Source organism: Engraulis encrasicolus, chromosome 1 (genome assembly GCF_034702125.1).
Source record: "Engraulis encrasicolus isolate BLACKSEA-1 chromosome 1, IST_EnEncr_1.0, whole genome shotgun sequence".
NCBI lineage: Eukaryota > Metazoa > Chordata > Actinopteri > Clupeiformes > Engraulidae > Engraulis > Engraulis encrasicolus.
The window spans coordinates 51,901,143-51,963,396 of NC_085857.1; the positions used below are offsets into that span (position 1 = coordinate 51,901,143).

General features: G+C 41.9%; 2 protein-coding genes and 1 long non-coding RNA gene across 5 annotated transcripts; 2 read left to right on the top strand and 1 right to left on the bottom strand.

The window, feature by feature from the left end:
- Positions 1 to 6,073: 6,073 nt before the first annotated feature.
- On the bottom strand, positions 6,074 to 17,730 carry LOC134454212 (zinc finger protein 287-like). 2 transcript variants are annotated; one of them, XM_063205068.1, is made up of 7 exons: positions 17,638 to 17,730; positions 15,716 to 15,850; positions 11,413 to 11,493; positions 10,897 to 11,134; positions 8,884 to 8,996; positions 8,084 to 8,267; positions 6,074 to 6,648 (listed from the first exon to the last, which is right to left on the bottom strand). In XM_063205068.1, the coding sequence occupies exons 2-7, from the start codon at positions 15,842 to 15,844 to the stop codon at positions 6,485 to 6,487; spliced, it is 909 nt and encodes a 302-aa protein (XP_063061138.1). In that variant the 5' UTR covers positions 15,845 to 15,850; positions 17,638 to 17,730; the 3' UTR covers positions 6,074 to 6,484. The 2 variants fall into 2 exon arrangements, with proteins under 2 accessions (XP_063061138.1, XP_063061129.1); XM_063205059.1 differs by lacking the exon at positions 17,638 to 17,730 and adding an exon at positions 17,080 to 17,295.
- A 129-nt stretch (positions 17,731 to 17,859) lies between these two features.
- On the top strand, positions 17,860 to 49,003 carry LOC134454180 (zinc finger protein 883-like). Its single transcript, XM_063205014.1, has 8 exons — positions 17,860 to 17,943; positions 18,084 to 18,173; positions 23,399 to 23,533; positions 38,266 to 38,337; positions 38,532 to 38,670; positions 45,144 to 45,217; positions 45,433 to 45,592; positions 47,563 to 49,003. The coding sequence occupies exons 1-8, from the start codon at positions 17,932 to 17,934 to the stop codon at positions 48,906 to 48,908; spliced, it is 2,028 nt and encodes a 675-aa protein (XP_063061084.1). The 5' UTR covers positions 17,860 to 17,931; the 3' UTR covers positions 48,909 to 49,003.
- A 5,771-nt stretch (positions 49,004 to 54,774) lies between these two features.
- Positions 54,775 to 60,264, top strand: LOC134454157 (uncharacterized). Of its 2 annotated transcripts, none has more exons than XR_010035806.1 (8): positions 54,775 to 54,950; positions 56,155 to 56,224; positions 56,463 to 56,555; positions 57,001 to 57,091; positions 57,244 to 57,319; positions 57,422 to 57,691; positions 57,877 to 58,021; positions 58,629 to 60,264. It is a non-coding gene; the product is annotated as an uncharacterized LOC134454157 (long non-coding RNA). The 2 variants fall into 2 exon arrangements; XR_010035805.1 differs by having other exon boundaries at positions 57,422 to 57,637.
- The last annotated feature ends 1,990 nt before the right edge of the window (positions 60,265 to 62,254 follow it).

Sequence of the window (62,254 nt, forward strand, 5' to 3'; positions counted from 1 at the left end):
GTCTGCATGCTGCCAAAACATCTCCTGAATGGGAGGTGAAAGTCATGACTCAAGAGCTCAGATCCATATTTAGTCCTACTAAAGTAACTAAAGTAATGCAAAAGTAGTGTAATGCCTTACATTTTAAATGTAGTAATATTCTATTATAAGGGACTATTTTGAAACGACAGTAACATGTAATCAGTAATGCATCACCGTTTTTGAGCCCAACACTGGTTGTGAATGAATTAGGTGCTAGATTATTTTTGGAAATCATCAGAGCTGTCCAAAAGTCACTAAATCTAGCGACAAATTTGTTAAACTGCCAACGTTGACTGGCTAGATATCCTGATGATGTTGTAGTCATTTCTGATATTGGTGTTGGAGATAGCTAAATAAGGCACAATAGCTCTTGTGGTATTATTGTAGCTCGTAAGCGCTAGCAATGAGGCAATGTGAGCTAATACTCATTCATGTTAGTGTGTGTGTGTGTGCACTTTTGTGTTTTTGTGTCTGACACAGAAGGAGAGAGGATGCACAGTAGGACCGTGGATCAAGATTCAGGTTGTACACACACACACACACACACACACACACACACACACACACACACACACACACACACACACACACACACACACACACACACACACACACACACACACACACACACACACACAACACACACACACACACACACACACACAACATAATGCGTGTGTGTGTGTGTCTTTAGGATGCTCCTATGCCCATTACTTATAGAGAAGTATCCCATTCTTGCGGCACTCCTTGCATGTGTCTGTGTACCTGAGTGTGATAGTTGTGCGGGTGTGCATGCATGCGTGTGTGTGTGTCGGAGTGGACCAACACTCGATCAATGATGATGATACTGATGACCATGATGACGCCACTGCTGGCTGTATGAGGTAGGACTGCCTGTCACGCATGCACACACACACACACACGCGCGCGCACACGCACGCTCAGTCTAATCGATTAACATATTCTATGGACTGATTGCTGTTTCTGAGTGTCTTTTGAGCTGATGACTATTTCCGGGTGTCTTTAATTCATGTGACAAGTTGATTGGTGCCTAACTGGTCCAAAACCCAGTAACACTTTACTTGACGCCGGTGTCATAAGCTTGTCATTCTATATGTCATATTATATATGTCATGTTATATTATATGTCATAATAGTGTCATAGAACGGTCATAGATAAGTCATAAACATTATGTCCATGTCAAACATTTCATGACTGTTGGCCTTGAGTGACATTCGGTTATGGCAAAGACTTACTTAAGGCCAACAGTCATGAAATGTTTATGACATGGACATAATGTTTGTGACATGTGCATAACTGTGCTATTACACTATTATGACACTGTAATGTCATGCTTATGACACCGGCGTCAAGTAAAGTGTTACCATAACTCTTAATGGTTGGCAGAGGATCAAGTACTCATTTCCCATTCTTTAAAGGTAATTTCTGGATTTTTGCTGTTCCGTCATGTCTTTATTAGTGGTCAAACCAACAAAATCAGCAAAGGATTGAATGCAGTACTCATTGCCACCATGGTGCCTATTCCAGATTGGTGTCCCCAAGCCTACTCCTCTACACCACTGCCTAGATGTGACTGATGTGTAACAGATGCCAATGAGGTGAGTTTGGTGGCAGGACATTAGTCCAGGAAACCTCCCTCCACAAGCCTCATACACATTGTGGCAGCGCCTTGACCAGTGGTGTCTTAAGGCCTGGGGACCAGATGGTTTAACTTTTCACACCTTTGATTCCAGATTACTTGTCCCAGGCCTACTCTTCTAAACCATTGCAACTTGTAACTCGTTGTAGCTTGTAACTCTTTGTAACTTATTCCCATTGTGTCTTTTCTAGGTTGGTGCTCCCAATCCTCCTCCTCTCCTACTCCTCTACACCTTTGCATAGATGTACATGTGCAACAGATGCCAATGAGGTGAGTTTGGTGACATTGCGTTAGTACAGTAAACCTCCCTCCACAAGCCTCATACAGATGTGTTAGTGCTGAGCTATCGGCCTTGACCTTCGGCTCGGTGGTGTTGTACCTGTGCCTCCCACTCCTCTAACTGACAAGCTGTGAGTTCAAGCCCTGAGAGCCAGATTGTGCATAGATCTCGCTGCGTGTTGAGAGTGTCGTAACTAACAGATGATGGTTATCAGATGAACCCCTTTTTCTAGTGAAAACAATCAGTTGCAATCTATTGCAGCACACGCACAGGCACAGGCACACGCACACACACACACATTTTGAAATACTACAACTATAAGATGTAATCTCTGGCCTGCAATTTCACATCATGCTGGAAATGCAAATTATATAATAAAGGTCCACTTGAGACAGAGCAAGATATACTGGGCAGCCGTGGCCTAATGGTTAGGGAGGTGGCCTTCAGATTGAAGGGTTGCAGGTTCGAATCCCACCATGACCTCTCCCTACACCTCCAGCCATGGCTGAAGTGCCCTTCAATAAGGCACTTAATCCCACATTGCCCAAAGGACTGTAAACTTGTAAACTGTGGAAATAACTTGTTAATAACTGTAAGCTACCTTGGATAGCGGCGTCAGCTAAGTGCAATGTAATGTAATGTAATGTATGAATAGATTGGGTCCTGGTAACGACTAGGGTTGCCAGATTGGGTCCTGGTAATGACTAGGGTTGCCAGATTGGGCAGTTAGGCTGTTTAGGATGACCATCTGGAGGTAAAAAATCGTATTTTGAAATAAGCCTAACAAGAATAACACCTTGAATCCAAACTGTAGCTGTAACTGTGGTCGTAAGACCGTGAACCGAAATGTGAACTGTCCCGAACTGTGTGTTCACTCTGTACAGAACTGTGAACTGTCCCAAACTCTGCACTGTTTTACCCCTACTGTATGTACTTTGGTTTTTTGAGAGCTTTTCTTTCCTTCAATGGACGGGACAGTCAGCTAGGAGAAAATAACCGGACAGAGAGAGAGACGGGGAAGGGTGAGCAAATGGCCTCACGTTGTAATCGAAGAGTCCAGTGCCTTAGCTGTTTCAGCCACGGCCACTGTCTTCAGTTCATGTTGTTTCTGTGAAATGTTGTGAAACAGTGAAAGCTGAAGGGAGGGCAATTTCCATTATCTGATATCATTAATGCGTGCGTGCGTGTTAATGTACCGTGTGTGTGTGTGTGTGTGTGAAGGTGTTTCTTCATTTTGCAATTCCTGGAACTGTTCCTTTTTTTATTTCTCGCTTCTGTTATTGCAGAATCAGTAACACAGATAAATACAGTGTACGTGCGTGTGTGTAGATTTGTCTTGGTGCATGGATATTTCTTTCATAATGATCCCACAGTTCCTACATGTCTTCTCTAAATGTCCCTGTTAAGCATTTCTCTTGACATTACTACTGATGTGCTCCCCTCTGGAGTTTGTAGGCTATTCAATGGCAGCCATTTCAATGTCGTACTCATTTCCCTCAATAAAATACTAATCAATACATATATATTCTTTTAAGTTAATTTATGGATTTTCTTTTTACTATTCTGTCTCTCCGTGTTAGAATAGGCCTACACATACTGTAGCATCATGTCTTGATTAGTGGTCAAACCAACGAAATCAGCAAAGGATTGAATACAGTACTTATTGCCACCACTGTGTCTATTCCAGATTACTGGCCCCACTGCTACTCCTCTACACCATTGCATAGATGTGCCTGTGTAACAGATGCCAATGAGGCCATTTCAATTCACTTTCAATGTACTTGTGTGGTATCACCATAGCATGATCTCAGACCACTTGACAAATTCATGATTTTATCACATAAAATATTGATTAAAAGATAACATAATAATAATAATAGTAAACATAAATTACATGAACAGAAAATAAGGGATCAAAGTTACATCAAAAGTAGGTAAACTCTCTCAGTTTCTAAATTGTAGACTAGTCAGCAGAGGAGGCTCATGCGCACCCCCTTACTTGTTGTAATTTTTTAAAAGTCTCATCAATAACTTTATTTTATGGGCATAATACATTTCCCAACTGTCAACATTTATTAATAACTACTTACCCATCAATAACATGTAAATGCAGAGTATATGTTATTACCTTATTGTCACTTGTAATGACTTGATGTTTTAATCAGTTACTTGGCAATGTCGTAACAATCCTGTCAGGATGCAGTTACGCTTCCTCAGCAAATAGTGAATAGGATCACCAGCGATCCCATCTCCATGAAAGGGCTTCCATGTACTATTCTGAAACAAGTTCAGAGAAGTAGATGTGTGCACATCCCATCCGATGGGCCAGGTGCAGGACAATGAGAGTAAATCAGTGAAAAGAGAAGTCTGCGACACTGCTTGTCTATTTATTATTTAATCGAGCAACGTTTCGACCTTCAGGTCTTCATCAGGCAAAAAACAAGCAGTGTCGCGGACTTCTCTTTTCACTTCTATTCTGAAACAAAGCAGGCAAGTGGTGACCAGACAATGTACTACAGTATTGCAGTAGGAATACTGACGGTGTGTTATACTGCTCCCAGTGGCCAGAGTGTGGTATTGTAGCAGTAGTACTGCTCCTATGCCTTTCCCGGTGGTGAGAGTGTGGTACTGCAGCAGTTGTGTTGTCTGCAATAGACTGCTTTATCAGCGTTGATCAATAGCCTCCTCTGCTGGACATTTATCATATTACAATGGCTTTGAGATTTTGCAGCAATCTTTCAACTACTCTTGCCTACATTTACCTCTCTGCAGAGAGTTTACCGTGTGTTTGTTTTCTGATTTCCTCCAGAGCTACAGAGGTGACAGAGGTTCCCAGCACAGGTGAGTAAAATCTGGAATGCTACATGTCACCTCTGTAATATCACTTTACCTCCTTTTGCTGTCTTATGTCTTGCTGCTCCAAAATGAATGAATGAATAGATGAATGGATGAATGAATCGATCAATTGATCAATAAATTGATAAGTCAATTGATATAGATAGATCGATAGATAGTCAAAGAGACAGACACACAAGCAGACATGCCGACACACTTGAAGCAACTCTGTGTTTTTGTCACTGCCATTCTGTCATGTGTTTGTATTGAAAGTGCCGTCCTCTCCTATCAGGGATCACTCTGCCAGCTTGAGAAGAGGTGACGTGACCAGTGGAAGACTTCACTTGAAGACACACACACACACACACACACACACACACACACACACACACACACACACACACACACACACACACACACACACACACACACACACACACACACACACACACACACAGAACTTAACCCTTCGCCACGGTGACCCTGAGGTCAAGCTCGACATGGTGATCCAGGCAGCTCCAAGGGACCTTTGTTGCCACCTTGCCCAGGATGTGGTGCTGAAGAGTGGGCATAATGATACCATAGACCCCCCTTCCCTGAACTACACCACCCTTTTCCTCCCCAGGACAGGACACTGAAAAGCTGTACCAAATGCAGAGCCTTAAGTAATAGATTAAGACTTGGTCATTACAATTGTGGTGACAGTAAGGTTATAACATTGGCTCTGCGCAAAGACGTTAAATTAAATAAACAATAAATGATTTGGCATGTGTCAATGCAGTGATGGCATGGTTGCAATGGGGCAAAACAAGATCATGTCATTACTCTACAACCCCACCATGTGGCAGTTGTGGTTTATGCACTTTCAAAGACAGCTTTTTAATTGTATTACTATATTAACTTTTATATTTATATGGCCATGTTCAATATTGTATATATGTGGATATCTGTGTTTTTTCTTCGACTTCCTTCACGTAAAGAATTTAATGATGAGCAAATGGCCAAATAGTCTTAAAGTTCTTCCTAATACCTATGTTTTGCTATATAGATAAGCGTATATTAATTATTACATTACAGAACAAACATATTGTGGAATAAACGAATTTGGGAGAGGTTTCTGATGTCCTGTCATGAGTTCACTTTCCTCAGTGGCCTTTACTATCAAGGTAAGGTTTCAGATGAACGGCTAATGAGAAACTTTTCTCACACTTCTGGCAATTTGACTTCGATATTTTTGATACACGCAATACGGCAGAGAAGAAAGAGTGGCTGATTAATTTACATCTGGTAAAATTATTATTTATTGATTGATTTTTAGCTTTTTCAGAAACTAAATTTCAGTGAATCAAAGGTTATAGCCATGTGTTTAAACATCATATCTTTAGGTACAAAAGTTCAAATCCTGGAACAAAGTGATGAAATGGTGAATGACTGAAACATTTTTGTAGAACTTGAAACTGTCTTGCCTGGCACGACTAGCCCCATCTTGACTAATCTTACTATCGCCACATATCAAAGTTTAGGGCTTCTCTCTGATGTGAATGACTTGATGTCTTCGGAGCCCGGGAAAAGCCTTTCCCACAGATATGGCAGTGGTAGGGCATATCTCCTGTGTGAACGAGCTGGTGTTTTTTTTAGATTTCCTGCAGGTGAGAAACTTTACCCACACTGATTGCAGAGATGGGGCCTATCTCCTGTATGAATGCGCTGGTGTCTTCGGAGGTCGTGAAGACCTTTTCTCAAACGTCTGACAGTGGTAGGGTTCCTCTCCTGTGTGAATGCGCTGATGAACTTTTAGACTGCCTGCCCTTGAAAAGCTTTTCCCACACTGTCCACAATGGTAAGGATTCTCTGAAAAATAGAAATACAAAGATATTCATCATTCATCTTAACACATTCAATACCAGCTGTTTTTGGAATTTTAGCTGTAGACTCCCAGCCAATTTCATCATTTTTTGTCATTTTTTGAACAGCCACCGAATATTTTGTCTTCAACCCACAGGCACATGTCAGGGCTTGTTCGAAAGCCCACAAACTCAGCTGTCTGTATATTTTTACGGTTTGTTTCTAGCTGCACCATTCGTTCTGAGATAAAGCCTTTTTTATCACGGGTGTGGTCTTTGACTCTCTGAGTTTAAATTGCGGGTCTAAATGCATTTTCACGCCCAAAGAACAACTCCAGTAGCTTCCAAGTAAACTATTTCGATGCAAAAATCACCTGGTCAGGCTATTGTTCAGAGCCGCATCATCTGAAATGCTAGCTAGCTAATGTCACTTGACTGGCAGTTTTCGTTCTGTAGATAAAAGTAGACGTGCCAAAGTACTCACCCAAAATTAGGTTACTTCCTGCTGTGTTGCATGCTGTTTTTCATTACAACCTTCCATTTTACACCTATCTTGATGACAGCAAAACTCCTTATCCTTCCATCATATGTTTAGGAACAGGCTAGCTAGCAAGGGACTGACAGGACATTTTTGATGCAAGGACAAGTTTTGATGCTCTAGGAAGTAAATGGAGACGTGACATGACATGATCAGGAAGTGGTTTGATTCGCTATAATAAAATCAAATTCTCTGATCAAACTCAAATACTGTGTGTAATAAAATGCACAGATGATGAAATATCCAGATCCTGACTTTTGGAGTTTTGACTTTGTAGGTGTTTTCATGATCTATGTCAGTTCTGTTCATCACATTATTACGAAAATCACACAAAATGTGCATTAGAATGTGTAGATTCAGAATCCAACAAAAAAACGTAAAAACGTATTTTTACGTGACTTGGGAGTGAATCTGTTAACACTTAAACACTGTCCACAATGGTAGGGCTTATTTCCAGTGTGAACCCACTGGTGTCTTCGGAGATTTGAAGCTTGTGAAACTTTTCTCACACTATTGGCAGTGGTACAGCTTATCTGCAAAAATTGAAATCCAGAAATCACTACCATTCATCGTTACCCTTAAAAATAAGTTTACCCAGCATCCCCTTAACAAACCCACATATTGACTAGATCCTGGCCTCAATACATATTATGGCTGATCATTGCGTAGGCCTATTTGTAATCAAGTGGATATTGGGCATTCTGTAACTACAGTGATAATTATTAAAACACTGCGTTCACAAGAGGGATAGCTATAAGTATAAACATGTCGATTGTGAATTTGTGTGTGTGTGTGTGTGTGTGTGTGTGTGTGTGTGTGTGTGTGTGTGTGTGTGTGTGCGTGCGTGCGTGCGAGCGAGTGAGTGAGTGAGTGAGTGAGAGAGAGAGAGAGAGAGCTCTCATACCAGTTTCGGGTTTTCCTCCATCTTTCTTGTTTTTGCTGCATGCTTCTTCTTGACCTGGAAGTGTTCGGCAGTCGACCAATCGCACTGATAATCGCTTTAGCTGAAATAGGGACACCAGATCTGGAGAAGAACCGATCACCTCAGACCTCAGGGCTGGAGCCACGTCAGATTCTCCATCCTGTTCCTGAAACCCATTAAAATATGGAACAGATAACATTCATGTTTACAACACATGTAGCATTTAAGCCATCGGCTTGGCATTAGTCAACAAGATGGACTAGATCAGTGCTATTTGCTGTTGTGACTCAATGATGTAGGCTAATACAGTGATACCATCAGTCTCACATATACCATCCAATAAAAAAAGAGTAGAGACAAATGCCTAGTTCTTCAAAAACAGCATAGACGCACAGAGCCTGTGGCAGGGCATCCAGGCTGTTTTGGATTACAAGTTCAGGGGTCCGTTTCTCAATTCTTGACCGTCTTAAGACCGTTTTACCATTCCCTTGGATTTAGTGGTGAGCGTCGCTGTCTAGAGAGAGTTGAGTCGCTCTTACGAAGGACGTTGCTACCGTCGTTAGCAAAGACGCTTTCGAGATACGGACCCCTGGTTACAGAGCTGCAGGAGCAATAACCTGATTTGTGCACCACCACTCACCTCTCTGCAAGGCACATGCACCACCAACCTCACCCGCAAAGCAAACTAAATTGTCTGTGATGTAAGACAACCCTTGCACGTGTGTGTATGTGTGTGTTGCAGTTGTAAAGCGCCACCCTGAATCAAGCACCATCATACATACATGTACTTGCAAAAGTTCAGCGTAGATGTCTTCCGATGAGGTCAGATCTATGGGGTCACCAACTGGGACGTCTTCAGATGAGGAGGTCTGCTGTATGGAGGTGGCCACTCCACCTACAGGACAAAACAAGGACAGCAAGAGAACACACACACAAAAACAAAAATACAGAATTGAATGGTGGTGGTAAGTATTTGCGAGAAAGGTAACATTTATAAATGGGCTGCATGAAACATGGAAAGAATGTTTGCTTACATTTATAGTCAGTTAAGCAGCAGTGGCTATCTCATGGCCAATACAGGTAATACAGGACACACAGGCTATAATGTTTTTTTTTTTTAATCACACGAAAGAAAATAAACCTTGGCTCCAGTTTACACTGATGCTCCCTTCATCCTGTTTGTGAATTCCGGTATATATTCATATCCAGTATATATGTTTTTGTTTTTGAGGGTGAGAGTCACAGAGGGAAAAAGATATGGAGACAGTGAGGAAATTGGACTGAGCCATTAGAGTTCTCCTTGCACAAGTTTGAAACATTGATGCACAACTGGAGGACCAAAGACTATCTGAACTCCTTTTTCCACATATTTCACACTCTGCCTTGCCTACTCAAAATCTGAGCGAAGGTCAGTCAATCTCAATGAGAAAAATAATAATCTGTACTATTGTTCTCAAGCAAAAACATATAAATTAAACTATGTCACACGTATGTGGGTGGTTGAGGTTTAAGGGGTGTAACGCAAAAAAAAAAAGTTTTTCAAATTCCTGAAAAAAATGATGGATAAAAATAGGAAAAAAATAGAAAAAAATAAAGCACTTAGTGGTCTGTGGAATTTCACCTTATTTTTGCCATATTTGGGAAAATGTGTCCTGCATCAACACATTGCATAGGCATGTCACACCGCAGGAAAATGGAGTCACACCACAGGGAATTCACTGCATTATGGCCATTTTAATCCTTTTGTATACTGTACATGACTGACATCTGAGCTCATGCTACATTGATAATGATATTGTGTTTAATCTTAATATGTGTTTTCATTCATAAATAAGATAAGAGCAGTCACACCACAGGACACCATAAAATGAACCTAAGCATTGCGTGACAGAAAGATTGCAATATTAAGACATATTAAGAGGTTAAGAGTCACCTTAAACTTCCACAGCACTCTCCAATAACTGAGGTACTGACTGGTTAGGAGCCAGTCTTTAAGACCCTTGTAGTTGGCCTTGCAGCTGCCCATTCACAAACATTGCCATACATGTCACCCCACAGGACGCAATTTGTGTTACGAAATTGAACTTGTATTTAATATTACTGTCTTGAGTTTTTTTTCACATTCACATATCTTAATATAAAGTTAATATTTATGAAATCATGCCAAATGCTTCACACATTATTCAAAATGTTGTTGCTTAATTTATATATATATTATATTCCAGGTTTCATTAATGTTACAGTCACACCGCAGGATATCTTAACAAGAATGTTTCTTCTCATCTAAGACTAATATGAAACATAATGTACCACATCTTCTTTCATTGACATTTGTTTTTTAAAAGAAAAATAACAGTTTTGTAGGTTTTTAACCAATGTTACGAAAAAACAAGGCGTCACGTCTCCCACCCACGTGCGTATAGGTGGGTGTTTGTGTGAGAGAAAGAGAAGTGTGATAGGCATTGTGTGTGTGTGTGTGTGTGTGTGTGTGTGTGTGTGTGTGTGTGTGTGTGTGTGTGTGTGTGAGAGAGAGAGAGACAGAGACAGAGACAGAGAGAGAAGTAGGAATTGAGTGTGTGTGTGTGTGTGTGTGTGTGTGTGAGAGAGAGAGAGAGACAGAGACAGAGAGAGTAGTAGGAATTGTCCGTGTGTGTGTGTGTGTGTGTGTGTGTGTGTGTGTGTGTGTGTGTGTGTGTGTGTGTGTGTGTGTGTGTGTGTGTGTGTGTGTGTGTGTGTGAGAGACAGAGAGAGAAGTAGGAATTGAGTGTGTGCGTGCATTCTAAAGCACATCATACCAAAGTGAAAAAGCTGATATCCATCATCATCAGCAGCAGCAGCTTCCACTTGATCAGCAGAAGCAAAAGCAGCAGCAATTGCTGCAGTCTCATCAACTTCAACAGCAACAACAGCAACATCCAGCTGAACTTCAACTTTGTCAGCAGTGACAGCATTAACATCAGTAACAGTCTCGTCCACTTCCATTTCTTCTTTAAGCCAAATGACTGGACAATGCAGCACATCATCCTCCCTTGTCTATACAACACACAAGAGAATGTTGTTGTAGAGAGAGAGAGAGACAGAGACAGAGAGAGAGAGAGAGAGAGAGAGAGAGAGAGAGAGAGAGAGAGAGAGACAGAGACAGAGAGAGAGAACAAGTGGAAAGTTGAAGGTTTGCAAATGCTTGGATTTGTGTGTGTGTGTGTGTGTGTATGTGTGTGTGTCTGTGTGTGTGTGTGTGTGTGTGTGTGTGTGTGTGTGTGTGTGTGTATGTGTGTGTGTCTGTGTGTGTGTGTGTGTGTGTGTGTTCGTACCACAACAGTGGGCTTGTCCTGCAGCCCCTCAGTCTCTTCCTGAATTGACATGCACAGAGCCGTGTTCCGCTGGACTCCAGTCTAAGAAAAACACAGTATAGTAGAGTAACTTCATTCATCCCCAGGAAGAAATTAAGGACTACCACCAACGTTCCCTAAGCTGTGCGCGTGCACAATTTCGCACTGCTCCCACATTCTCTGCACAGAACAAGATCATGCAACGCAGGTAAAACAAGACGGCAAATTCATGTTGGAGATGCAGTTGAATGCTGACCGAAATTTCCACTCTAGCAGAACATTCATTCAAAATAAAACAACTAAACTTCTTTAAACATGAAACACCTCTTAGGCCTATAGCAGTTTTAGACTATTGGAGTAGCCTACATTTCGAGTCCTGTGTTTGTACTTTGTAGCTTGACAGCTGGTGCTGCCTGTCACGAGACCGTCTCGCAGAAGTGCGATCAAATGGGAGGGGCTCGAGATGAATTTAGGCATTGTACCTTATGTTCACTAAATCAGTAAAGCTTGAGCCTGTATGTTTTGTTCCCAAGAAAGTGCTATCATTAAGACTGTGAGTAAAGCTGTCACCATTTTATTTTCCCACTCAGCGAATTTGGACAACACAGTGTAATAGGCCTAGGTCATCTTGTGATCCTTATATTAGAACATGCACGAGTTTTGACAGTGGAGGAACACTTCAAATTTACATTGGTAAATGTGTACAAGCTAGGTATGAATATGGGAAAGTGAGCGCAAGACATGGCGTGTGTTGCAATATGCGACCTTGCCTCCTCCACTTGCTTCTCGTCATGATGACATCACTGACAACAGCATTATATTTCAATATCTTGCAAAAGCTCAATTGTAGAGTCTTTTTCGCATTTGCAATTGGGATGGTGAATGAAAAACAGTCCCTCAAAAGTTGTTGTGGCTAGGCTGACAGCTGGGAAACTTTATCGTTTTCTCCACGGAGGAGGGTCCAGGAGGCGGGGCGAGGAGACAAGCGCAGGTGGAGGAGGCAAGGTCACATATTGGGATGCACTCATGGTGCTCACAGGGGACAAAAAAACGGAAGGGGGAAAGGAACAACAGGTGGATAAACGAGCAGGTAGTTGTCGTGAGCTCTGTCTCTGCCTGGTAACTTCACTGATTGAGTTCTATTATGTGCCACTTTGCTCCCTCCACACTCTCCACTCTGTCTGATTACCTCCACCTGTTTCTACTCTGCTCCACTCTACTCTGCACTCTGCCCAATTACCTTCACCTGGCTCTACTCTGCTGCCCCACCCTCGTTAACCTACCAACTGCAATGCATTCACCACTCATCAGGCCCTGTATATAAAGCCCTGTTTTTCAGTCCACAGCAAAGAAACTCAAGAGAAAGAACAATCTCTTGGCGGTAGGGTGGCCATCGGTCCGTTTTTACGACCTGTTCACGACATCCGTGTGTCCCTCTCTTTGTCTTTCCTTTCCTCCTAGCCTTTTGCTTATGGCCTCGAGCTGCGAGGCAATGTCATCGACGCAAACTAGACCTTGATAGTCGGTCGCGTTTCCGATATCTGCGGCCGCCATGTTACTCCAGATATAACCTCTCGCCCAGCGAATTAACTGTATTGCTGTCGCCTTATGTCGGGGAAATCTCCGTGCAATAGCCCTATATGAAGTTCATTAACTGACTGTATGAAAGTTAAATAAGGCAACTATAGGCTACTACTGTCTGTTTCCTATTTTTTCCTGCACTGGTGGCAACGCATAGCCTAGTGCAATTAAGTTTGTCCGCTAAATGCCTTTTATCACAACTTTACAAACAGGGCAAAGAAACGTCTTTCTGCACGGACGCTGTCTGTATTTTGAGCTCGTGTTGTTGGTTATCCGGCGTCTGCATGAAAAAAAGGTTGACAAAAGCGGTTTGCCTCCCTTAAAACACCGCTGATAGGCTAATACTTCTGACCAACTTTGAATAAAGTAAATCAAATTAATGGTTGGCTATTAGGCCTACGAATGCACGACTACCCAAAATTTTTTTTTTTTTTTTTTTAAATGAAATAGCCTACACAGACAACAACGGAAGGATTTGTCTATCGTAACCTGCCGTCTGATACAATATTAAGTTAGTGGTGATGACTCCTTTATCGGAGTGAGGTAATGCAATGCGAAAATCCTTCCCCAAAAAAATATTGTTTTACAAGTAAAACTGTTGTTGGCAGCTGAGTTGTCTGAGGTAAGATGGCAGCGCTGTTCCCTGATTTCTGCCTACAGTTTAGAATGCCAACTTCACAATTTTCTCCACGGAGGCGGGGATTCGGCAAGTCGAAGCAATGGGTGCGCGCGAGGACGCTAGGTTAGAAAGTTAAGGGGCGGGGTTGTCCGGCCGAACTCCGGACAGCTGGTCACCCTACTTGGCGGGGAATGCATTGGCCACGGTGTAGTACGGGGGCGTTGCCTGAGGACACGAGTGGATGGAAAATTAACTCCCTTGCGCATGGTCATTGGTCAGTGGGTGCGATGGATGCCATTTTCGTACTCCCTTGCACATGGTCAGTGGGGGCGACACCATGATGGATAATTTGTGGCCAAGTAACGGCAGCTGTTGGTCAGCAGTAATTGCTGGGGGTAATTAAGGACAGCTGACAGACATTCACGCTGTCCTATGACCTGTTCCACAGTGAATAACATTTCCGTACTCCCCTCGCCATCATTTCCTACTACGCTGTTATGACGTGAGTAAGCCCTCTTGTCTCAAGCCTCTTTGGTTTAAACCAAAGAAACTCAACAGAAGAACAATCTCTCGGGGGACCCTTGCGGAAGTGTCATTGCATGCTTCCCTGATGCTTCCAATAGGGACCGTAGAAGAAGAAGAACATTTCCATACTCCCCTCGCCATCATTTCGTACTACGCTGTTATGACGTGAGTAAACCCTCTTGTCTCAAGCCTCTTTGGTCCACACTTGTCAGATCGTCTGCAAGCCTGCATCAGAGGCCTGTCTGCTCTCTACTCTGACTCCTGATCTGTGACCCGGACCTGCTACATCTGCTTTGATCTCCAGCCCCCGTAAATCTGGACTGCCTTCTGTCTTACGACTACGAGCTTTCAATATCCCTGAAATGTACTTCTGCCATGCCTCATTCTGTCCTGTTGTGTGTGTGCTCCCCCAGGTCTTCCAACTTGGACCCTCCACCACCATCTACCCGAGCCGCCAGAGACACACACCCGCCCGAGACACACACACACACACACACACACACACACACACACACACACACACACACACACACACACACACACACAGGTTTTTCGAATTCCTGGACTCTTCTCCCAACCCCCCCTTTCCCTGAACTTTGAATAAATTCTTGGACTTGAAACTGCGCTCTTGGGTCCTCCTCTGTCGGTCCTGACAGGTAGTGATCCTTGATTCACATTTTCATTATAAAATAACAAAACAGGAAAAGCCATAACTATGACAGTAAACAATGCACACTGTAAATACCAAGCACTGAATTGAAGAGCAATCCAAAAAAATGTACTGCTGGACTTCTCCTCAGTGCATCACAAATTAGTTATGCAAAACAGCTGGCTACAACAAACATGCATCTACATTTTCACATGCAGAACAGAGTCCAACACGCTGGCTCCAACAAACATGCATCTACATTTTCACATGCAGAACAGAGTCCAACACAGCTGGCTACAACAAACATATTTTCACATGCAGAACATTCTGCCTCCCCATACACACATCCATTGAACACACATATGCAAAAGGGGCAACATGTCAATCTTGCCAAGTGTCTTGATAAGTTGGCCTACAGTGTGGTGCTACTCAGTATTAGGAGAATATTCAGTAGCCAGTCTATATGATATTACTTAAATGATTTTGTAGGCCTAATATTAAATATTAAAAAGTTATTGTATTGCTTATATAAAAGAAATCTTAATATTAAAATGACACTATTATTAATGTTATTAACTAGTGTCCCTGAAGTTACCCCCGGCTCACTGGGGTCATCTGCTCTGCTAGTGCATAAGGCACAACAAAAAATAGGGGGAACATTGACTACCACTGAATTATGATGATGATTATTACTGTAATTATTATTGCTGTGAGTAGTATTAGCTGTAATAAGCACAGAGCTACATAACCTGCCACATCAACATTGCTGCAAGTGACATGGAGTAGGTAGGCTGGTATTTGGTCAATACTGTTCATGATCAAGATCAATGGAGAAAGACCAAGACCAATGAACTGTAGAAGACCAACTACAGGTAAATGTGCATGCTATTCCGACTGTGTGCGTGTGTTACCTGTATTGCATCTGTGATGAACTGGTTTGCCTTCTGGAGGTGAATGCAGACTTGCACATCCACAGCTTTACGAAGCCTAATGTATTCCAACGCACCACTGATCTCTATGACCGAGTCTCTGTGTTGCATCAGGAGCTAGGAACATCAATGGATAATAGATAGTATGGTGAGAGAGGAAAAACAGACAAATTATTTCAGTTAGTAGGCTACTATTTGTTGTGTACACAGTGGTATTAGGCCGCCTTGAACGATATGCAAACACACCGAACTGCAATCAGTTCTTCAGTTTTACAGTAGCCTAGGCTAAAGATGGGACACAGATAGGCTACGGAGATTTAGAGTTTGGTTAAATCCCGAAGTTAAATTATCAAGTGAAAAGTAAGGATACAACACTTTTTTTCAAGCTTCTAAAAATGTCATGAAGTCAGGTTCAGTTAAGAGACAGCTGCAACTACCGGGAACCCGAGTTCCTAGTACCACTCGGGGAATGTAGCATCTCACATAGCAAAGTTTATCTGGCCCACTTCTTTTTGCGAGTGTCTGACAGTTGGCCCAATTTTGGCCTGGCCCTTAGCCCATATGGTCCAGTTACTGTTTGCTGACAGTTATTTTAGTGTCGGCCCAGTGTTAATCTGACAGTTATTTTGAGTGTTGGGGCTGTACTGGCCCACACACACACACACACACACACACACACACACACACACCAGTGGCAGCTTAGTAAGCAAAAAGTCACACACACACACACACACACACACACACACACACACACACACACACACACACACACACACACACACACACACTGACATACCACCATTCCGACAGCCATTTAAGCCACATTGTTGCAAAGGCCTACTTTAAGGTGCGTGAACAACATTCTACATTTTGCAACAAATGTTGCGACACGAGCAGAAAGTGTAGAGTGACAGTTAATAATGGCTGAAAAAAGTTCGATGCTGATCCCATTTTTCCAAATGTCTTTGTCCCATGCATTTTGACACTTGCGCCTTTGATGTGGGCCTATCATAAGCAAAACATGTGGCATTTTTGTAGTTTAATAAAAATTGTTTTTTTCTGGCTGTCCTATGCCTCATGAACAATTTCCCTCATTTGATCTAGCTAGGTTAGGCTATGGCTTGATTTCAACCGACGAACTCTCAAATTACTCTGAATTGAAATTTCAACAGTGCCAGTTGCCATTTTTAAATTGATGTTTTGGATGGCTATCCGTGGACTCAAGCGAATTTATGTGCCAAATTTCCCTGATTAGGCCTATCATAGTTGCAATCGCCGAAGGTGTTGGGCGCAGCCTGGCTAGTGCCAAATAGGCTAGCTGCCACATTTTCATATTTTTACCTTACCTGCAATGCTTCCGCGATGCATTCTTTAACTTTCTCCAGGTCAGAGCCTGTATTTCTTTTACAAGTCGCATCTAGGCCTAAACTAACTGCCATTCTACTAATGAAAACAACCAGCCCTTTTCCTTAAAACAATCTGTGAGTAAGCTACAGCTTGTCCAGAGCGTTATGCTGAAAAGTACCCTGCAGGCTATTCATCCGAATCTGCTTAAAAATGTGTCGGCATGGCAGTGCCTTTGATAAAGATCAAACGCATCGCCACTACGTCAATGTCGGAATGGCGGGGTGTACCCGCCATCTGGTAGCTTGGAGCAAATAATAGGCTATTTCTAAACAAGGGAATACTTAACAATAGGCTATCATAGAGCTACTGGAGCCAGGCTATGACCTTGTTCCTGACATGTCAGTAGGCTAGGCCCTATATCAGGAATAGGTCGCACTCACATCATCACTAAAAGTGTAGGCCTATAGGTCATAACTACATGACTTTTCACACGTATTATGTGTAAGCATAGGCCTACGCATGTACAAGTAAAAAAGTATTGACAAAGAGTGTGTTACTTCAATCCGCCAGGTGGCGATAACAGACTGGACAGTACGGCTCTGGGACAAGCTGGAGGAGCAGCAGCAGACACAGGGAGGAGAGCTAGGAAACAGAAAGTTTCCCCAGTAGCCTACATTACATACTCATTTAAACGAGCCTACGTTCACAGTTAAGCACAGGTAAATGGAATTAGTTTCAAATATGGATGTTTAGTAGTGTATTGTCAAGTCGTTACGATTTTAATTTTGACGTTGGAGGTGATCTGCCGCATGTTGTTGACTGAAGTTCGGAGTGACAGTTGACCAGCCAACATGGACTTTGAGGTAAGTGCGTGGCAGCCAGCAAATAGAAAGTTTTAGTTGTATAAAAGGGAGTCATGAGTGGAAACAGGCTATATATTTTCTCTGAATGACATTGTGTCGTAGCTAATGATGACCATGCACCGTGTATATTCTGCTGGCAGATAAGGGACGTATTCAGTGTCGACGTGAATCAAACGCGGAAGTGCTCTGAACTCGAGAAAGCCCGAGAATGCATCAATGAAGCTTTACAGGTAAGGCGAGCACACTGTAGGCTAGGCCTACGACTGGCATAGTTCTAACCGCGATGCCTGACACATTCGCCATAGTCCACTTAGAGCCACCACAAAAGTTTTCTCTACTCAAAGTGAGTGGGGAGAAAATCTATAATGTATTGATCCCAGGGGGAAATGAAAGTAGTTATCAAGTAGCGTAGGCCCTACATAGAAGACATAACGCATACACACAGACATTACAATGCATAGCATACTCATACATTCAGCAGGTATCTCACTCACTCACACACTCACACACACAGACAGGGGTACTTCTCACAATGCAATGTGATGTGCATTATATGGTTGTATGGCACATTTCTCCAAACTGTGTAATGTGATAGTAGGGCTGTGGTAGGCTATTGTCTGTTCTGTGGTTTTCCAACATGTTGATAACCAATGCTGAAACTCCAGTTTCTGGACAGTACAAGCAGATGTAATTGAAAAGAGAGATGTCATTGGCCCATTGTGTCTGGGTTATGGTTTCGCAAGGCAGACCTAAGACCGTCTCATTGAAATAGATGAGACACGTGGCACAACACCACTTTAAGCAGAAGGGAGCCTGTTCAGGTTTGGCACCCATGTCAACGTGTAAAGTTGGTGTATCTCTATATACGATATAAAATCTACAGTCCTAAAGACCAACCAGAGGTGGCAGGCCTTCTGTGCACATGCCTGAATCTCTCACTACGCCTGTAGGGATGTTGTGTGCCCGACGACCACAGACACTGTGGAGGGCAATGGGGACAAACAAATGCTTAATAAATACCCAGCAATTTTTAAGTAGAGTTTGGTTTAGACATCTATCGTGTAGCATTTCAAAAATATGGTTGTAGAATGGCCCTTCTGCAAAATGTAATGAATTAAGAACCAAACACCAGCATTTCAGATGTTGTTCATGACATTGCAGGCTACGTTTAGACAAGGAACTGGCCATTTTAAAATATAAGTTTTTTTGATTTTCAATTTTACATTTTTCAAGTTATCATAATTAATATTCTGAGAGTTGTTGTATTGCATGCTGTTTGTGTAATTTGTAGAGCCAGAAAAGGGCTTTCCAATAACACCACAGACATCTTTATGTGACTTACACGGACTGATATAATCAATGCTGAATGTATAGTGTCCTACCCTCATATGTAAACCTTTCCTAGTCTGTTTCTCCCTTAATATTGGTGTCAGATTCACACAAATGCAGTTCTGGGATGCTACCTTGCTACTAAACAGGCACAGCAAGTATGATTGAAATCGGTGTCGGTCGCAGGCACGTGCAGACCATAGTTGCCCACGGTGCCCGAGCAACGGCCCTTTTGCCCACATTGGCTGATATTGCCCTTCCAAGGGAAGGTAAAATAATATGGCAATTATAATTTCATATTTCAATATCATTTGATTTCTTTATAATTCATAATTTTGATTGAAGTTTTGTACAATAAAGACTTAAGTCAGTCATACAAATTCATCAGACCCGTCGAGAATGCGCACGAGCGATGTGAGGTAGGTAGGCTACACAACAACTCCGGTGGGGAGGGAGAAGGCACGCGACAGGCGCTTGAGCGCCTATAAGACACACGAAAGATTTTGAAGATGCCTGGGTGTCGGCTAGAGCCCTACACACAGTCTACATATTAGGGTACAAAATATGCTCACAATCAACCTCTCTAATACAATGTTGAGTTTAGAACTTTTAGTTATCATACATCTGACAGCCAGCCAGCGCCACGTTTAGGCAGCAAAAAAAAAAAAAACCGACAGCCAGCTGTAGATATGCCTCGGAAAAATAGGCTAAGATTTCATGTTTCAATTGATTTCCTTTGCAATTCGTATTTTTGATTGAAGCTTCCTAAATGTTTTCAAATTCAGATTCACCTGCACCTCGAGAGATAGGCAAAGGGAGAGGCAGCATGCGCGATGCGGGGGGCACGCGCAGCTCTACTTGGGAACAAGCATGCATGCGACCAGGGCAGAGACGCAAAATATGTCGAAGATGTCGTGGGAGTAGAGCGACAGCCCTGACGGCCTGAGGTGAGCTGGAAACACAGCAGACTACACAGTATTAAACTGCATGATCACAATTAATGTCTCTTAAAGCCGATCTCGAGTTTAGGACGTTTGATCCTAAATAATCTGACAGCCGGGGTGTGCCACGTTCAGATATTGGGGGAATACGACAGCCAGCTATCTTGCTTGCAGTCAACGTTTTACATGGCTCAGGTTGTTTTGTGGAAGGCTAACCCAACTAAGAAACATGCAGATGACATGTCGTTTTATCAAGCAAGAGAGAACTTAAGGGGGTAGGCTAGCTAAAGGAAGCACATCTCTGCAGAGTTGGCTGCGAAAAAAATGAACAGGTGCAGGTGAGGAAGAGAATCTTTTTCAGGATTGTAGAGGTTTGATCTTGGTGAGACCGCTAGGAAAGTGCGTTTTCTTACGCTGATATAGCCTAACCCAGATAGCAAGCTTACATTGAATCGATGTAGAATCAGCATTCCATTGCCGACGCTAAACCATTGAAACAACATCAGATGTCGATGTTGATTTAGCATCAGTTTGCACCCTCGACTAACATTGAAACTATGTTGATTTTGTAACTATGGATCCACGCAACTTCAACTGTATTTCGATACGTGCCTATATTGAAACAACATTGAAATTTCGACGTAACTAAAAATCAATGAGCTTTCAATGTTATTTCAATAGAAAGGCTACCAGAATTATCTGGCTCATATATCCTGCTTTATCTACAGCCAGGATCCACATTTTTAATATAAAATAATAAATATGAAACACAAGGTGTTTATTAAGAAAGATGTTTATTATTTGAATTATTTTAATTACTGTCACCGCGACTGGCACCTCCAGTTCTGTCCGGCGCATAGCCATTTCTGCACAGCTTGTGTAAAAACAAGATCATCCATCCGATTCCCACCAGGCTGTTGAGCGAGGGCATCTGAAACACACAAAATATAGGCCTAGTTTTAATTAAAATGAATCCTAACAACACACATCGGTCCATAAAACTTTTCAAAATATATTGAAAATCCCATGCTATTTCTGAAATATTGTAATGGGTGTTATCACAACAGGTGTAGGCTACTCGTGTTGCGATATAGAGTAGGCCTACATCTGTTGTGATAACATCCATTACACATCTGAAGGAATACAGCAGGAAATATGGTATTGTGGAATAAATGTAGCCTACCGTAACCTTACAGTTGGCAGTGCGTTCTGTTGGAGTCTTCCTAATCAAGGTCCCCGACCTCTGCTGCGTCTGTCTCCCTCCTCCTCCATCTCTGGCCATCGGTCCTACTGGGCTTTTAGGTCGTTATGATTGTGATGGGCCAGGAAAGTCAGAGCTGGAGCTCTCGTCATGGTCGTGGAAGGTCTAAAGCACATACACACAAGTTAAGTTTATTACGTTGTAAGTGTGTGTTCCAGCAACTGACACCAGTACACGTACTGCTAGCTGCAGTTCACAGAATGGCTGCAGTAAAGCTCGCTAGCCGGCTAGCCTGTTTCATTCAGCTTGTGTTGCCGATCGTAGGTGATCGGAGGAAATCGGCCGTGACCGCACCAGGCGCTCTCGGAAAACTGTGGCCGTTTATGGATCCCGGACCGGGGACACTTACTGTGTAAAAGTATGAAAGTCTGCTTACCTGTAATTGTTCCTGGATCCGAGCGTGCGCCACTCTTTGTCTTGTCCCGTTCAGCAACGACCGATAACTTCAATCTTTCCCGGTAAACTATATATCGATGGCCTTTCGATCATACGTGATTACCAAATATCAATGATACATCAATCATAATAAGGACGACCATGAATCAATGTTGTTTCAATATCATTGCTGTCAACTTTATTTTAGGTCGGGTTACATCGGTTTAACAATGGTGATTCAACATCTATTTTGCATCAATATTTCAATGTCGACCATTCTGATGATTCAGATGGAAAATCAATATCTATTCAATGTCAGCTTGCTATCTGGGTATTCTCCGACCCAAAGATAGGCTACTGTTTCCACTGTCAATGTCCATGTAATTGAAATAAATCCACTCCACGTGATAACTGACGTTTACTGTTCTTCTCAAGACATAGGCCTACAAAATGTGCATGAACTAACTAAAATATCTGTAATGAAAATAAAAGGTTATAAAGTCTGCGAGAAGCTCGGAGCTTCAGAGCAACATATGAGAACTGGTGCTCCCACGCCACGGTTCTTTGCGATCTGAAATGAAAGCCAGCTCCTCCATTCTTAAAGCGACAGTACACATTTTTAATATAGGCTACAAAAGACCCAACAAATGACCTAAACCTGTGAATTCTTATTGTTTTAGCTTTCCTATATAATATTCATCATTTTAATCATGGAATATGCCTATTAATTAAATTTCAAATTCAAATTAAATGATCTTTTTAACAATTTTTAACTATTTCTATTTATTATAACTTAAAGTCAAGGATTATAAAGATGACAGTGGGTTAATTGATTAAGCATCCTCATATTTAGCCTATTAATTTACTCATCATTTCATTTAATTTAAGATGAGGATGACTCAGAGCCACAGACCTCTGCACATAGGGCAGGTAGGCATAAGACTGATAATCTCTGTGACTGATACAGGTTTAAAAACTATCAAGGCTTTTTCTCATAATTTCATTTAATTTAGGGGCAGCCACATACCACACATGAGGAAATGTGGATCAGGAGACATTTAGGGCAGGTGGGCATAAGGCTGATCATCTCTGATATGATTAATAGGTAGGCCTACATGTTTAAAAACTAGCATGTTATATCATATGGTACGCATATTCAGGATACTATACAATAAAAAATATTAATAATTATGACAATAATATACTACTTCTACTAGGCCTACTACTACTAAAAATAATAATACCCATGGTGCAGTTTCCTAAAAATTCTGAAGGCCGCTCATTGTTGATGGGTTTTTTTTTTTTTTGGGGGGGGGTTGCCCTTTCTTCAGGTTAGAGCAACTGCCCTTTGAAATTCCTGTGCACGTCCCTGGTCGGTCTGGTCCCAAAGTGTCTGATTTTACGTGAAATGACCCTTTAATAAGATGGGCTGACACATTGCGTCAAGTGTCACGGCCCGATGGTGCCTAGATAGATTGTCCATTGCAGGTTCCACCTGGACACTAGTGGGCACTTGTTACTAACTGTTCACTGTTTTTATTTTCCCCAGTTCCTGATTCCATACAGAGACTCGGTCATAGAGATCAGTGGTGTGTTGGAATACATTAGGCTTCGTAAGGCTGTGGATGTGCAAGTCTGCATTCACCTCCAGAAGGCAAACCAGTTCATCACAGAAGCACTACAGGTAACACACACACACACACACACACACACACACACACACACACACACACACACACACACACACACACACACACACACACACACACACACACACACACAGTGTGAATAACATCCGCTTTATTTATGTTTTTCTATCAGATGCCATATAAATTCCAACAACAAACATTACTATGGAACTAGAACAAGGCCATAAAGATTGTATGTCCAGAAATAACATTCAGATGTGAAGAATAATTTCACATATGTGCCAGATACAATGTATTTGTGGAAAAACATCTTGCATCTGCAGGTTAATTTTGTAGATCTGCACACATATTTTGCATCTCCTAAAATATAAAACGTACCTGTATAAATGTTTTGTAGTTGTGTGGCAGTAGGAGTGTGTACAAATGTGAATCTGTTTTGCCATGCTGTGCGAACCTCTTCCTGCTCGGAGCAGCAAGCACACAAGTGTGGATCGCTTTTACAAGTTTACGAATTTTGGCCCTCTTTTGATGGGGGGTGGGGTCAGAGGGTGGAAGCCAATCAAAATACCGCTTATTGGCAAGTTATCGCTTTCCATGGGACCAATCAGAGGCATGGCTTGACAGCGGGATCAAGGCCTCTGTGTGTGCAGCGAGAACAGGCCCACTCACTCGTGCGTTCACACGACACAGTCCAGTAATAATGCAACTCTAACGACGGAGCTGTAATAACTACCGATACATAAATATAACTTGGAGTGCTAGTTATTAGGTTTCTGCAGGCTGACGAGGTTGTGGATGACGCAGACAAAGGTGAGTGGTTTATTGTTTTTTTTTTTTCTACTGAGACCGAACTGCACGTTGTTTGTACCTGTATGTTGTTTGTGCTCAGATTGTGTCTCCAATTTCTGTAGCTCTAGTAGTAGTAGCAGAGAGGTAGAGCTAGTAGGCCGCTTTTCATGATGCAGGTGACTATGTCTACTTGATGGGTTGTGTACTGTTGTTGTACACATTAGCATGAAGCCTTTTCGATATAGCCAGACAGAGGCAATCCCCCCCAGCAAATGACGGCTGTATGTTTTCTGTGTACCCCGGTGTGTACTAATTTGTATTTGGATCGTTCATGTATCAATATCATTGTATGAGGGTACGATGCTTGTCAGCCCGCTAGCATAGAACGAGATAGCTAATCGATCGGATCCGCCTAGCTTGAAATGCTAGCGCCAGAGAGATAACATAGCCTAACTATTCCTAGAATCTCTGCTAGCGTGGCTGTTGAGCCAGAGAAGAAAGATTCTTCACTCTCAGACAGGGTCTGATTCGCACTCTCAATGGTCTGACTAAGGTGCCAGGTTGACATTTTAGTAGAGCTAGACTAATAACTAAATCTAGTATCCACGAGTTCTTCTTAACTTGGGTTGTATGATCGCTGTCATTCAATATGACATGTTCTCTGTGTGTTAGCTAGCTTCGATGACGGATACCTTATTTGTTAGCTAGGTAGCCATTTAATGTTAGCTAGTGTTAGAACCAGACAGATGGGTATTCTTATCTCTAATGTTGTGTCTTGTGTGCGAAGAAACGTGAGTAAACTTAATTGTTTGATGTCTGCATGTGTTAGGCTACGGTGTATTATTTGGCAGGAGTTGTTTAAACTTTGTGTAATTTCAATCGCAGAGGTAGGTAGGCAGGCCTATTTTGTTTACCCCAAAGTGTGTTACTGTTTTATCTGCAGCTATTTTATCTGGATGGTTATTATTGTATCAGCCTACTTGTATTCATAATGCGTTAATATATGTGTATAATGGATGTTTTTATCATTATTTAGTCGATTATGAGGGGAAACCTTGCCGTTTTGGTTGGCTATTTTGAACTTGTAATGGGGCATTTGGTATCTAGCTATTAAGTCAGGCTCAAGGAGGTCTACATACTGTATCATTGGTCAGGCTAGAACTAGAACTAAATGCATATTTCTCTGAGCGGTGTTGCCGCACGTCCAGGTTTTCCCGGAGGTTTTTCGTCTCTGTTTTTTTGTGGTCTGTTCGGGAAAATGGAATAACCTACCCGCGAGGTTTTGTACTTCCTCACATTGTCTCCCGTTGTGTAAGTCAATTGGTCTCCAAACCATTCACAAAAGCTGTTTTATTATTTTGATTGACCTGAGGGAGTTCAAACATTGAAAGACCATACAACAATGCCAACCATTATCAATCGAAAGGATTAAATGACGTGGTTAGTTTGCCAGGAGGAAAGTTATGTCATATTTGCAACCTCCATCAATGTAGGTGAGTCATGACGATGTGATCATCAAACACTTGGGTTTGATAATGTTGTAGTGCTAGTACACGTCTGTGGGCACGCACCATTGCTACGTCAACCTGTCCCTTCAGAAAATTTAAGAGTAGCTGATGTCCGGAAAAGACCGTGTTTCCAATGTGCTTGTTCCAAAATTGTTGTTCTGCCTTCCATTTAATTCCATGCCCGAGTTTAGTTTCTCCCACGTAAATCTTATGGTGAATACCGCCACCTAGTGGACTTTCTCGCGGTACTGCGCCTTCAGCGCAAATCTACTTCCTGGTTAGTTTCCAGTGTTTTCAAGTGTTTTCTGTCGTTAAGACACAGACTTCATCTCTCCCGCAATTTATATATTTTCACACTTGAGCCTTGGACAATATTAGTCTGTAAGTAATAATTTTGTGATGGATGTTGTTTGTAACGAAATTGCATTGATATTTTGATGTATATTTCTATCTATTTGCCTCAAGAAGTGATGTTCACTTTCCTGTAAAGTTTGGCTAGTCAGATTCTACTGAGCTAAGCTAGGTCACGTTGTGTTGACTGAAAATAGATCGCTGGGTTGCTTGTAGATTTGTGTGTCGTGGAAATGTTGAAGTAAGTGAAACTGTTGTATGTTTATTTCGTTTTCTGTTAACAGTTTTACAGTAAAGAGAAGTGTTAAGAGATGTATTGAGATTGGAAGTGCAAGTGTACAAAGTGAAAGTGCAAGAGAAAAGTCAGTAAGGAAATGAAAGAAAGAAAATAAAAGGACAAAATTACACTTCAGCTTGCCTTCTCTTGAACTGTTCGCTAGCTGTCTAGTTCTGCACCAGTAACGCAGAGGCAGCGTAGTTGTCTATATTAGTTCTTGCTTTTCTCCTGATTTGCTTATGGGTTAGCAAATCAGGCATTATGCCTACTGCGGTGGTGTCACATGCAGACCAACACATTTCAAGAATATGTTGTCAGGACATGTCAACTTGCCAGGTGCATAACTGATTAAGTTGGATGATATATACACATTTTATAGCGTGTCCATTCGAATTTCGTGTGTAGGCCGAGAAAGTGTTCTATGGTGGTCAACACACTCATTTGAGGGGGCAGCTCTGAATACAAGATTGCCCCATTCGCTGCTGAAACCTGGCCGAGGCGGAGTAGATGCTAGTAGGCCTACTTCTAGTATTTTGATGTGTTGCTCTCAAACTGAATGACTCGAATTGACTTTTTTGTGTTTGCGCATGGTGCACCAGCAGTACCAAAAATATATACTATAGTGGACCTCCATGTCATCACTCCTTTTTTGCACTTTGTTAACACACACAAAAGACACAAGGCATCTGTGATGTGCGTATCCGCAGCTCTCAACCCCCGCGCTTGGGCGCGATGTGAACAGTGAGACCAGGACCAGGAACTGGTGTGTGAGCAGTGTGTGAGAGAGGAGCACGAAGATCATGTCACCTGCTCCACAAAGGAGGCCGCGGAGGACCGTAATGAGAGAGAGAGAGAGAGAGAGAGAGAGAGAGAGAGAGAGAGAGCATGTTTTTTATATACTTATGAACATTATAATTTTGAACCATCTGCCTTCACGTTAAAGCTGGTTGGTTTTAATGAAATATCAGGAAGACATCAAAGTGTACGGCTGTCGTCTTCTCAATGTTGACCATTTCCAAGACAGCGCTTCAGTTTTGAGTCTACACTGTATCACTGTATGTTTTCTCATGATGATGATGCGTGGTTTTTTTTACTGAGGTCCTTCAACGATAAGCTGAGGGCTTTAAATGATGAGAGAGTTAGGTTCTTTGTAATGGAAAGACACAGCGTCAAATCATGCATTAAGTTATACATTCTACTGACATGAATGAGTTAAAAAAATAAACATAGGGTTTCTCGTGCACACCAGAAACTTTCTTATGCCCGCCTGAAAATGTTCTGGTTCACATGTGCGCGTCACTTTCCCCTGCGCACCTGAGATTGTAGTTTCTGGTAGGCACGACGTTTCTGGTGTGCATGAGAAACTTTCTGGTAAGGTATTTTTTAAAGGCTTTGTTACATTGTCATTGTACACTACATGCACAAGTATTCCCAGTATTTGTGAAGTCACAAGTATATGAATATGTCAACTACTAAGATGATTGTGTAAAATCATGTGTCTTGTGTGAGCAGAAGCAGTCCTAGCACGCGGAGCGTCTGGTGAAAGCGGAGTTTGAGAAGATCCACCAGTTCCTATGTGATCGTCCTGAAGGAGTAGGAGGACCAGAAAAGCCGCAAGATGAAGGACACCGTGGACAAACTGTCTGGTGACATGGCCTCCCTAATGAACGCCATCAGCACCATAGAGGAGGCCATGGATGCGGATGACATGCTGTTTCTGAAGGTAGGGACAGTGTGTATTATTGCATTCCATTATACTGTATCACTATTGGCAGACATTTTTGTCCAGGAAAATGTTACAAACCCTGGAGCAATGTGAAGTTAGGTGCCTTGCTCAAGGGCACTTCAGCCATGGTGAGATGTGATTGACGCTAGATCATGCTAGAATTCTTACTGGCCGGACAAGTGGCCGGCTGCATTGCAGAATACCGGACATTTAGAATATCTAACGGACCTTCCCTCATATAGCCAAACACACACTCCCTAATAGGTCAAAGTGGCTAGTAAATTGGTCTTTTCTACCAGCAAAACTTAAGATTCATTTGCATTGGGCCAGTTGGCTGGTGTTAAAGAGCCAGCTGCTTGTATGCATGGGGAGCAAAAGCGCGCTCTCTTTCATGAAACGGTTTTGCAAGCGCAATGCTCTTTGTGTTTACTGTTAAAATACAAAAAAAACCCTGAATTGTTCCTTGACATCAGCCAGCTGTGTGAGTCAAGTGAAAGGGAAGCAACTTGATTGGGGAGAACGCCGTGGGGGACGAGAGCGCAAGCAACACTATTGCGTGATGTTTAGACTATTACACGTTCATTTACATAGGCTATTCATAACTATTTTCGTCTTTGTTCAGTTTCATATCACTGGTGTTTTGTGTGACATTCAGTGTTTAAAATGAGCTAATATTATTTACTGATTAATTTTAGTCATTTTTTGTCTGACATTTTGGCCGGTCACATTTTATTTTGCCGGACATTCATGATGCAAAACGGCCAATGTCCGGACACAGCCGGCTAACGTGAACCCTGCCTACGACAATCTGATTCTACAAGGGGTGTCACGATAACCGGTAATCAGCCACGTTAAAAAGTGCTGACAATAATCATTACAGCTTGAAAAAAAAATACTGTACCGTACCAGATAACCATACTGTACACCATGACACTGTGAGCTTTTTTGACCTCTCCAAGTCTGCTGATGTTGCCACAGAGGCACACTTTGTTGCCTAACACCTAATTTCAAAGCTGTAGTCAAAGTGAATTGCTGAACCAATAACATGTAATTACATACTGTGATCATTTCCTCCTCATAACTTCAGAATGACAAGCAATTCATGTATTGTGCCTTAAAACATGGGGGTTTTCAGTTTGTGTAGGACTATCAATGCTTTATGTTCAACTAAATTTTTCAAAATTGCAACATAAGCAAGGCGAGCAATGGAAGTAATTGGCTTTGTATTGAGTCGAAGTTGTATTGAGACAAAAGCGAGGCTAGAGGCAATTAGCGTGACGAGAGCGACAGTTTGTAGTTGAACTCATAGGAATATTATTGCCAGTTCGGTAAAGATAGCTGAGTATTGCGGGTAAACTTCACCGCGAGTTTTACCTCCTGTAAGATGGTCCGGAAAAATTACCTCTTTAAAGTTTCAGCTCATGTTAATCACCCACCCCTTGCCGTCTACGGAGGGTCCTATCGTGCATGTGGTTATGTTTGACTGAATATAGCATTGCCCTATCATGCTCATCCCCCGCCAATCGTTTCCCTTGATGACAGGCCCCGATGACCTTTGGCCGCAACACGGCAGGTGGCTGCATGGCGGTGTCGGACGACCTGCTGACCGCACACTACACAGAGGACTACCAGGAGCAGCAGCTGCCCGACAACCCCGAGCGACTACAGGTATGTAGGGGTGTCACGATAACCAATATACCGTAGCCCGTATACCATACTTGGATCCATGCTAATTTCACATTCAGTATTTAGGAGTCATTCTTCCTTTGTCATTTCTGTTTCACTTTCATAAAACCACACACATGCATATAGATTACATGTAATTACTGATTTTTTATTATAATAAATCCCCAAGAACCACTTGAACATCTTCAAGTGTGCATTCTTACCGTTACCCCTCAGTGGCCACAACTTTCCGCAAATAACTTATTCATCATATCAAGTTATATGTATTTGTTAACTCCCTGACAACAGAAACATTCATCCCCAGCAAATGACTGCTGTATGTTTTCTGTGTACCCAGTAAATGGTGATGATGGTGCAGCTCCTGTGTGGACATGCTCTGTTACAACAACACAACACCGAGCCAGAAGACGAAGCCGTAACATAAGCAGCAGGTAAGTAATACACGTGATGGCAATATACGTTCATTAACTTCACAACTATGTGTTTTTGTTGGGTTACGGGTTCCGAATAACATTTAGAAACATATTTTTCACAATCGTGTGTGAATGCAGCCACCTCTAATTCTAGTTCTATAGCATTTGTAGGGACCTCAGTAAATGTATAGCCTATTTAGCCATCCCATTCGTGTAAAGGGAGTCAGATAAAGTAAAGCAATTCAATCCGCTGTATCTTGTCCTGATCATCGCTATTATTCTTACTCCACATGTCCTAAACAGGCTGCAAGTTGCCTTTCCTTCCCTGTAGAAGCACGTTACAGGCGGCTATAAGCAGTGTGCACAACGCATTCCAAATAAGAACACATTTGACATAGAAACCATAGACTAATCTGCTGTTATCAGAAGTGGTGCCAAAGTATTCTATTGAAATTAACCAAATGCTGAGCAAAATAAAATTAATTATTGCCATTAACATAGCACAGCACGTTTAAAGGACCAGTTCAGTCAATTTTTTTAACATGCAGTTGTAATGCTCACACTACCTTGGACTTGTCAGTACCTGAGGGTTTTTTTTCTTCTTCCGAAATCTTGGTCATTGTAATGGGGGCAGTGCTTTGTTTACATGTCAAAAAAACATTTTTATTTATTCCCAACACCCAAAAACATCCGAAAGGTTATACAACATCAGCAGACAACTAGCAAACAGCGGTACCTTTCGGGGAAATGTTTGGAGTAGTCCTATGCAAAAACATTTTTTTAATGTAAACAAACGCTGCCCCCATTAGAAAAGCTCATCTCGGATAATAATCATATCTCGTGGCATCACCGAGTACTGACAAGTCAAGGGTAGCGTGAGCAATACAACAGCATATTGAAATTGACTGAACTGGTCCTTTAAGCCTACTTGCCCAAGAATATGGCAATAAGAGTACTTTCATCTGTGTGACAGTGACCTACAGTATATCACGAAAGTGAATACACCCCTCACAGTTTTGCAGATTTTTGAGTATATCTTTTCATAGGAAAGCATTACAGAAATGTAACTTTGACACAATGATTAGTGACCTTTTAACAACATATTTAACCGCTTAAATTTCTTGTTCACTCAGAAAAAAACAAAATACAGCCATTAATGTTTGAACATGTAGTCACAAAAGTGAGTACACCCCAGATTAAAATCCGGTAGAAAAGGGGCTATGTTGGCTCGAATCGTCTCGAAATGAAACGAAATGAAAAGGGATGAAAGGGGAGGTCATCAGTGTGTGTTTCAACCTTTCTTTGCATTGAACTTTTACATTTTGAGTCTGCATCTGGCTTAAATAGATTGGTGTGAGATTTGAATGCAATCCTATGGAGAATATCATGATCTGCTTCAGTAGTCACAGTGCATGTTGACATGCATGTTTCTTTTAGGTGTATTTCAGATTGCCAATGTTGACAGCATTCATGCATCCCCAAACCATGTCAGTCCCACTACCATGCTTGGCTACTGAGAGGATACACCTTTTTTGTAAAACTCACTTGTTTACCACCACACATGCTTGACACCATCTAAAGCGAATTGGTTTATCTTGGTCGCAAGAGAGATGAACAGACCAAGGATATGGATCACTGGAACCATGTCGTGTGATCTGAAGAGACCAAGATAAACAAATTTGCTTTAGATGGTGTCAAGCATGTGTGGTGGTAAACAAGTGAGTTTTACAAAAAAGGTGTATCCTCTCAGTAGCCAAGCATGGTAGTGGGACTGACATGATTTGGGGATGCATGAATGCTGTCAACATTGGCAATCTGAAATACACCTAAAAGAAACATGCATGTCAACATGCACTGTGACTACTGAAGCAGATCATGATATTCTCCATAGGATTGCATTCAAATCTCACACCAATCTATTTAAGTCAGATGCAGACTCAAAATGTAAAAGTTCAATGCAAAGAAAGGTTGAAACGCACACTGATGACCTCCCTTGTCATCCCTTTTCATTTCGTTTCATTTCGAGACGATTCGAGCCAACATAGCCCCTTCTCTACCGGATTTTAATCTGGGGTGTACTCACTTTTGTGAGTACATGTTCAAACATTAATGGCTGTATTTTGTTTTTTTCCAAGTGAACAAGAAAGTTAAGCGGTTAAATATGTTGTTAAAAGGTCACTAATCATTGTGTCAAAGTTACATTTCTGTAATGCTTTCCTATGAAAAGATATACTCAAAAATCTGCAAAACTGTGAGGGGTGTATTCACTTTCGTGATATACTGTATACATATTCTACATATTGTGCTATCATGCAGTTATGTTATGCCCATTCACTTTCATTTGATTTTTAAGTGAAAACGAAAGGATGTACGTGGTCTACACTTCTGTACACAGACTCGTGTGCACAAACAAATCTCAAGACAACCGATCACAAGTTATCTGTATTGTAAAGTGATCGTCTGTTTTTAAATACAGCTGATATAAACTCTCCTGACCTTAACCTTAACGGAGCACAGTGGAAGTTGTCTAAACTATATTTCTCAACCTAACCTTTAACTGTCAGTTGCTTTGGTTAAAAGCGTCAGCTAAATGTAATGTAATGTAATCTCTCCCCCACTTTCAGTTGCTGTCGAATGACCGTGCTGACCTCCAAGCTGAGCTATGGCAAGGCAGTAAACACATCAGTGGTAAGCTTCTCCATACACCTTCATTGTCTTTGTCCTCACCCATCGAAATTGTCAATTTGTTTGCTCATTATTGCTGAGCATTGTATATTCCTCATAACTCATCGAGACGTGTTAATGCCAAAGCCCTTTTGAAAAGTAACATTTTGAAAAATACTTCAATAAACACAAAATATATCTCCACAATATGCACAGACTATGTTCAATGCAATATCTGTTTAACAGACAACATAAAACTAAGTTCTATATTAAAACTTTTATATTTTATATATTTCTAACTGTTCATTGTCAGAAATTTCTGATCTGCCAATGACATGGTGGCAACTCTGTGAATTTAGGCAAGTACACATAGTTGAAATCACCTGAGTTCAAACCGAGCATCAGAATGGGGAAGAAAAATGATTTAAATTACTTTCAACATGACATGGCTGTTGGTGCCAGAGGGTCTTGGTTGGGGTATTTCAGAAACAACTGATCTACTGGAATATTGAAGTTATTGTGATACACATAACTTACTAAAATCTTATTCTGTTCTCCAGGTTTTGGACCAACCAGCTCTCCAGCTGCATCACTGAATCGGTGGAACCGCACAAACTACAAGTCTGCTGTGCCTCATGCATACTCCCGGCCGACCACAGTGCAAGATTTAACTACTTATAACAAGGGACAACATGGCATCCCCCACATCCTTTCCCATGGTGTTGTCTCAATGTTTTTGAAGTATCTGGTTTGTGTGTGTGTTTAAGTTACTACTTCTGACCACGTACTATCAATAGGTGTCTTAACACTTCAGAGTAACAAGAGAAATCAGAGCAGGCCAAATTATAAGTAAAGTTCATAAAGGCTGGAGCAGGCTTCACCCAACAATTTTTCTCTTCTTTTAAGGGTGCTGACTAAAATATTGTAAAACTGAAAAATGAAAAAAGGTTGCATCATGCATAGGTTTCTTTATTACGCAGACGCGTTTCGGCGTTCTGCCTTCCTCATTGTAATAAAGAAACCTATGCATGGTGCGACCTTTTTCCATTTTTCAAATTATAAGTAGCACATTTACACCCTACTATAGTATCACAAGGGATTGGTGACTTTGGTGAATAAAATAGGAAGTAAGTATATTTCAGCCCTTAAGACTCAGAGAGAGAGGAATTGGTTAAGTGCGATTTAATGAGAAGATAATTGACTATGCATTTAACAGAAGGTAGACAGTCTTTGGCGTAGGTCCAATCATCAGCCCGGGTCTTCTTGCGCCAGTAGAGCCTGATGTAGCTGTGCAGCAGGAAGCGGACCTTTAACCCCGCAGACAGGTAGACTGGACCAACCTGGTGGTGGTGGGGATGGAGGAGGAGATTTTTAACCACCGAACCTGCAACAGCAAGAGTTAGACATGTCACTATAAAGGGAAGTGGTGGTTGCTGATTGGCTCTGCAAAATGCACATGTGGCATTCGAATCTTACTAGCAGAACTAGCGCTGGCTACTCTCCTCTAAATCAACACAAAATGTCAAGTTATTGTGTGCCTTAATAATGCAACATGTGCAAATGTTCAAGATGCCTTGCCTTGCATTTATTTTAATAACATGACTTTTCAAATCACAATTTTATGCAACAGTATGTATACATTTTATTTTTAAATGATTGAATGAATGAATGATAGCTTGAGTTGTGACTCCTTGCATTTTGTTTTAAAAACAATTAATTCTGTTAAACATTCTTACGCAAAGGACTTTTCCCTATTTGAATGTCATACAAAATTGAAATTAAACATTGAGTGTTTGCTCCTTATTTTTTGTTTTGTTTTATTTTGTTTTAACTCAACACGAGCCATTTGTTAAAGGTCTCACGGTTTCCCATCTTTGAATGGTATACATTGTATAGTAGCAGTAGGATAACATTATCTGTAAGTTTTGACTGATATGCCCAACCCAAGAACAACGTGGACTGGAGCTAAGGTGGGTCGTCCAAAAAACAGAGTTCATGGTGTTAAAGAAAAAAGCAGAGGTTCATCAATTGGCTCTGATTTTTTCCCCCATTGTTTTCATGGTCCTCTATAAACACATACGTGGGGGAGGGGAATGTGTTGTAGTTAGGGGATTGACACTATTTCACCCCTGAGCGCACTGTTTGATGAACTACAGTCACTATATAGCAGGGACGGGAACTTTTTTTTTTCATTCAAAGGCCCGTTGAAGTCCTCCAAGGGCCTCATTATGAACACGAACCAGGATTTCCCCCGACCCCACCTTCTCTAAGCCCGCCCCTTATATATAACTAAACTCTATTGCAAACGTAATTGGTAAGAGTCCTTTACAAAATGTGTTATATTTCATGTAAAGCGGCATTACATTAAACTCATGTCGGGGGCTGGATAAAACAGACACAGGTTCCCCACCCCTGCTGTAGGCTACAGAATGTATTGAACAAGCTTGCTATTGAAAATTAGAAATTAAAATGTTGGCTGAGCATGGAGCAGCAAACTAGGCTGTGCAATTTGCCACAAGCCATGACGTGAATTCCATTGCCATAGTAGGCTACAGAGTACTGAACATTGGGTTTTGTTGTTGTTGTTGTTGTTCTTGTTTAACAGTGGTTCCTTCCAGAAGCTGCATGACATTGGTAGGGCCTATGGCTTGACCAACTCGGCAATGCAATACATGCAATTATCTATGGAAGTGCTAGCTGAAGCAATTGTAGCCTCCCCCCATGTCAGTATCAATGACGTCTGGGGGTCTCTTCTATGACTAGTCCGGTTTCAAAAGATTGGAGCTTTTTGAAAACTACCTAATGCATAGGCTAACAACTTTCCAAGCATACAGTTAGAGTAGAGTAGAGTAGAGTAGAGTATCGTTTATTGATCCCAGAGGGAAATTAAGGTGCCAAGTAGCATACACACATAAATAAAGACATTACCCACAAGACATAATACACATATTTACACATAAAATAATCATATATAGCTTACTGTTGCATACATTTTGCCAAGGCATCTCTCTCTAACACACACACACACACACACACACACACACACACACACACACACACACACACACACACACACACACACACACACACACACACACACACACACACACCAAATATAAAGTGTAAAAGTCCACAGTGTTAACATGTGCCTTAGCCAAGTGGCACATAGAAGCCAAGACAAAGCGTTCATAAAGTGTCCAGGAGTGTCCATAGTCTCTCTGCCTAGTACAATGTCCATAGTATTCCTTAGAAAAAGGGGGGGGGGGGGGGGGGGGGTGTCGCCCCCTGTGTCACTACACACACACTCTCTCTCACACACACACACACACACACACACACACACACACACACACACACACACACACACACACACACACACACACACACACACACACACACCAAAAATAAAGTGTACATAGTGTCACCTGTGCTGGGTGGCCAAGACAAAGTTACCATCAAAGTGTCCAGGAGTATCAGTAGTCCAAGGGGTTACACACGTCAACTGTGTCTCTCCACACACACACACACACACACACACACACACACACACACACACACACACACACACACACACAGCTGTGCATTCCAATGAAAGAGGAGTCATAGGGTAAAGAGTCCAGGTAGATAAAGTGTGCAGGAGAGGGATCTGTTATGCAGTCCAGTCCCCTATGACGATCTCTCTTTGTGTGTCCTTCTGTGCAATGTTGAATAGCTGGATGGCCCTGGGTACAAAGGACTTTCGCAGCCTGTCTGTCTTGCAGGAGATGGCGCGCAGTCTGTGGCTGAACAGGCTTCTCTGGTTGTCGAAGACTGGGTACAGGGGGTGCTTGTAGTTGTCCAGGATAGAGTCTAATCTGCTAAGTGTCCTCTTGTCAGCTGTGGTTGTGAGGGCGTCCAGTTCTGTGCCTACCACAGACCCTGCTTTCCTCACCAGCCTGTCAAGCCGTCCAGCATCTCTCGTTTAAAGGTGCTTGGACACACACAGGAGGCGTCAGGACCCTGTTGCTGGGTATGTGTGCGACAGACACAATGCCAAAGAAGCTAAAAGCACTAGTAAGCCACAGATAATTATGTTGCCAATACTGGACTTCATAAAGGGACAGAGGGGGCAAACCTTTCGGCAAACTTCGCACCTGATTGTGTGTGACTCCTCCATATCGGTCTTCACAAGAAAGAGAGATTGCGTCCTTCTGCTGCCTGCCTGTGCTGTGGTTAGATTCACGTTGTTTTCAGTCAGTCCTGGCGAAGCCTGATTGGTTGGCAGTAAGCGATGTTTTGATTGGCTCTCACCCTATGACCCCACCCCCCGTCAAAAGAGGGCCAAAATTCGTACACTTGTAAAAGCGATCCACACTTGTGTGCTTGCAGCTCCGAGCAGGAAGAGGTTCGCACAGCATGGCAAAACAGATTCACATTTGTACACACTCCTACTGCCACACAACTACAAAACATTTATACACGTACGTTTTTATATTTTAGGAGATGCAAAATATGTGTGCAGATCTACAAAATTAACCTGCAGATGCAAGATGTTTTTCCACAAATACATTGTATCTGGCACATATGTAAAATGATTCTTCACATCTGAATTTTATTTCTGGACATACAAACTTTCTGGCCTTGTTCTAGTTCCATACATTACATTACACTTAGCTGAGGTGACATTACAGGGTATTGGTTACAGTCCCTGGAGCAATGTGCAGTTTGGTGTCTTGCTTAAGGGCACTTCAATCATGGCTGGAGGTGTAGAGAGAGACAAGGGTGGGATTCGAACATGCAACCCTGTGATCTACGATCCAACTCGTATGCTTTCTTGCACTTTAGGCCTATATTGAAGGCAATCACCTTAAAAACAGACCCTACCTTCTCTAGGTTCCCCGAACGAATATAACTTAATTGTAATGTAAATGTAATTTCTAAGATTCCTTTACAAAATATGTCAAATTTTATGTGAAGATGCATAACATTGAAATCATATCGTGAGCTGGATAAAATGGCCTCAAACAATCCTTGCAATTAGGGCCAGTTTATGGCTGCGGCTTAGGGGGGCGCCACCTGCCAAGGGGACTAAAAGTGAAAAATTGCAGAATTGTGACAAGATGCAATATTGAAAATTTCACGTTATATGTCATGTCGAACACAGTTGCTATACATGTTATCCTTCATTGCTAGCTAGTAATTATTACATGGTCAATGTAAATTTGCCCCCACAGGAACCTGTAGCCTAGGGGCCCCAACTCATCTTAATTCAGCCTGGCTTATAATATTAATTGGTGAAGAATGCAAATATCTATGAATACTCACATTAAGCAATGCTAATGTTTGACATGCGTGATGTCTGTGCTTTCCTTAGAGTGGAGTCCAGCAGAACACAGCTCTGATTCAGGAAGAGACTGAAAGGCTGTGGGACAAGCCCACTGTTGTGGTACGAATACACACACACGCACGCGCACACGCACACGCACAAACTCCTCTTTTGCCTTGTTCTCTGTCTGTCTTTGTCGCTCTCAATTTTTATTTGTACCAGCATGTAGACACAGCAACACAATGTATAACGTATGTGCGCGTGCATGTGTGTTTCTGTGTGTGCGTATTTTCCTATTTCTGTGTGTTTTACAGAAAGGGGAAGACCTGCAGGGTCTCATCATGGGGATTCGAGAAGTTGAGGTGGATGAGACTCCTGCAAAGGCCGTTGCTACTGCTGATGCATGTCCTGATAAATCTGAAGTGCAAGTAGATGACACTGCTGCTGATGCTGGTAAAGATGATGATGATGGTGATGGTGATGGTGATGGTAGTGAGGACAGAGGTGATTGATAAGGTAGAGATGAATCATTGGGATACTTTTCTGGGATCCATTCCATGCAACGTAGGGTGTACGCTAGGGTGCATCAAGCACCCCAACTTTTGAAAATCACGTTTTGCTTTTGCTGTATGGTTCTTTTGTATTGTATTGTTGTACATTTTCCAATGTTAAAGAGTGGCACAATGTCCTTGACATTTGAAATGGCAGTGAACTAGCGTTTTTAGTAAAATCAGGGGAAAGTTTTTCAGACTATTGCATCAAAATCGAGTAAGGAGATTCATTTGGATGAATTGCCTTTCCACTTTCCCAGACTTGAAACCCCTCATGCATGATTTATTGCAGCCTTCCTCTTGCAATGTGCTAATGCTTAAACCATGTCCGAATACCCATGCACCAGGGCTTGACACTGGCACCGGCCAAATGCTGGTAAAACTTGGCTGTGGCTGGTAACAATTTTAGTGTCCCTAGCCAATTTATGGTATGACATATCAGAATAGGATATATTGTGCACTTTTTCGCTTGTGTATCAATTGTTTGTTGTTCAAGAAAAAGCTATGTTATTCAGTTTCTATTTGTTTGTTTTATTTCCATGTAGAAACGCATGCACTCATTTTCTTGCTTCTGAGGTTAGATGTACAGCGTCAGGATAAAAAAAAAAATGAAAATAATTTGTGACCAGTAGAATAGACTCGGGAAACCACTAGCCACAGTGGCCGGCAAGCGAAAAAGTTACTGCCAAGCCCTGCCATGTACCCATCATTCAGCCATGTTTGGGTGCCCTGATGGCCTGGGGAAGTGAAAGGCAACTGGAGCATTCTTCCAAGTGAATTTCCTGACTCGATTTGATCTAGCAGTCTGAAAACAACTTTGCTAAAAACTTTAGTTCACTTGAACTCAAAATTTCAACCTTAATGTGCCACCGTTTAACCCAGATTGAATTTGTTAGAAATTTGCAGGGACGTTGTGGTAATTCCAAGCGGCACTAGGTACTGCAAATGTAGACCAAGATTTTGCAAAGTTTTTTCATTTTCAAGGGTCGATTTGGTCACCCTAGGGTACACCCCTTTTGGAGACCAGCAAAGGTTGAGAATGAATGGAGTTCCCTTGGAGCTAAAGATGGCGGTAGCACACATTATATCCAAGCCGCTGTGTACAATATTGAATATCTTTGGTTGGGATGATGAGGAAGCTGGATATTCACTCACTCACACACACACACCCACACACACGTACACACACACACACACACACACACACACACACACACACACACACACACACCTCATCCAGTGTCATATTGTGGAAATATATCTGTGTAGGGATTTTCTTACCTCTACCAAGGTAGTTATGCTCTCGGTCGCGTTGGTTTCTTTGTCTGTCTGTTAGCAGGATAACTGAAAAAGTTATGAAAAGATTTTGATGAAATTTTGTGGAGTTGTTGGAAATGACAAAAGGAACATGTGATTAAATTTCGGTCCAGTAATTTAAAAAAAGATTCTTCACCACTGCGGGATAGGGCGAATTTTGAGATCCTGCTTTCTATCCCCACAAAAACAAGGCAGAAAGACTTGCAAAAAATGTGGGTGTAACATAGTCAAATGTTTTCTTCTTGGTAGAGGTCTGCACTCTCTGAGTATGAGTGTGAGGTGGTGGAAAGTTCTGCTCTACTATTCCCATTCTCCTCTTCACAGTTTATGAGTGCGTTACAATATGCGGCCTTGCCTCCTCCACTTGTGCTTGTCTCCTCGTCCCGCCTCCTGGCCCCTCCTCCGTGGAGAAAACAATAAAGTTTCCCAGCTGTCAGCCTAGCCACAACTTTTGAGGGACTGTTTTTCATTCACCATCCCAATTGCAAATGAGAAAAATACTTTACCATTGAGCTTTTGCAAGATTTTGAAATATAATGCTGTTGTCAGTGATGTCATCATGACATATTACTTCCTGGTACGAGAAGACAAGCCCAAGTGGAGGAGGCAAGGCGGCATATTGTAACGCACTCTTTATAGCTGGGTCTCTTACCGTCCAAAAAGGGCCTAATCGTTACGCGCTGGATAGAAGCACCAAAATCGGTGTAGACCTTCCTTAGGGTGTTCTCCATCATTTCAGAAGGGGTGCCCCAAATTTCAATGTCATCAAGGTCATTTTTATGGGGTAAGTTCAAGATGGCTGCCCAAAACGAGCCAATAGTAGTAAAATGCTGTACTGCCTGGACATAATGGTGTTATGGGCCAATCCACCTATTTGTGTGTGATGTATACAAACTGAACTTTGAAAATATGTGCAAAACTTACCATGAAAACAATGTTATATATGTCTTATTTAGATTCAAAAAGAGGAAAATCATAAAAACCATGGTCAGAATGAGATCACTCTACAATTGAGAGCTAATTTCTGGGCAGTTAGCTATTGAACCAACATTCATTAAGAGTTTTAAAAACTTGCAGTGGGTCATATCTATAAAATCCAAAAAGAAAATTGTGGTTAGAAAATTTAGGGGAGAAGAGATCAACCCTTGAACTGGGCCACACATAACTCTCCCAATGTTAGCATGCTAGCATTAGCAGGTTCAGACACTCAGTCTGCTCTTCAGACAAAGATAGATGGCAAACAATAATTTTAATCCCACTCACACATGTGCACACACACACAAACTACTACTACTTCCTTAGGACCCCCTCAATGATTTAAGCCTAGGAGTCCAACTGAAATATTCATATCAATCAAGTCAATAATACATGTACATATCAAGTGTCAGTGACAGCTTGGATGATTAACTATAGGCCATTACAAAATAAAATGTATGCTGATGTTCAGATATGTATATCTCAGTCCTAAGTGCACAATGGAGTGATATGGGCATTTATGAATATATCATATATACAGTATATTGACAGATACTTTATAGTTTAAAAGAGCAAAATGGTAACATGTCTGTTTTTCATCTACTTTTGGCTTTAATCTAGATGACATGTTGGCTACCTAACCACTTAATTTATTGTTTGCTGGTTAATTTTTATTTGTGGGTGTGGTCCTTTATTTAAAACATGTCTGCCTGCCTTCCCTCTCTCACATAGGCTACTAAAATAGTCTTTCAAAAACTTAAAACAACAGCATGTGGAAATCCTATTGGCTTTGGAGGGCTAAAGTCAAAGTAGCCTAAAAGTCATCAAGACTATACTGTACTCTACTGTATTGCACTGTACTGTACTCTACTGTACTGTACTGTACTGTACTGTAATGTGATATACCGTACTGTACTCTACTGCACCGTGCAGTATGCTACTGTATTACACTGTACTGTACTGTACTGTACTAGACTGCACCGTACTGTACTGTACTGTACTGTACTGTACTGTACTAGACTGCACCGTACTGTATGCTACTGTACCGTACTGTACTGTACTATACTCTACTGTACTTTATTATACTGCACCGTACTGTATGCTACGGTACTGTACTGTACTATACTCTACTTTATTGTACTGCACCGTTCTGTATGCTACTGTACTGTACTGTACTGTACTGCACTGCACTGCACTGTACTGTCCTGTACAGTACAACTACATAGAACTGAAACATGTAGAGCATTCTGAGCAGTGATGGTACAAGAAGGAGATACCCTGAACTCCGCCCACACAATGTAAATGGATGTACTCAAGTTTGGGTCTCCTAAGGGGGCGTTGTCCCCCCTTCTTCTTCTCTTACTGTTGCGTTTGGTCAGGTTTGGTGGCAGCTGACAAGGGTTGCGTATTACCGCCATCCAAAGGGCTGAGGTGGGATTCGTAGTCTGTGAAGAGGCGTGGCGGAGACGGATGGGATGGGACGCGTCGCTCATGGTAACTGTCTGCCCTATAGTAATCCCAGTTGACATTCACGTTGTTTTCATTGTACATTTATTGTAATATCCTGTCATATATATATATATATATATATAGGCCTAGTATTTATTTATTTGTGCATGGAAGTCCTTGTATTGTGCACAACCCTTCCAGGTGCAAGGCAGAAAAACTTGATCAATACGAAAAGTTCATTAAACATCGCACACTGGATACTTCTTTTGTATTTTTTCCCCTGAGCGAGCAACGCGTTTCGCACAGTGCGTCTTCAGATTAGCTCTTATCCCAGTGCGTCTTCGGGAACCTGAAGACGCACCGGGCGAAGCGTGCTTTGAAGAGGGGGGGAGAACAGTAGGGCCTAGGCCTACACAGTGTGCGGTGTTTAATGCACTTTTCGTATTTTGGTTTATGCAACTCCAGGTAGATATCAGTTGCTTGCAGTAACTGTTGCAGTTGTCAGTGAAGCCACATTAGTTGTCCCCTTTTTTGGCTAGGCAGTGAGGAAATAGGCCTATTCGCGGGAAGTGTGACACTACATGGGACACCATATGTGTATGAAATAGCCTACTGAGATGTCAAGGCTATAACCTAGGCCTACAATTTGAAACGGTGATGACATTTAAAACCGAGTCAAACGGCCATAGACAGCATTGTAATGAAGGGTGTCGTAACGGCAGCTGGAAAGAGATGGAACTTTAATTTCACGACGACATTCTGGCTTCAAACTCGCCCTGGCCGCTTTCCTATTTAACTTTAGGACTAAAATTATTCAACCGTTTCCACAGCAACGACCAAACTAATCACAGTTCCTGCAGCAGTAAAGCCAGGACTGCAAGTGTGAGCGAAATCAGCACAACAGTAGGCCTATAAAGGAATAATAAACAGTAACGGAAATACCGTGACCTGAAAAGTGTGCGGAATTGGGAGCCTTTTGTCGGTGAATTGCGCTGAAGCTAGCCTACATTGTGAACATGCTGGACGTTATCGCCAAATTACGATAGAAAGAGCAACCAATGTTATGTAATATTGCTAATTACCTCATCTACACAGTTGCTGCTACCCAAAAATATACGATGGCATAATTAAATAGTATGTGAAACACACCTGTGTTCCGTCTTTGGATGATGTGCAATGAATAAGACACACAACACAAACCTATTTCACCCCTTTGTTTTATTTCAAGGTGGAAGTGTCGAGGAGGACACACGTCAATTTGCATTTTGACATCCGAAATCTGAACTGTCATCCAAGGATTCAATCCCACAAATGCACTCTAGAGGCGTAATTCACTCTCAAACTCGGATGGTCTCCTAAAGGGGCGTTCACCTGACGTCAACGGGATACCGGAAAACAACGAGCCTGACTTATCTCCTTCTTGTACCATCACTGATTCTGAGGACATGTACAATATTATGCAAAAGGGTGTAGTGGGAATGAGTTATGTTACTGTTACCACTCAAAATCTTGAAGGTTAAAAAAAGTCTTGTGGCATTTTGTTTGGGGGGTGGGGGGGGGGGGGGGGGGGGGGGGGGGGGGGGGTTGGCTTTTATGATAGACTATCCTTCCTCCCAGACTATTTGTGTGCCTTGCATATCAAGAAAATGAGTACAGGTAATGATTTACTTTCATATGATAATTGTTTTTCTATATAGATATTTCTCCTATGGGTAAGGGTGGCACAAGACCTACGGTACATGTTGTCTATCAGCTGTCAGTTTTGATAGCAACTTAAGTACTTAATGATTACTGAGCTAACTAATACAACTTTTGGCACAAGTACTAGGTGAGGACTTGTCTGCAAATAAAAAAAAACAATTTACCTCTGTCTTCTTACTCAACATATACTACGAAATCATTTCCATTTAATTTAAACTGAAGCCATACTGTGGCCTACATGTAGGCCTATATTGAGTAATCTGTAATGCCATTCTAAAGATGACTGAAATGCTCTCACAATATGCACAATGCCTTGTAAAAATATAGAATTAGGTGATCTTATGGGGTTCTTCATACATATGGAAAGGTCCTGTCTTTTACCCTCTCTCATACAAATAAAATACGTTTATCTGTTATGGAAATTAGAGGATGGAGAACCTGCTACCTAGGGCATCTTGCACTGACACTATCCCATTCAGATCGAGCATTAGGAGCAGTCTATTCTCACCATAGTTTTAGTGTGGGCAATGCTCATTTTAATTCAGACCAAGAATCTTCTCAAATCGTTCACAATGTTACATGCTGTCAAGCACGTAAGCACAGACTCACCCATACTTTCACACTATGTACATTTTGTAGTTTTATCAATCTGGTCAAGCAGACTACCCTTGCTTCATCTCTGCTGAGGACTATATTAACATTTTCAGCTAAGTATAATGCCATGTAATAACAATGTAATGCATTACCAACATGACATATTGTATATGACATGGTAGATAATTTTTTTCCAGGGGCACCCCTTCTAGGATGTCTTCAAATCACTCAAGGAACATGTGTACCGAATTATATGCTTCTATCCAGCGCGTAACGATTTTTCGGCTTAGAGCCCCTACTATTATGTATCCCTCTCGCTATTCTTGTGTTCCCCTGTAGGTGGAGCTGACGCTCCAACACAGCAGACCACATCCACCTTCTTATCTGCTGCTGTCAAAGCCGAACTTTTGCAGGTACAGTGCTCCTTCATTCAGGGTCGCCCTTTTATAAACGGCTCTATCTCACACACATACACACACACACACACACACCACTTGTTTACTGTAGCAGTAGCACACAGTAGCACAGGTCAAGTGTAATGCAGTTGTTAACGCCATGCTGAAGTGTAAATTGTTTATTGTGCCGTTTTGTTTTTTTATTTGTTTTGTCTACTCTTTATTGGTGTTAGGAATCAGACGTCGCTCCAGCCCTTAGGTCTGAGGTGATTGGCTCTTCTCCAGATCTGGTGTCCCTATTTCAGCTAAAGAGATTATCAGTGCGACTGGTTGACTGCCGAGCATCTCCAGGGCAACAAGAAACAAACAAAGATGGAGAAAAACCCAAATCTGGTAAGGACACCCACATTTCCAAAATCCTACGAAAAACATCTCGTCGTAAACACGAAATCTAGCCACATGGTTGCAAATACGCACAAAAGGTGAAGGTCAAAATCAGGGATCCTGGTTGTACAGTCCATTCGGCCTGCAGATGATATGGAAGAGCGTAGCATGCCTTGTCTTTGTATTGAACTGAGTGTGCATCCTCAAACCCTTCAAGTATCAGCAAATAAACGCCATTATGTGCACCAGTCAGAGGAGTAGACTGTATACTCTGTGATATCATGTTGAATGCTATTTTAAACAATGTGCAAATTTCCATGATCAAGTATTCAAATTACCTCGTGAAAAACAATGAGAAGTGTGACGAAATGCTTCACATAATAGGTAAAAAGTTATTTGGGATGCCTCTGTGTTTATAGTTACATGATGGAGCAATACATGTCTGTTTTAAAGGTGCACTGGGCGATATTTTAATTAATTAAAATACAGTAAATTACAGTATTTCATACTATCCATAGACAAATGTTGCCTTTTTCATGAATACTTACCACCACAATTAAATTCTAAGCATTAATTATGACTGGGAAAATTTCACTTTTCATACATGTCATATTGTCCGCCATTTGAAGACATTTTTAGCTGCAAAACTTACTGTACTTTGGTCATACCAGTACAAATATATAAAAAGATTTTATTTTATAAATACTCATGAACAGGTCAAATGTGGCAGTAGACGGCACAGTTTCGATGAGCAGCATAGTTGCAACTATTGCCAAATGGGAGGCTTTCATGAATATTTTGCTAAATAATAAACCAATAATTATTAGTATTACCAAAGCACAGTATCCGTTGCAGCAAAAAATACATCTGTGGATTTGGCATCCTAAATTTTACAAAGGAACTGCTAAAAGATATTACACTGTGCACATTTTAAAGTCTTTTTTTTTAAAGAAATGATATCCCGGGTCTAAAATTTAATGATGCATTATGGAAGCCATGATCTAGTCCAGGGATGTCAAACTCAAATTCAGAGGGGGCCGAAATTAAATTCTGGGATGAAGTCCCAGTTACATAGAAGTTAAATGTTTTGGTCCATATTACGGTGAATACATAAACTCGTGAAAAATACTGGAGAAAAAAAAGATTTTGTGTTATTCATATTCTTTGAGAAATAGCCAAAAAAAAACATAAATTCTGTCAGGGTATGTAAGCATATAATCCGCACTGTATCAACCGTAATACTACCAAACAGCTTCAATTATTTTTGGGAAAATAAAGAAGCATGAACATATGGAACCCTATGTACAATATCTGATTAACAATAATCAATCAGATTCATTAAATAGGAAAATTGAGGTAGTTCTGTACACAGCCTACAGAGTATAGTATGTTTTTTTTTAGTGCAGCGGCCATCATTGATAGCTTGTGCCTAGTTGTCGGCATGATTTTTGGCATGTCAATAGAATTAACATCGGAGTCGAGCTCACAACTTCAACGCTCGTTATTTTTGCAGTTTTCTGACCTATTTTAAACCCATCTCCTGGACCAATCGTGGTAGGTTATTCTCTTAATACAGTCTGTGGTGTCCTCTCGTCATTTCTCTCCAACCATAGTCATTTGGATGTATGAGTGGGAGATGGCCCCACCCTGAAAATCTCCCTGATTTTGGTATTCACACAGCTGGTAGCCTATGCATCTCCGTTGCCTCTTGTGTTTACTGGTTCTTGCTCATAAGACCTTATAAAAGACTAAGTATTGTCGTTGAATTGGAGCACTTTATCCTCCTGTTTAAAGGTTGTAAGCCCAATTTCCGTTATTTTAGTTATTGTCTGGCCAATCATAATTACCCCGTGGGCCAGATTTGGCCCTTGTGCTTGAGTTTAGAATCCCTGACCTAGTCAGTATTTGGGTTTATTTATGTTGGCTAAACTTATTTAAAGTGTAATGATGATTTTTGTGTTTCTGTTCTTTTTCCACAGAGAAGGGCCATGACTGCCATCAGAGTGGTAGAAGAATTTCAAAGGAAAGCTGTTTGAGAATACGCCAGGCCGTGGAAGCTAGAGACAAGCCCCACCGTTGTCAGCAATGTCATAAAGGTTTCTCGCACGAATGGAATCTCAGACGGCACCAGCGCCTTCACGCTGGAGAGAGGTCTTACTCCTGCACACAGTGTGCGAAAACCTTCTCACTGGAGGAGGATCTCGTAAAACATCGGCACATTCACACAGTGGAGCAGCCGCATCGATGTGGACAGTGTGGGAAAGGATTCACGCGGGCAACAAATCTCAAAAGGCACCAGCGCGTTCACACTGGAGAAAAGCCGTACCAGTGTGAACAGTGTGGGAGACGCTTTACTGCGGCGTACAGTCTCACGATGCACCAGCAGGTTCACACTAGACACAAGTGCCAACAGTGTGGGAAAAGCTTCTCGCTGGAGGAAGATCTCGTAAAGCACCAGGTCATTCACACAGTGAAGAAGCCGCATGTGTGTGGACAGTGCGGGAAAGCGTTCTCTGTGCTACGCTATCTCCGAGTGCACCAACGTGTTCACACTGGAGAGCAGCCCTACCAGTGTGGGCAGTGTGGGAGACGTTTTTCGGTGGCGAGCAATCTCCGGGTTCACCAGCGCATCCACTCGGGACTCAAGCCCTACCAGTGTGGACAGTGTGGAAAGAGCTTTTCGGTGCAAGTGCATCTCCAATATCACCAGCATGTACACACACCGGACAATACGTACCAATGTCTCGTGTGTCAGAAAACGTTTTCGCGGCCTTCGACTCTCCAACAACACCAGGTCCTTCACACTGGAGAGAAACGGTTCCAATGCGGCCACTGTGGGAGAAGGTTTGCACAGGCAGGATATCTGAGGCTACACGAGTACATTCACAAAGAGGTCAAGCCCTACCAATGCATAGAATGTGGGAAGGGTTTTGCACAGTCAGGTGATCTGGCAGCACACCAGCGCATTCACACCGGGGAAAAACCATTCCAATGCAATCAGTGTGGCAAGCGCTTCACACGGGGACAACACCTCAGAGTTCACCAGCTCTGTCACACGGGGGAGAAGAATCACCACTGTGGACAGTGTGGGAAGCGCTTCTTACGGGTGTACGATCTCCAAAAACACGAAACCATTCACATGGAAGAGAAGCCCTTCCACTGTCAGAAGTGTGACAAGCGTTTTTCACAGGCGCAGCAACTCAGAATTCACCGGCGCGTTCACACCGGAGAGAGACCTTACACCTGTCATCAGTGTGGCAAAAGTTTCTCACAGGTTGGAAATCTCAAACGTCACCTCAAGGGAAGACGCTGTTCACCGGAGTGACACGGAAACCATGATCTGGACATCGCAAACGCACCAACACTTTCAGGCATCTCCAAGCACGTTTGGTTATTCCCCACTCAGATGTCCTTTGTCCCAACCCATTTTTTAAATGAATGTTTTTGTATTTATTTAAGTACATTAGCACATGATTAGGTAGACACCCTTGTGTCATGTCCTCTGTCAATTTTTAGAAAAAGAATAGAAAATGGAAAGCCTTTTATTGACGTTATACTCGGTGCAATGCGGTACAATTTTAAGCCTCCCTACAAGGTCCAAACTCTGGTATAAATTACTGTATACATTATATTATATTACAGGGCTCATCGCTTTTTCTATTGTCTTCTACACCCCACTTATCTTGTCAATTTTTTCAATTCTCAACTCCTTTAACTTCTCTCTGCCTCATGATTAATGCATGATGAGCACATAGTAAATTATTCCCCACTCACACGTCCTTTGTCCCAACCTGAAAGTCCACTCTCAGACTCACTTTCCAGCCAACCTAAATTTTTATTGAAACTTGGTGTGCCTTTTCAGTGATGAGGTAGAACTGCATTTGCAGGCTAAAAGGGTACACCCTCTCGTGCCATACCTCCTCTATCGTCATTGTCAATTTAAGTCACATAAAAGGCGTCATGTTGCCTGGTTAACACCAGACCTAATCGCAAGTGAGAGTGTCTTTCAGATCGAAACGATTGTGTAGAACTAAAGGCAGTATGGGAGTTCCCAGGCTAGGCGTCATGAGTTTTGAAATCTTTTTTGGTTTGATTTTGTTCTGCTCTGCTGTGCTTCTCAAATTGGAATACAACAATCAACAACATATGTGTTGTGAAATTTAAAAATGTGAAAAAATGTTTTCTTCCAGAAAATACAGTATGGTTGTTGGTTCTTCAGTCATTGTAGAAACGCTTAATTAGTGTGGGACCTAATGGGATTCCACAAAGCAGGATTACAGCGCAAGCCATTTCTCCAAACCTTTACATTACTATTACTATTATTTACATTGACGTTACCATTACACTACTTTTACATTTAAGTTGGCAGACGCTTCTATCCCATTGAGAATAGAAACTGGGGCTCTGACCGTTTCACCAAAGAGCCAGGCTTGTTTGCATGACAGTCAGAACTCACCCACAACTCTAGTGATGGTCACTCCATCACATTGCCTTCACTTTTGGGAAGTGCACTAATGTGCTTCACACGCTCCTGGTGTCCCTTGTACAACTGCCCATTATGCTTCTCCCATCCAGTCTGCCCTGTCATCTACATACGTTTCTCCAACTGCCCATCATGCTTCTCCCATCCAGTCTGCCCTGTCATCTACATACGTTTCTCCAACTGCCCATCATGCTTCTCCCATCCAGTCTGCCCTGTCATCTACATACGTTTCTCCAACTGCCCATTATGCTTTTCCCATCCAGTCTGCCCTGTCATCTACGCTTCCCCAACTACCCATCATGCTTCTTCCATCCAGTGGTGTCCCTCGTACAACTACCCTTCCCCTCCATCACTGGGGTTACCAATCCTTGTGGTCCCTGTCATGGAATTGCGGCTCTCACACAGCAGGTAGGCTACAACTGATGACCCCTCTCCTTCACAAGCCCCTTCGGCAGTTATCAGAATCTGTTTGTACTTTCTAGTTTGTACTGTTGTGAGAAAATATTCCAGAAGAGGTGTTGTCTCACATCCTGGACTAAAGGCAAATGTGGCAATTGCTTACCTGCATAGAATATTTGCAGTCGGCGACCTTCACATGCATATTGAAGAAATTCACAAAAGTGCACTCCTCCTCAAAAACTAAAATATGTCTTCCTCATGTAGGCCTTACAGTCATGCCCTTGCACAACAAGGCATGCTCATTGTGCTTATTGTTCTCTGGTCAATTTAGACCACAGCAAATAAGTTCTGAAGACATTTTTAAAAAAAATCACACACAACTTGAGTTTTTTTCAGGAAAGAGTTGTTTTTGATGGATTATATTATCCACATATTAATTGCAAATTGCGCAGCATTAATTCTATGACTTAATATATTTTGTGTATATATACTTTTGTTTATATATACAGTAATGTGGTGTTCTCGTTCTCTTGTTCAAAGGTGCAATGTGTAAGATTGTGACCAGAATAGGTAGGCCTATTGCAACTATGGCTGTCATTGACGTTGTGCTGCCCATTGCCAAATTTGATCTTTTCACGAATATTTACAAATTAATAAATTAGTATTTACTAGTAGGACCAAAGTACAGTAAATTTTGCAGCTAAAAATGTCTATTTCTGGAAATTCAAAATGGCAGACTATGGAGAAGATCCCCCCTTTTCATGTATGAAAAGTGCAATTTTCCCAGTCATATTGAATACTTAGAATTTGATGGTGGTACAAAGTATTTGTTGAAAAGGTAACATTTGTGAATGGGCAACATGGATTCTGGAAATTAACAACTAAAAAGATTACACTGTGCACATTAATGTTCATTTGTAACTTTATAATGTTCTCTTGTTTAATGTTATAATATTCTCTTGTGTAATGTTCATTTGCAAATTTGTAAAGAAAAAAACTTTGATGGGAGGATTTTTACTGAATAAAGGACCCCATGATAGATTGGGGAGCCAACAAATAAACAGATTCCAGTCATTTTTGAAATAATGTATGTATTTTAAGCCTTTTATTGTCGTTAAACTCTGATATAAAGTACCGTATATTATATTACAGGACTGATCAATTTTTCCATTCTCTTGTGCACCCAACTTGTTACATTCTCCAAACAACCGGCAACAGAACTAAATCAAGCAATGTTTTGTGGTCTTGTCATTTTTTTTTCTTCAAATCTCAATTCCTTTAACTTCTCTCTGTGTCGGTTTGAACTTGTATGCGTCATCAAATTATGGACTTGTCCAATGTACATCAAATGGTCGGTGAGGTTGGATAAATATTATATAGACGTGAGTGAGTGACCGTTACACAATATTTTTGAGTGTATCCTCCTCTTGTGTGGTGTTGAAGAGCTGGATGGCCCTGGGGACATAAGACTTCCGTAGTCTGTCTGTCCGGCAGGGGATGGCACTGTCTGTAGCTGAACAGGCTCATCTTGACCAGAACTGGGTGCAAGGGGTGCCTGTCATTGTCCAGTATGGAGTCCAGTCCGATCTGCTCAGGGTCCTCTTCTCAGCTTTTTGTATATATGGGTTCATAGTGTTTATCAACAAACACAATGTTATGAGGAGGGGCAGAACACTGGCAGCCAACCATATTAGCTTTTTTTTTTTGACCGACAGCGGTTTCCAACAATCAGAGATTGAGTTGTGCGCAGTTAGTTTCATGCAGTCAGGGAGAAAATTTAGAACCCATGTATAGACAGCCTCCAGTTCCATGCCCACCACAGATTCACCTTTCCTCACCAACCTGTCTAGGCGTCCAGCGTCGCTGCTACGGCCCCAATAGAAAATGTGAAAGCCCATTGGGAAACTCCAACTCCCATTGTCATTGTGACACAGCACACCACAGCACACAAGTGAACACTGCAAAATTGCATTTATGCCTCACCTGTGCAAGACCATCCCTCAATGGCGCCCCAAGGGACCAGTGCGGCGGGACGATACCATGCTCAAGGTACCTCAGTCATGGAGGAGTATGGAGGAGAGCACTGCTTGATTACGAGTCAAACTGGCAACCTTTGGGCAACAAGTCTGACGCCCTACCGCTTACCCATGACTGCCCAATAGGCAGAAATCATTGTGTTGAGATTATCTCCACAGAGCTGCATGAAAAAAATAACTGTTTCAATTGCAATACACTAGACTGGGATATGTAGCCTATATATTTAGAAAAAAAATAGCTCTTTATTCAGTCTAATGTACTATAGTGTGAGCTAAAATGTGTAGAAGTGTTCCCTGGTCCTTGAAATGGAAATATTTGTTCCAATCCGCCAGGTGGCGATAACGCGCTCGACAAGCTGGAGCTCGTAAAAGTAACCAATGAAGTAATAACCAAAGAAACTCAAGAGAAAGAACAATCTCTTGGTGGGGAATGCATTGGCCACGGTGTAGTACGGGGGCGTTGCCTGAGGACACGAGTGGATGGAAAATTAACTCCCTTGCGCATGGTCATTGGTCAGTGGGTGCGATGGATGCCATTTTCGTACTCCCTTGCACATGGTCAGTGGGGGCGACACCATGATGGATAATTTGTGGCCAAGTAACGGCAGCTGTTGGTCAGCAGTAATTGCTGGGGGTAATTAAGGACAGCTGACAGACATTCACGCTGTCCTATGACCTGTTCCACAGTGAATAACATTTCCGTACTCCCCTCGCCATCATTTCCTACTACGCTGTTATGACGTGAGTAAGCCCTCTTGTCTCAAGCCTCTTTGGTAATAACTGACATGAGAGGAAGCAGGAGGAAGGGAGATTGTAGCCAGGATGTTTGTTTTTATCAGTAAATTGAGGAGTGATTGCGACTTTACAGTAAAACACAGTTAAATTCAATGAATTCATAACGCATTAGAAAGTTGTTAGTACACTTGCCGGTTTGAAGTCTAACGTTAGAAGCAGGGAGACTGGATAATACTCCTGGGATCTCTGTTGAAAGTGTCTTCCTCACGCTGCTAACTTTTCGAGCGACCACTCATTCATCATGATGGAGACTGAGGTAAGGGGACGTCGCTAATATCAGGGATCTGGGTTCTAAATGAACTAGAGTCAACCGGCCAAATGCTGATGAAAATTCAGTTTGACTGGTTGAAAAGAGAAGTCGCTAGTCACTTTGATCCATTAGTGAGTGTATGTTTGGCTAGAACGAATAACGTCTATCCACTTTGGCTGGTGGAAAAAAGACCTGAATGCAATGATGCTGCGTGACAGATAGCGTTGAGCAAAGATGCTGACACAGCTCTACATCATCCGGAATGACAGCAAAGAGACAGCTTGTCATAGCTACCTGTAATGCTAATGCACCGTGTATGTGTATCCGTAGACTAGGGACGTCTCGAGTCATTTCTTCGAGAATCATAAGAAGACGTACTCTGACCTGGAGAAAGTTCGAGAACGCATCACAGAAGCATTGCAGGTAAGGCAGCAACACTGGAAAAATAAATGTGATGTATGACAGTGACACCCTATGCATTCGGTGGAGTCGCAAAACACTCGCTACATTAGGAACTTACTGTAAGTGACCGGTAACTGGCTCTACCTACAAGATCACGCACCACTTAAGTGATTTTTTTTGGGAGCTTGAAATAACAATGGTGGTGGTGTGTGTGAAATAATGTCTGATTTAACTACCTTATTCTCTTGTAATGTTCCTAGCTCCTGAGTCAACACAGAGACTCAGTCATAGAGATCACCGGCATGTTGGAATACATGCAGGTCTGCATTCACCTCCAGAGGGCCAACCAGTTCATCACGCAAGCAATAGAGGTAACACACACACACACACACACACACATACACACACACACACACACACACACACACACACACACACACACACACACACACACACACACACACACAGGGAGGTAGATGGACACTCCCAACTGAGATCGCTCCCGGACGTGTAGTCCCAGGTGTTTCTATCACTCCCGGACGTGTAGTCCCACCCGATTATATTTCACGTATTATCCCACTAAACATAGAACGTCACATAGACGTTCATATCTTGTCCATATCGCGTCCGTCCGTCTAAGACCAGTTCTGTACCCAAAAATGACGTGCAAAATAGGTATACTATTTTGACGTCAAACTATGAGGTCCATTAGACGTCTGAACATTTACCCAATGGGGACTGCCTAAACAGATGTGTCAAAAAAAATAACACATTGGGATGTGTACACAGCATTGACAGATTATGTGTCATTTCACAGAATGTGTGAAACCTGAAGTTAAGAGATTCATTTCTGGGTCGTGCTACAACAAGTGAGAAACTAACGGCCGTTTGGCTGTCCAATCGCGTGACTGTGGACATTTGAAAGCAGACTTCCGCCCGCCTTTTCTACCGTTGGAAATGCAAGATGCGGCGACTTGACTTCAGACACCGAGAGAGGCTGGCGTAAGTAATTCACTTTATTGGTATAATTTCGTAACAATTACGTGTGTTACCGTTAATGTATGGTTAAAATCAAACCCTGCTTCACAAGTTTTGCTGTACGAACATTGGAACAGCCTCAGTGATTCTGTGAACATTAAGCTAGCCTACAGATTTATACTCTAGCTAGTTATTGATACTCAGTTAGCTATTGATCTTTAACGCTTGCACTATAAATTATATTTATTTTCTTTTAATTCACACGTGGACTAACTTAATGGTTAAAACGTGTTGTGTTGGGAAAATTAAAGGTTTGAAATGTGATATTGGATGGTTTGCTAACATTGGTTGCTAATATGGTAACTGATAATTAGCTGGTGTGGAATAAATCAGGCGGCACTTTACTGATGTGAAGTTTGAAAGCTATTTTCTGAACATAAAAGAAAGAAAGTCTGACAGGATTTGTGCAAGGATACTGAAACACCACGGATGGATTGACGTAGAGCTAGTACTGGTAGTGGGGCAAAAGTGGATGCTGCTAGTAACAGGTATCGGAGGGGGCAAGGCAAGGGCTAGCTAGCATAGAGGCGATTTTAAACTTCAGCGCTTCAAACGTAAGCAGTTCTGCGTCAAATCATGTAAATCAGACCATCCGCCACCCTCGTACATGATAAAGAATAGCACCAGTAAAAGCAAGCAGTATCCCACTGTTTTGTGTTGGCTCGATGAAAGGTGATAGAAACGAATTTCCGAATCACATTATGTCGGCTTGGTTGTTGTTGTGGCCAGTCAATAGACAAGCTTTGAACCGTAGTTCCATGTAAGTGTCGTGGTTTTCACTGTTTCAGTATGTAGTTGGATATGGTAGATCTGGGCAACTGGTCAACGCTGTCGTGTTTTGTCTCGGTAGACCTCGTATGACGGTGTGTTGTGAAAATACCGGCAGTTGTTTCAGATGGAGGGTGCGACGTGCCAGATGTACGCTGTTCGAGGGATAAAACTGCCACGCACGAGATTTTGTAGGCAATGGTAATTGGTGACGATACCATGACGTTTGAAAAGAAGATTCAAAGTTTGAGTTTTATGTGGCAGAGTAGAACAGCTGCGTGTGAAGTGTGGCGACTACCAAGGTATCAACACCAGTTATGGCTACGGGATTTTAAAAGTACCTTCAATGCACTGGGAACTAACGTGCTCTCCCCCTCTCTCTCTTTTCTCTCTTCGTCAGGGCCCAGGTCTTGTGGCCACATCTGTCCAAGCTCCTACTCTGATTGAACAGTTGGATGATCAGACTGATGGTAAGTGTGTGTGTGTGTGTGTGTGTGTGTATCATATTGTCTATGTGATCATGTGTCTAATTGCCATCCACTTACAGGCCCTCTGCCTCCTTTCATTTGTTTTTTTAGATTTTTTTTTATTGTTGTATTGTATGCAATTGTGATAAATATGTTACTGTGATAGTGTTATAATAACACAGAGACTTTGGTAAATGTGAAATTTAAGTACTGCTGTACAATTTTCTGCTCTCATTTTCAGATGAAAAGTGCTACACAGTTCTCACACATCTTCTGACTCCGAAGCCGCTGCAGTGTAAAATCTGAGATGTCTTTTCTGGTTGATTTTGTGCAGGTATTTTTCAAAGGATAGTTACTTTTAAAAACTTCTTTTAATCTTTAAAAACACTTTCATGCAGAGCCTCTGTTAGGACCTCATTGCGATACAGAGTTATGACCTTGTCACCAAAATGTCAATGACCATATTTTAACCTGCTATTTAAGGCTGTCATAGCCATATTCTTATAACAATGCCGTTAAGTTCAAGAGAACTATAGTTTGGTGATATGGATCCCAAACGGAAGGGAACAGCAGCGGTTTGTAGTTGTAGAGAACTAATTAGCGCCAAGTGTTGTTAACCTGTTGTTTCTTGTTTACCTGTCACAGTAGCCCATAGCACTTTTGTCATAGAGAGCAACTTGGTCAGTAAATATGTGCCTGCTGTATAAAGTAGCAGTATTTGGATGAGTTACAGCTAACACGGACGGCAAACTTGAGACTGTATATTGTGTGTTTGACAGATTTCTGACAGCGACAGCGATGGTGAGGGAAGCAGTGTACCGAACTCTCAGATGACTCGGACCAGGTGACCAAACCCATGCAAAGCACAATGTGAGTGTACACACACACACACACACACACACAGACCATGAGTCAACATAGTAGCCCCTACAATATTTTTCCAATTTATTGCTGTATGCTTACCATATCCATCATGTTGATGTGTGTTAATGCATCCTTGTGTGTGTATGTGTTGGTGTTAGGACTGTGCTGAGGCGTTCCGCCCCCCTCCCCCTCCACACCACTCAAGGCACGGCGGCGGCCCAACCGCAAACTAACGTGAGTACACAACACACACACACTTGTGTGCATGCCACGCACTGACACTTTCTCTACAGTGACTTGTCAACTTTCCTTACATTGTGTGTGTGCGTGTGACAGGGAGATTAACATGAGGCTGGATGCGCTTGGCTCCCTGCTGCGTCCATCACCAGAGGGGCCGGGATTGCTGCGGCAGCTAGCCAATTAAAGGAGGAGGATGAAGGAGAGGAGTCTGACGATGCCGACATCGCCATCGTATGCAGTCCACGCCCTCGCAGGAAAACCAGCCAATGAAAACGCTTGCAGCAGCATCAGCAGAACACACGGGCACGACTGGTAAACTTAAAGATACGCCACAGACCAGACATACACCAAATACAACTAGCACAGGTACACACACACACACACACACACACACAGCAGTACATCTGTTTTGTATAGCGCTTTGCCTAGTCAAAGACTTTTTACAGGAAGTATTATAATTCTGTTTTATAGTTGGGGGAAGCCATGGAAAGTAGATAACCCTATACAGCTGATGTGTGTGTCAGTAATATTTATGTGTATGTGTGTTGCAGACAGAGCTTCTGAAGCATGCAGTGGAAGACCTGTCAGTCAAGCTAAAGGTCCCGCCCTCCAACCTGCTGCTGCTGCACGGAGAGGCGGAACTTAACACCTCACACACTATTGGCCAGCTAGGACTCTGCATCGCTGACATCTTTGGTAGGAATGTGTGTGTGTGTGTGTGTGTGTTTGCGTTTGGGTGGGTCTGTGTTGGTGCAAGTCAGTCTTGGCTCCTTCCTGATATTATACTGTATAAGTTCATACGTATACCGCATTGCAAAATGAATTTCATACACAGTATATCACGAAAGTGAATACACACCTCACAGTTTTTGCAGATTTTTGATTATACATTTTCATAGGAAAGCATAACAGAAATTTCACTTTGACACAATGATTAGTGACCTTTTAACAACTTATTTAACCGCTTAAATTTCTTGCGTCAGCATGACAGTCATGAAGTAACGAAGATGGTTGACAGTTCTTATGTTCACTGTCCCTGGGTCGCTACAGTATGCTCAAAATTCATCATTTAAAGACGGTTTTAGCTAAATTTTCTCCCATGGGAGACCATGCCCCCAGACCCCCCTAGTATGACTCAACACTATCCCCCCTGACCCGTTTTCATGCCTGTATACTTAGTTTGACTGGTATGCTTCATACCTTTCAATCAGTTAAGTAAAACTTGCTATTAAGTATTATTGATGATGTGTCTCTCTCTCTCTCCCCCCCTTCTTCTTCTTCCTCCTCTTCTACTTCTTCTCAGTCTGGAACCAACTTCACATCCCTCTTCACTGCACTACTGACACTGAGATGGAATCCACAACCCAACCACTAGTGGTCTGCATTGGGAACCTGAAGAGTCTGTCATAACCGCCAGGAATGACCGTGTGACCATTCCCGTTGCAGACGGCCTGACTTGCACAATTGACAAGCTGTTCAAGCTTTACTGGGTCTGCAACTTGTTATATCCAGCACAGCTCAGCTCTGTTTTCACCTTCTTTGAATATGTTTATGACGTTCCCATCTCAACCAACAAACGAACAAAGGCACTACAACTTCTCTCAAAGCTTCCCAGCAGCCCAGTGATCACTCAACATGTGTTTATGCCCAAAATGTAAATAGCTACTACAGACATCAAGAAAGTAGTTTGGCATCTTTGTCATGTACACGCTTTGTCAGATGCACAGGATATGATGATAATTTGCAGCCAAGATGGCTGTTCAAGTGTACAAGGACTTACTATGTAGACACCACCTACGTAGACACCACCAGTCCACAACAACAGAAATGGGAGTATCTTTCAATGACTCTTTTGAATCCACTGACATTCAGACAGCCTATGCAGCTTCAAGTAACACCTGAAGAAAGAGCATTTTGTGTCCCTTCTCAAGGACCGATTCTCCATAATTTACCACTTAATGACAATTTATCTGTGTTCATGCTTGTTAGGATTATTACAGGGAATTATTTTGATTATCATTTTGGCAACACTTTATTTTATCATTACATCTATTAGCTCTAATACATAGTGTTAATGCCTGTATGCTGTATAAGTAACTTGTAAGGCATGCACTAAGCAAAATCAAACATACGTTAGGCATGTATTCGCAAATGCCTTGTTCATGCACAATTTGGGATTTATTACCTAATATAACTTCAGTAAGGACCTAACAAATGTTTGATTTCGCTTAGTACATGCCTTACAAGTTACTTATACAGGCATTAACCCATTGATGCTGGATGTTGGGTTGTGCAACATTGGCCCTGGCGCCTGGAGTTTTGTATGGCATCAGCACCCTTTTCTGCAAGTGCTTTAGGCATCAATGGGTTAACATTGTATGTATTAGTGCTAAGCTATGTAATGTTAAAATAAAGTGTTACCATCATATTTTTAAAAAAATATATGTTGTAAAACTGGACGATTGTGAAATGATATGATGTGGCAGATGTAAGACCCATTGATGTAATGCAGAGTTTTCATTCAGATGAACTGTCTCTTAACCCAAGGTACAATGTCTTTTCTTCCAATATGTTGGATCCTACAGTATTTCATAAGAAAGTTTTCAAGAGTATTTAACACTACTTCGAATTTCAAGACTTTTGGGTTTTGTAATACACCGGTAATGTTGTTAAGAGATGATAGTGTACGAGTCATAATCATCAATACTTCATGAAATTCGCAGTGGTGTTAATTATTCTTGAAAAAGATCACATTTGTTATCTCCCCCTCTTCTGAAAAGCCTAACAAAAAAGAATATGACAGTAAAGTTAATGTAATACAATTTTTTTTTTAATTGAATGTAAACACAACTCTACAAAAAAAGAAAAACGTTTTAGAGGTATGTAGTCAAGACTTTTGAAGATTTAACCTTGTAAATAAAAGTAAACCCCCCCTGTCACTTTCCATGTGATAATTGTCTGTATATTTTGAAAACTAGAAGTTTCAAGGTTTTTAATGCTGTCACTTAAATGTTTGAATGACAACTCACAGAGTTAATTTAAAGTCAAAAAGACGTCCACAAAGAGTGATGTCCCATTTGCTATAAGACATTTTATTTATTTTAGCAACAGATTAGAACATTTGAGTGATCTGAATGGGAGGCAGTGATGAGGTTACTTCAGTTCTGAAGCAGTCGATACAATTAACAAGAAATGCTATTTTGCATTGTGTTGCATACATGGAGCATCAAAGGACTTTTTAAAGATTGTGCACAAAGTCTGGCATAGGTGAGACTGTGTGTACCATTTGTCTTAAGATGGGATTTGTTCGAATCTCAACTGTTTTGCTTTTCAAGAACCCTTTACCCTTAATTTTCTCAAAATACCACCATTGCTGGGTGTTGAGCTGTGTAGTTTAACTTTTTTGCTTTGAAAATCTGCCATCTTAATTCAACGAGTCTGTGGGTAAGAATTGACCTGTTTGTTAGGTTGTTAGGCTTTTGTTATGAGGCTATGTTAGGTTATCTCGTTTTAGCAAATGGAGTTTTGGATGGAATAAATTTAATGGCCGCACTACTGAGGTAAGGAGGGGGAGAGGTTCATTCCAATTTCGAAAAAGACGTTGATAAGACATCCCTAATGACCTAATATGGACTAGAATTTGCCCTTATCTGGAGGTCCTGATGACGTTCATACCTGACGTCATAATAACGCAAAAAAAAGACGTCATCTGGCGTTACATTCTGGTACCCTGCTGGGACGTCCAACAATGACCTGGAAAAGACGTTGTTTGGACGTCTTTTTGCCCAGTGGGATCATACACTGCCACATACAAGCAAGTTAGGTTTAGGGTTAGGTTTAGGGTTAAGGTTAGGGTTAGGGTTAGGGTTAGGGTTAGAAACAAAAAACTAACATCAAAAAGATAACTAGCTCCGTTATATGGCGGTGGGATCGATATTCTGGCTAGTGGGAGCGAGCCGACAGGGAAGCGTCCGGCGTTGGGAGCAACAATCAGGGAATCACACACACACACACACACACACACACACACACACGATTCCAACCCGGGACATCCTTCCCCGTCTCTCTATTCATTTCCTGTCTCTCTCATACTCCTGTCTGACTCATGTCTGAATAATAATAATTAAAAAAAAAAAAACAAGTAAAGGAAGGATAAATCACTTCACACTGGTATTCTTTACTGGTACTTTATTTGGTGAACAACGCGTTTCTCTGTTGCTTCATCAGGTTCACTCTAATAAAAAACCCAATAATAATAATTGCCGTAATGTTTTTCATCCCCATCTTCATCCCCATCCTCCTCCTCCTCCTCCTCCTCATCATCATTATCATTTAGTGGTAGTAATAGTTGGTGTGTGTGTGTGTGTGTGTGTGTGTGTGTGTGTGTGTGTGTGTGTGTGTGTGTGTGTGTGTGTGTGTGTGTGTGTGTGTGTGTTTGTGTGTGTGTGTGCTTTACTCAGAGTGGAGTCCAGCGAAACACACTGAGAATGTCGATTCAGGAAGAGACTGAGGGGCTGCAGGACAAGCCCACTGTTGTGGTACGAATACACACACACACACACACACACACACACACACACACACACACACACACACACACACCCTCAGTCTGAATAGCATGCAATGTTAGTCTTGTGCGTACGATCCTGATGTGTACAGTGATGATGTGTCTGTTACATTTTGAGGAAGTACTTATTATTATTATTATTATTATTTTGAGGAGTGTAATTACTGATAACAGCAACAACAACGCAATGTGTTCTTAATTGTCTTGTGCATGCACTTGCTTCTTGTCTCTGTTGAGTATTATGGTAACACTTTATTTTAGGGATACATCCATTAGCACTAATACATACAATGTTCCTGTATAAGTAACTTGTAAGGCACGTACAAAGCAAAATCAAACATTTCTTAGGCATGTATTCGCAA

Excerpts from the sequence above, each read along its gene's own strand:
- LOC134454212 (XM_063205059.1), bottom strand. The coding sequence starts at position 17,172 with ATGGCAGTTAGTTTAGGCCTAGATGCGACTTGTAAAAGAAATACAGGC. Across the intron at positions 11,135-11,412 it reads AGGACAAGCCCACTGTTGTG|ACAAGGGAGGATGATGTGCT; the intron begins GTACGAACACAC and ends TGTGTTGTATAG. Across the intron at positions 8,268-8,883 it reads CTGAACTTTTGCAAGTACAT|GAACAGGATGGAGAATCTGA; the intron begins GTATGTATGATG and ends AATGGGTTTCAG.
- LOC134454180 (XM_063205014.1), top strand. Across the intron at positions 23,534-38,265 it reads TCATCACAGAAGCACTACAG|AGTGGAGTCCAGCAGAACAC; the intron begins GTAACACACACA and ends TGCTTTCCTTAG. Across the intron at positions 38,671-45,143 it reads TGACACTGCTGCTGATGCTG|GTGGAGCTGACGCTCCAACA; the intron begins GTAAAGATGATG and ends GTTCCCCTGTAG.